This window comes from Humulus lupulus, chromosome X, assembly GCF_963169125.1.
Source record: "Humulus lupulus chromosome X, drHumLupu1.1, whole genome shotgun sequence".
In the NCBI taxonomy this organism is placed as follows: Eukaryota; Viridiplantae; Streptophyta; class Magnoliopsida; order Rosales; family Cannabaceae; genus Humulus; species Humulus lupulus.
Window position 1 is genome coordinate 198,209,406 of NC_084802.1, and position 72,089 is coordinate 198,281,494.

Genomic DNA, 72,089 nt, shown 5'->3' on the forward strand with positions numbered 1-72,089 from the left:
ATAAACTCACTTGGAATCTCCATAATCTCCTCGTAATCTCCTCAACCGTGGTTCTGATCCCTGAGGAGATTACGGGGACAAGAGGATCAGAACCTTGTATTTTGCCTTAGTATGGCTAATGTTTACTTTTAACTGTTGGATTTTGTAAACTAGCTTTTAAACACTGATGTTTTGGGGATCCCTACTATTTACTGTTTATAATTTGTAAAATGTATCTTTTGAAGCCAAAATGTCTTTTAGCCCTAGAACACTTAAACTAATGACACGTTTTTAAATTAACAGCTTGATTAGCAAGCCTTGCACTTTTCAAGTACACAATGTAGCGGTCTTGGCTATCCAGGGCGTTATATGCATACCAGCAGCGAGTTACCTAGTATTTCAATAAAAGAGTTCGAGATAGAAAATTCGACGTAGGAGATTTGGTGCTGAGGTGTGTATTCTTAGCGACATGGGATCCAGCAGCTGGCGTGCTCGGGCCAAATTAGGAAGGACCTTATCAGATCGAATCAGTCATCTGACCCGGCGTATACAAGTTGGCAAGATTGAATGGAATTTTGGTACCACGAGCATGGAATGGCGAACATCTACGACCTTACTATCAATAGTGTAGGAATGATGTCGCCTATAACCATGCTTGTTTGTCTGTACTATTTTCCTATTATTGAATTATTCGAATAAAGTTTGATTTCGTTTTAATATGCTGTATTTTTTGCAATCTCTCTTAATTAAATAACCTATGGTCACACTCATAGGATATTAAGGGGGCATTAGTGCTACATATACCATCAGCTTGAAAAAATAAAATAGCATATACGAAAAGCATAGAAGTGTTTGGATATAACCAAATGCGCAAGCTAAGATAGTTTGGATATAACCAAACTATCAAAAACATATAAGTGTTTGGACGTAACCAAATCCGCGAGCTAAGATAGTTTGGATATAACCAAATTATCAAAAACATATAAGTGTTTGGACGTAACCAAATGCGCGAGCTAAGAAAGTTTGGACATAACCAAATTATCAAAAGATAAAAAAATGTTTGGATGTAACCAAATATGCGAACTAGATTAAAAATATAAGTGTATGGATTACAAACTGTTGACCCTCGTTTTGGTCAACTGACACGGAGTCGGATATTTGATATGACAAAAAGTACTGAAGCGGATCTAATGGAAAAACAGTAAATGACACAACGATATTATAGTGGTTCGGCCCCAAGAATTGGTAATGACCTACGTCCACTCAAGCTATTATTGATATTGAATCTCAATGGAGTGATCAAAGAACTAGGGTTCTCTGAGTTTCACAAACCTTAGAGAGATGAATAATACAATCGTAAGATAATAGCTCTAATTCTCTTGCTAAGTGTTTTCTCAAATTAGTCAAAAGTCCTTTCCTTGAGCTATTTCTCTTTATTTATAGGCTCAAGGAAGATTACATAAATTTGTTATAGATATTCTTTCCTAATTAAATGGATATTCAGTAAATCATGGGAGACAATCTCGGATATGATCATAACTGCACAAGATCTTCTCAAAATATCCGGAGTATGCGACCAAGCTGGTTGTATATAAAGTTCAAATGTTATGCCATGGGAATCTCACTGGTCGATGGTCGAACAGAACTTCTGCCAGGTGTCAGCCACGTGCTGAAAACGTCTGCCACGTCACCCATGCCTGCTTTTTGGATAACACAAACCAAACACGACCTTAATAGGTTTGGAACAAACCAGCTAAAACTAAACGACAGTAAATTGGAACATAAACCCACCTCGCATTAAGTCGAGATCGAGGCTGGAGTATCTTGCAAAATGATAGTTTCGACCTCATAACCTCGGGGAGCTACCCGAGGACGAGAAAAAGTAACTAAAAAGTAAGATATAACCAAACCATTTGCATTACACACCATATACGTACTTTCGGGTGCATGGTAAAAGTAATCTCCGACCCTGAAAAATAACGAGATCTGATGCAGATATTTCGAGCAAACTGTGCATGAATACATTGAACCTCGAGCTTAAATCCACCATATGTTTGTATGAATAAACAAGCATATAGGACACTTTAATATAAAATGCGCGAAATATTTCGACCTAAGAAATGCAAAGCAAATATATTAAAATAAAGTCAAAAATGGTATCTCAAATATCATAAGACTGAGCTCGAAAATAGCTCGTAAAAAGGCAGCTCTTTCACGAACTATAGAATTGGCTTGGCCCCGGGGGCATAAAAAGAAAAAATCAAACACAAAGACTATTACAAGATATTCAGAGGGACGCAGCCCCGAAGCAAGATTTAGGAAGGAGAAGCATTCTCCTTGGCCTTCTCAGCATCTTCCTTGGCCTTCTCAGTATCAGCATCCTCCCTGGCTCCCTCTGCCTCATCCCGAGCAGCCTCCTCCTCATCAAGACGAGCTTTCCATTTAGCCACGAGTTTTGCCTCAAGGGGGCCTAAGAATCTAGTGTCGAGGTCGACATTATTGGCCCAGATTCTATACATGGCCAGGTCGACTGCCCGATCCTTCTTCTCCTTAAAATCTTCAAGAAGACGAGCCTTTTCACCCTCCATGATCTCAAAAGTGGTGGCCTTCTCTTCTTCAATCTTGGCATTGATCTTCTCAAGCTTCGCGACCCAGGCATTCATCTTCTCAAACTCCGCGAGCCGGGCATTCAGCTCTTCAAGCTCGGTTGTCTTGGCCTTTAGCTGCTCAACTTCAGCCTCCATCTTTTCCTTTGTGGCCTTGAGCTCACCACTGAGCTTGAGTTGGAGGTACTTCGACTCCTAAGCAAAAGCCATGCTCGAATGGACCTCGTTGTTCAACTTATAGTTAAGTTAAGCAGAGACAGCAAGAGTCTAGCATACAAAGAAATCAAATTAGAATACGAACCAAGTATAAATACAGCTAGTAACGAGATGAGAAAGATTACCGCAGCAGTGATCTCGATGCTCTTCTCATAAAGAGTGTTGCAGTCTCAAGCATTATTCAAGAACTGCCAATGAGGGGCGTCGAAGCTGCCAAAACTCTGGCCCACCCGAGACAGAACGTCCGAGCCAAGCGTAGCCCCGTGAGGTCCGACTACGTTATCGATCACATACTCAACGACGTGAGTAGAAATCGAAAGTCGGTGTGTTCTTGAGGCTGAGGGATTTTTCGGAGGTGGGCCAAGCGTGGGGTTGACCCAGATCGCAGGAGGAGCGGGAGGCAAGGTCGCAGAGGATGCCTCGACCAGAGGAGGTGGACTCAAATTGGGGCTCGAAGCATCTGGAACCGATGGAGGCGTCTTCTCGGTCCTCTTAAGGACCTTAGCAGGCCGGTCTATTTTTCGCGACCCCCTCGAGCGCTTACTCCTTTGGGCTCCGCCGCTGGCCAGTACGTTGTCAAGGTCGGAATCCATATCACCTGCACATTCACATCGCATTATGAGATTTCCCATAACAAAATAAGTTAGCATGATGCAGCCAGATAAGGAATGAAAAGACAAGTGGAGAGAAACCTAATTGGAACTCTCCCCTGAGCTCGTGCTCGGTGACCACGTAATTCCCCCATATTCAGAGGAGGCGGGGGGAGTACCTTCCCTATAAGTGGAAGTCAACCTCGAAAGGTCTCTATAGTCATTAGTCCCATATTGAACGACTATTTCATCCCATACCTCGTTCAGACTATACATGGTGTCATATTTCCCGAGCTAGCTATCAAACCTATGTACCCTCTCATCCACCCAAGACCATACATAGAAATGGTTCCTGTCGTCCTTACATAGTATTAATCTATCGAGTTTATGCATTAGTAGTGAGGGAGACCACAAATCCAAGCTAACTATGACTGTACCTCTGTCACTCGAGCTTGAGCTCGAGGCTTCATCGTTGGCCTCATTCCCCGATTGTGGACTCCCGTGACGTCGAGCAGGAGATGGAGGCCTCGCATTTCTCCTCGGAGGAAGGTTGCCGATTGGGAGAGGCACGAGCTCCCACTGATCCTTCTCCAAGAGGCCGCATGCTCAGAGTTTGTCTTCGTGCAGGAGATAGGAGATGGACCTCCTGCCATAAGGGAGTTGGAGTAGAGCCTCCTTGTGTTCTCTCATCTCCTTGGTGGGAGTAGGATGGTGGAAGTTGGCTAGAATAATAAACACATTTTAACTAAGCACGAACCTAAAAAAAAATTGAGCACAAAAAAGAAAGAAGTTTGAGATACTTACGAATTCACCTGAACGAATAGTATCGGGATGGAGCTAGGCCATCTGTCCAGAAGAAGGCCTTCTTCAAGTCCGGAGGATGGTTGGGAAGATCCTCGAAGATCTTCTTCTTCTAGGGATAGCTCGAAAGGAAATAGAAGCCATCTCCTCCCCAAGCTCGAGAGGGGTTGTTTTTCAGACAAAAGAGATATAAGATCTCTTCAAGCGAAGGTCCTTCCCACTTCAGCTTGTTGTAAAGCGACCTCAGGGCGGACAGAACCCTGTAAGAATTGGTGTTAAGCTGGAAGGGAGCCAGCCCAACGAAATCCAAGAAGCCTTTAAAAAAGGACTTCAAAGGCAGAACAACCCCCACCTTCATGTGTTCCTGGCTCCAAGCTGCATACCTCAGCTTACTGTCAGGATTCCCATCTCCAGGAGCGCGGCAACTTCGCTCATGGGAGGTCGGAGCTTGACACCTCAACAAGCCCGACAATCCTATGCCGAGTAGGGCCAGAATGTCAGTAATCTGCCCTAATGATGAGAACGAGCTCCAATAGTGCTCGGCCTCGAAGAATTCCCTTCTCGGGGTAGGTATCGAGGTCGGCTGCGAGGTAGAAGGTTCCAACATCCAAGCAACTCCCAAATCTCCATTTTAATTCCATAAACATCCAACTAAACATTGGTAACAACCATGGGAGTTGGTGAAACTTGAAATTCAAAGAGTGTCTCAAAACTCTATAAATAGAAGCCTATTGCTCATTTGTTTGACACACCAATTTCTATCCACTAGAGCACTTGGCTAGAAATTCACCTAAAGGCTTGTGTATTCCATAGAGCTATTTCCAATTGTGAGAGTTCATTCAGTGCTTGAGATATGAGGAAATAAACTTTTGGACAAAGGTTTTAAACCTTGTTCAAGTTGGTGATCCCTAATGCTCTTCACTTTGGTGGTGTGAGTGTTAGAGTTGATTATATTCTTGTTCTTTCTTTTATTTTATTCTTTTACTTATTTTGTTTCATCTTCTTATTCCTTCTTTTATATTTAGTTGTATATTTTTGCTATAGAGTTGAACTTCCATCTATATCTTTTTGTACGCCCTAATTTTCCACGGGCTATTAGCGAGCTGAGATATGGCGTAATTATATCAGCCACGTGGATACCACATAGCCGGAGCTGCTGTTGTCAGGTCCTACCTCTTTAGCTCGAGGTAACCAAAGGTTTATCAAGATTATTTAAGGGCCGAGTCAGGAATATGAAGACCGCAGGTCAAGAAGGCATCTAGCTCGGGGCACGAGCTGGAGTTGGAAGCTGTGACCTTTTATAAAGTCAACCACGCAATGTAAACGTGCATATATCAGACATCACGTGTCTGATATATCCCTGAATTCTCGGACACGCAGCATGAACGTGAGTGTTCAGGCACCCACGACTGGGTTGGGCCGTGCGGCCCATTATCCCCCTTACCTATTGATTAAATCACACTTCATTTGTCAGGTTTTAGGAATTAATCATGAACGTCACAGAAGTAACATGATGATGGGTAAGGAGGTCACGGGATGACCCCCCTTACCAACCCCTAGGTGCCTTCTCCTATAAATATGGAGAGGCTGGGAGTTGCAAAGGGTTGGATTCTATTACGTAAAAGAAATACTCTGTAAAGAATACCAAAAACTATCAATAATATTGGATGGTGGAGTAGAAGGATTTTAACCTTTGAACCACCTAAAAAAAAGTGTTTGCATTACCATTTTACATTAAGATCACTCATCCATTTCGGTTCAATACTTAGCACTAATCCCTTTCTCTTATTTTCTTAATTTCCTATTGGCGAAGAACCGCGTCAGCACTTTTGTTCTTCATCCTTTAGTTTATTTGTATCCTTTTGCAATAGAGTTGTATTTTCGATTACTCTCTTCATCTACATATTTTTATATTTACATGTAATTTTGCAATAGAGTTGTAACTTATTTATCAATCATTTTGTTCTTGTATTATATTGTTTAGAATTGTAAGTCTTGCTATAATTTTCCACTGAGGCAATATATATATAGGACAATTTTTCTATAGGGGCTTCACTTTAAACCCTACCGGTAGGGTTCTCAGTATTTCTCGACATGTGAACAGTTTTCGGCGCGACTTTTTTTTATGACCATGTATATTGTAGCTATTTAAAGCATCCTGCAAATTTTCAGAAAATTTCGAATAGTTTACAATATCGAAAATTAGGTTTAAACATGTTGTTTTCCACGCGCATAAAAAACAATTAGTCACGCGTGCAACAACATGTTTGAACCTAGTTTTTAGTACTGTAAGCTATTCGGAATTTTCTGAAAATTTGCAAGATGCTCTAAATAGCTACAATATGCACGGTCATAAAAAAAATCGCGCCGAAAACTGTTCATGGGTTGTAAACACTGAGAACCTTACCTGTAAAGCTTAAAGTAAAACCCTATAAGAGAATTCCCATAAATATATATATATATATATATATTTATATATATAACACTTTTTGCCCGGTTTTGTAGTTTGTGGTGCATCTTTTGGTGGCTTTGGTCTTGGCTGCCTTGTTTTAAGGCCTCCCTCAGCAAGAAAAAAAAATACTATGATAGCCTTCCCCTTCCACATATTAAATAATAATAAAAAAAAAAACATATTTTCGCCTTTTCTTTTATGCAAAACATATTTTTACTGTTAGTTTCTATTTTTTTTATGTTTTTGTAAATTAGTTCTTCCATTTTTTTTATTTTTTAGCAAATTAGTTTTCAAGTTTCTAATTTTGATACAAACACTTTTAGGTGACAAATTGTATTATATATATTAAAAAAAAAAGTTAGGGGTTATTTATTACTACTTTTAAAAAAAATTACATAATTTTTTTCGGACTAATTTAATATAAAAATACAAAGGGAACTAATATTTTACATTATATATACTTGCGTTTTTTTTTTTTTCAACTCTTTCAATTTTAAATCTCTTTATTTCATAAAGCATAAATTATGATACCACATTGATTGGATTGTATGAATAAAATATTGCTTGTAAATGAGCTGTTTCTAATTAGAATATCTTATATCCAAGTTTTGAGAATAAATAAATAGCCTCGAAATGTAGGTTCGAAATGGCTAAGCTAAAAAATAATAAGTGTTGGCTGTACACTTGTATAAATTGACATAATTCCAAGTCTGGTAAGTTATTAACACTCGGGCATGAGTGACATTGTTCGAGCTTAAGTTGCAGGCTCGAAGGTACTGAACTTTTCCGAAGAGTGAGGTCGGCAAAGTCACTAGATGAGGAGAAGGTTGACTATAATGACGAGCTCCAATTCTGAATCAATCTCGAAAAGCGCATTAGTCTTACAATCGAGCTCAACGACGCATTTTGCACGCGGCAACTATTAGGAAATCCCTATTCCATAGGGATTTGTGTTATCAGATAATTAAATCCATATTATCATGGGATATTATGTAATTAATGCATTTATATGTATTTATTGTTGGATTAGTTTATACAGGATCTTTATTTATTTTCATGTATATCTAATATTAAACAAATTAATACGAGATAGCCTAAAAACATGTTTCTAAAATTGAATTCAAAGAGAAACAATGAATAGAATACTTACAGTATACGCAGCGGAATTAAAGAGTCATTCCTTCAGTTTCTCTAACTCTTGTATCCTCTCTGTCGCAGAGTATTATCAAGAAACTGAACCGATCTTCTATTTTCTTCACAACCTTCCAATGTATCCTTAGAATCACCCAGACTAGTGTGGGCAATTCTCAACACATGAGATAGATACAGAGAAGAAGAAGAGAAAATAATCAAATAGGCTTAGAAAAGGACTTGTGTTTAGAGAGAATCTAAAACTATCAGAAAACTAGTGATTAAACTTATCTATCATCTGCCTTTGACTTCTCTCTAAGCACTCATTTTATAGACTCAATTAGGACATTTAATTTAATTAAAAATCAATAAATAATTGTCATTTTAAAGCCCTAGGTCGAAATTATCATGGGTTTTAGGCCTGTGATTTCTCATTTGATTATAAGCCCATTGGACTTAAAAACAAGGCATGTATTATTTTCTATTGATTTAATTAATTAAATAATTTATCAAATTAATTATTTATAATTTGAACCTTTGATTTAAATTAATTTATTAATTTAGATACCAATTTATCTTAATTAATAAATATGCCATAATTTCTCTTTTCTTTTCTAAATTACACAACTCTGTGAAACTATCCAAAATTATCCTGGTCAACTTTGATAATTCTAATTGATAATTAAATCAATTAATTGAGACTATCTAGATGATTTTATCCAAGGTACAATGGGGATCATGGGCCTATGAAATCAAGCTCCAATAAGTTATCATAAATCTAACAAATAAATTTATTAACTTATTAATTCCTCGTGACTCCACTATAGACTCGGAATTGAACTCTTGAATTCATAGAATGCTCTATAACAAATATAGATACGCTATTAATTATCCATTGTTACAACCATAATTGTCACTCAATCCTCTATAGACAGTCTACAATGAGATAGGACTAAAATATCGTTTTACCCATCATTGTATTTTATCCTTAAAACACTTAGTTCCTTGTAAATGATATTTCAGTAAACTAATTTAATTACTAAAATGAGATCTCTATTATTTAACACCTTGAACCAAACTAAAAGGAAACCATCGTTTCACTTCTTCATCAGAAGCTATAGATGTTCATATCTATGATTAACACTCCCACTCAATTATACTACCGAGTTCCCAAGATGTAAGTATGGGCTAGTCCGTAGGGTAAGTTAGTAACGAACAAGTCAAATAACTCGAACAATACAATCAATTAGAATACTAACCACTCAGAATTGAGATTGAATTGACCTATGGTCAACTATATGATATGACTAGAATAGATAATAACGGTATGTTTACTTATCTTATCAACTGTCAATATCGGTCATATCCGATGTAACAAATACATCCGATCTTATCTACTTTGCTAATGTTTTGGAAAGAACATAACACTGTAATGTGTAAATAGATCATATCGTAGATTGGCAAGTCAGTGTAAACCCTGTGCACAGACTAGTCATATGACTAACTTATTTTGAACATATAATCATATTTATATTCCACTGTGATTATGTCACTATAAATAAGATTAGCTATATGCTCAAGATTTAATAGAAGTTTATATTAAACAAATAATCATGAAAATAAAACATGTGAGCAAAGTGATTGACTAAGTCAAAAAATGATTTCTATTCTTTTATTGATAATAAAATGATATTACAAAGAATTTGAGTTTTAATTAGGGCATAAACCCTCAACATTTATTTAAAATTTAAATGATTGATTGTAACTTCTCGAAATAAGGCGAATATATCCTGTCAACCAGGTCTATAAATAGCCTGGGGAATTTCAATTGTAGCGAGGCACAAATTGTACTAGAGAATACTCTGCCAAATTGCTTCTTGAAAAAAAAAAAGCTTTGAGAGAGTATTGAGAGAAATAATATTGACCTGTGGACTAGACAGATTTTAACTGATGAACCACGCGAAAAGCTTGTGAATTTTTCTATTTTTTCTACAGCATTGTTTAGTGCTCTTCATATTTAAGTTGACAAAAAACGGCGTCAACAGGTTGGTGCTTTCGTTAAGAGCATTAAGAAAATCTCTGTATTGTTTAATTAGAAACCTCCTGCATAGCATCAATGGCCGATACGAACAATCCCAGAATTGGTGGGTGACCATTGTCACGAATCCCTGAGGAACGAACTCCTCAAACTGAGAACTACCCGCGAAGGCTTAAAAAGCAGCCTATGGCAGATCGGGGCTCGGATGAAGGAAGTGCATCATCCGACTCCAGGGGGGCACCTAGTCCAACCCCCAGGCCTGACAAGGATTTATACTATAATTCTGAAAGATACATGCCCATTGTGGAATTGGAGAATCACAGACTGTGCGAACAATTGGCCGAAGCCACACGGCGTAATGAGGAATTGGCTAGGCAAGCCGCTGAGGCACAAGCACCCCCTCGGAGGACTAGAGGGCGTCCGCGCGGGAGTACGACCGCCAGAATGGCCAAGCAAAGGGCCCAACAAGCCCAACCAAGGCATTGGGCAAATTCCGACAATAGTCGTCCTGGGAGAAACTCAAAATGCTACTACTAGAAACTCTACGATGAGTGTAACTGCTGGAACGGGGAATAACCGAGCTCCCTCAATAGCTCGGAACAATAACCTCGAGCCTATCATGAATAACCTGGAGCTAGTCTGAGCCAATTCTGGACCTTCTAGGCCAAAAAATGGAAGACCCTCGCCATCGCCAATATCCTCCGTCGCCAATTAGGCACCCATCTCTGGTTCGAGAGGCACCCCAACCATTTATCCTATATAATTAGTGTATTATCTTTGATTTTATTGTATATACATTAAAAAAATCCAATATATAACATCAATATTTAGTTGTAGTCCTAGATATCTTATCATTATTTATGGCCCACAGGCTGAGATGTCAATTTTATCTATCGAGATGAGCCCTGTTGGGACTCACCACTAATAGGACAGAGATATCTCGTTTAAACACGAACCAAGGTGGAAATGGGGATAATAATTATCATTCCCTAAATGCTAAAATCATTCTTGTTATTTTTATATAAATATATATATATATATATGATTTTCAATTTTTTTTTTAAAGTGATATTTATAGCATATTTGAAGTATATGTCAACATATGTCAATTTATGAGTAAATAGAACTAAACTATTTGAAATATATACCAATATATACTTTTTTATTTTTAGTAAATGCAACTAAATTTTCATTACTATTGTAAAATCGGAATTTCAACTATAAGAAGGTATTTTGGCATCACCCCTTCACGTCAGTTAAAAACGTTGATCGATGCCTTTTTTTATGCAAGGACTATGGGGATCAATCCTGGATTGAAGCCAAAAAATTTCTATATTTTGGGTTTTGGCGTTAGCTAGTTACTAACTAATAATGCCTAAACAAATACTATAATATGCATTTTTTTTATTATTAAAAAAAAAAAGCCTAAAGTTGGCCCATTATTTTACAAATTATTCTCTCTCAACCCAGCGGTGAAAATCAGCAGAGCACATTCAAGGCGGATTGGGGTGGTTTGACGGGGAACAGTCGAAGGCATGGCTGGGGTGGTTCAATGGGGCACGACTAAAGGTGGTTATTCTCATATTTGTTTCTTTTTTTTTTTAATTTTTTTAATGCTGAATCTTATTCTTTCTACCTCTCAAATCTAGTTCGGTTGTGGTGACAGTGCGAGAAAGCGACGAATCTAGCAAGGTGGACTTTTGGTTCTTTCTTGTGGCAGTGTTCATGTGGCAGCACGAGGATGCTCGTAAAATCTCATATCTGGTTATTTTATTTGTAATTTTATTTGTTTCTATCTCAAATTTGGTTTTTGTATAATTTTTTTTTTATTATTGTATGAGTATTTACTATATAACTAAATTTAATAATACTAAAAAAGTCTAGATATTTTATCCTTTAAATATTTTTACCTTTGTTTATAATATTTAGTTAAATTTATATTACATTATTGATATTACGTAAACATATTATATTATTATTTCTCTCTTTTTTTATATTTATATATACAAAAGTAGGGCTGGCAATTTTCGATACGACATGATGACACGACTCGAAAACGACACGAAATAAATGGGTTTGGGTGACACGTTTAATTTTCGTGTCATAATCGTGTCGACACATTTAACACGTTTTTAAACGTGTCATTTTCGGGTCAACACGCTTAACCCGAAAATGACACGCTTAAGACACGTTTAAGATAATATAAACATTTAAATTTATTTATATTATGTTAATCGTGTCAATTTCGTGTCGTATCATTACACGTTTAATTGTGTATTAATCGTGTCAGTTTTAGATTTGTGTCAAATGACAAATTTATTAAACGTGTTATCGTGTCGTGTCGTGTCGTGTCGTGTGACCCGCTAAGATAATCGTGTCGTGTACGGGTTTAGATTTCTGACACGAATAATAATCGTGTCGTGTACGGGTTTACTCTAATCGTGTCGTGTCATAATCGTATCGACACGATTATGACACGATAACACGAATTGCCACCCCTATACAAAAGCATAAATAAAACTTATATATTTATAGATTTCATCATTTATTTATATAGATTTCATCATCTTCTTTTTTTTTCTTTTTATATATATTACATATATTTATATACCTATTAAAATAGTTTTATTTATAGTTTATAATATTATTATATTTAATATTTTAATATATTTTATTTTTATTTTAGCACAACATTACATATACTTAATGTAAAATATAATATATTTGTAAATTGATGCTATATTTTATAATGTTAATAATTAATAATGTTAATAATTAGAATAAAAAAATATACATTTATATTGGAAAATATATAGAATTAATAGTTATAGAAAATATTTGAAATTAATAAAAGAAATATTTGAAAATATAAATATTAAAATGATATAGAGATGTTGATGTATGTTATAATATAAAATTTAATAGTAAAATTAAAAAAATGTATATTTTGAGAACGTATTTTAAAAAATGAAGTAAAACATCATTAAAAAAAAAAAAAAGTGCTTAAATCTCTATTTCTATTAGATTTGGTATGTTAGTCATGGCGTCGTAATATTATATATATTTTAATTAATAATTTGGAGCTGACGTCAGTTCATAATTGACACATGTTTATTCTAGTAGCATTTGTTTTACAAAAACCTTTTTTTAATGACTATTTATTTTCTAAAGAGCTGATCTCACGCAAACTCTAGTTTGAATAGAAAAGTTTTTTATTGCTTAAACTGTTATCATTGCCTTTCACTTTGTTCATCCTAGATATATATGTAAGTTTTATATCCAGCTTTCTAGCTAGCAAAATAATTTGTAGGATGATAGGATCGCATATTATTATCTACCAAAAATACTAATAAATGTTTTCTACCAGGATACTATATAGTCATCACGGATTAATACAGATATTTATCAAGAACAATCTTTTCCATTAAAAGAGAAACTGTCAAGTACAGCCTGACAAACAACAATGAAAGAGTCAAGTACAACCTTAGAAACAACAGCATCCAAAGCTGCATCACTCCACCAACCACATCAATTACATAAAAAGATAGCAAAGCAAGAAGCCAACCAGCAGGGAGATGTCTATGAGAAACATCATAGACAGTAAATTCTACTGATCTTTATTTAGTCCCAAAACCCAATCAAAGTCAAGCATCAGCCACAGCTGAATGCTTTGCAACTAACATACCAATTTGTACCTTATTAGCGCCTGAAAAACTGTCAACAAGTTTTCCTTCTTTGATGAACAAAAAGGTTGGCACTGACCTGATTTTCCACTCTGTAGAAACATCCTGCATTACATATAACAAAATAAAAAGGCACTCAGTAAGATAAAAAGCATGGTAAGAAACATAAATTCTATTTCAAGATTAATCGTGAAGGAACTTATATTCTTATAAATGGTTCGATATGCTTATAACTGAAACCATTAAAACCCCGAAACCATAACTGTACGAGCAAATTATCATGTGATAGAACTATTACTAATGAAGGTACACTACAAAAAAAGACTATATCGACAACTCTAAAGTCGTGGTTGTATATAGTCGAAATCCACTAAAAAATCATTTTTTTAATATATTGAAATGAATAAGCTATAGCGACGATATGTCATCATTGTAGGGCCGTCAACAACACACGATCAGGCTCTCCAAATTCTTAGTACCCTACGACGACATGTCGTTGCTGTAGGGTCCCGAGAATTTGGAGGGAACAAGAGGCAGAAACTGACTCTACAACGATGACATGTCATCGCCGTAGAGTCCTCGTTGAAAAAAAGAGAGGAAAATATCTTTGTCTATAGAAACAACATAGGGTACGGAGGGAACATGAGGGCCAAAAATTGGTTGTTAATTTTCACTCACTAGTCGCTATAGAGACCCATTTAATCCAGTGAGCAATTAAATTTTAGTGTAGGTCCCCTAAAAACGAAGGGAAAGTAGACTGCCAAAAATTTCAGTCGAAATTTCAATAGCAATGTCGTCGCTATAGATTTCATGTATGGTAACTGAAACGGTGCGTGTATTGTACAGTGAAGACTCACTTATACTCTATAGCGACGACATGTTAGGCGATATATATATCCCCCAACCTGAGTTTTCTTCATTTTCTGAATTTTTTTTGGGTGAAAACTAGAGATGGTTCTGCCTGCCTCCGGCGCACCTCGCTGCTCCAAGGGTGTCCCAGCCCGATTTTGGCTCTATTCTCCCAAGGTTTGGTAATCTAAACTCTTTTACTCGCTATTATACCCTTTAATATATATTTTTTGAATACTTGTGTGTATTTTGTATTTGGTAGAAATAAGTTTTTGAATTTTTTTTTAGATTGCAGTGGATCATTGTCATCCGGAGCCTTGGGTAATTTTTTTTTTAAAATATTTTGTGATTGATTAATTGTTAAATTATGTTTTTAATTGTGTAATTGGTTATTTTAAATAGTGTTGAATTTTGTTTTTCATTTTAGAGATTTGTATTGTTAATTTAATTATGTTTGTGATTTTTTAATTTTATTAATTTTGTTTTATGTTAATTTAATTTAATTAAAAGTTATGTTATAAAAAAATGTATGATAAGTTAGATATATGTATATGTATATAAATATGAATATGTGAATATGTTTATATGTATATAAACGTGAGTGTGAATTATATTTTTAAATTGTGTGGTAGGATGAATTAATATGATTAGATGTTTATAATATATGTATGCTCTGTGACTGGTTTTTTAGTTTTTATACAGATTTTAAATTTTGGGATAGGGTAGATTACAACTGTTATACTGCTGAAATTTTTGTAGATTTAGAAAAACTAAACATTACAAAATAGTTTTAAAGTTAGTGTGATTAAATTTTTTAATTAATAAATTTTAAATCAATTAATTAAAAAAATTATAAAGTTTGAATTAAAATAATAATTTTACAAGTATAAAATTTTATTAATATTTTTTTATAAAATAAGTAGAAATTAAAATAATAATATTTAATGGTACATTAACAAATTTATAATTAAATATTTGTTTATTTAATTAATTTTATAATATATTCATAAAATTTGATAATATATGTAGACAAAATAGATAATTAAGTTAACTTTACTCTTAAAATTAAAATAATAAAACTTTATTGTTATTTAAAAAAAATTATAATGAAAATTTGATAATTATTAAAGATAATTATAATTAAATATTTGTTTATATAATAAAACTTTATAATACATTCATAACTAACAATAATATATATTCATAAAATTTAATAATATATATTCATAAAATTTAATAATTTATTCATAAGAGATCATAACTTACTTTAAAAAATTACTACTATGGTGATAAAAAAAATTATTAGTAAATAAAGATAGTTTTTTTTTTTTATGATCATTTTATGATAATTTATTTTCCACTTGAATCAGTTATGACGATTGATAAAAGTTGAATAACTAACAGACGACGTAACTCTCTGATAAGTTTTGGAATGGTCTTTTAATATTTATACATACTCAGATACTCTATTGTCACTGTAGATATATAAACTCACAAATTTCATCGCTACAGATATATATAAATTTAGACACTCTACCACGATGATTTCTGGATCTACAATGACGACAAAAGTTGTCGCTGTAGGCCTATTTTCCTCTAGTAGTATCCATTATTGTTGGTATGAATAGGAAATGGAAGAGAATAGACTAGTTAATAAATACCAGCAACTCGTCAATGTCAACTTTCAAGAATAGGACATTTGGTGTATTCTTAGCCAATTCGTCGAAAGCGGGTGCAATAATACGGCAGGGTCCGCACCATGCTGCAGTGAAATCAACCACTACCTGTAAAGAATAATATTAACACAACGAGATGAACAAGAGAAACCGGCAACAAAACCTCTTTATATTCTATTTAACATTTCCACATCAAAACCACCTAATTAAATCAGCCACCATCCAGAAAAAAATATTATTATACCCGGAGAAATACATTAACAAAAAATCTATAATTAGGTTTCTGTTTATTAAATGTTTTTTTTTTCGAGATAATTAAAGTTATTACACGGGGAAATTATGTCTTGCACCATGAAATGAAAAGTACTATATGGGTGTACCCCTTTACATATTTTCGAAACATAGATAATTATAATCTATTTTTTTTAACATAAGAATATACATTATAATTATTATACTGAAAAATAATGACAAAACCCAAATAATAAAGCCGTCGTCATATAAATATATAGATAACAATGTCAAATAATAGTAAAAAAAGAAATGGTTTAAATTATCATTACCAGTTGTTTGGAGTCCTTTCCCTTCTGGAAATGATCGTCCCACTCATTTTTGCTGTGACAATAGATAACTTGACCCTCCTCCGCCATAGCTTTTGATTTCTTCAAATATCAGATCTCAGATTTAAATTTATTATAGCGATGATCAATATATATAGCTCATCATCCTGGCCTCGGTCAACTATCTACTTTTAAATTACTTAGATGCCACGTTTTTTTGCTCACAATTACTTAAACACCATTATTAGCTATATTATTGTGGTTCTGTCACGTGTTACATTAACATATGCGTTGGATGAAGGCAATAATTTTAAATTGATGAATTGAGGAGAGTGGGCGACAAATGGCATATTAAATAACGAATACATATCCTTTTATATCTTTTAGCCAGAAAATAAAAGAGAAATTAAATACAAATAGTCACACACTTCAATAAAATTCCTATTATATATATATACTCACCTAATAAATCTCGAGTCAACTCTCACAAAAATTGTTATAAATCGATATAACCGATTCCATTATATGAATCTGTAAGTTGACTATTTATAAAGAGTATTTATATTAGGATATGGGTTCCCATTCCTTTCTAAGATAAAATAAGTTTCCTTGATTAAGAATGTGATTGAAAGTTAATGTGTGTGGTGGTGTAATTATTCTATAACCTTTAGTAATTACACAACTAACAATTTTACTTTGTCTTTTACTATATAACAATTTTTGTGAGAGTGGACTCGAGATTTTAATGCGTAATAAATTATTAAAAGAGTAAATAATGAAAAAGAGGGTTTATATAGTTCGACCCAAAAATTGACCAACATCTACTTAGTCATTATTTTTATATATGAGCTTGAGAATTATAGAATCAAGTAAATCGGGGTCACTTGAGTTTTCTATTGTCTTTTAGCTTTGATTACATAAAAGCTCTCTATAGAAATGAGCTTCTAAGTATTTGACCTCATCCCTTCTTATTCGAATCCATTCCCCTCTTATTTATAGTGAGGAATCCAGGCACCATTTGAGTTTGGCCCTTAGCTTAGATAATAGATACAAAATTATAAATAAACACTACAACAGAATTACGTATTATCGGTGGAGGCTTCTGCCAGTAATAATAGGGGATTCGGTCAGTAATTTATATTACTGACAGGGGTTCGTCGATAATAGTTCGCCGGTAATAATCGATCGGTGATTATGGTTATTACCGGCGGACTGACAACCCGTCGGTATTCTATTATTACTGGCGGAATAATAGGAGCGGGACTCCGCTGGTGTAAAATAATAGTCAACCTCGTCTGACTCATTTAATACAAGCGGGTCCCGCCCCTATTAATCCGTCGGTAATTAATTATTAATAATATTATAATATAATAATTTGTTTGATTTTATTTAATAATAAATATACATATAATACTTATTTAAAGATAATAAAATTTAACATATATTAAAATTAATTATTAATAAAACAATTAGTATTCATCAAACAAAACTACATATAAACTAATCATAAAATTAACATAATAAAAATATCAATTGTCTTAATTTAATTACATATAAACTAATCATAAAATAAACATAATAAAATATCAATTGTTTTAATTTAATTAAAAAATGTAAACTATTTATTATTGTTTGGATCGGGTCAACCAGGCGAGAAATATTCATTTACATTCAGGTTAATATCTTGATCACCAATGTTAGGGCGCAACAATGGTGGTGAAGCAAACTGTGGTGTTGGTGGTGAAGGGTAATAAGCATGTGGAGACTGTTGCGAAGAAGATCCAAATTGTCGAGTATGTGGTCGTGCCGAGGGAGACTGATGCAATAAACTCTCAAACTGACCATACCTCTGCTGCTACGACGAACTCACAAATTGACCATATCTCTGCTGCGGTTGATGCTGCTGCGATGAATCCCCAAAGTCATAATGCCTAGGATGTGACGTGGGAGATCCTGCAGGGACGTCGGGGTAATAAATAGGAGGGGGCTGGGAGGAGCGTCCATACATGCACTGAAATTGTTGTGATGTACCTCCATACATGTTAGGAGAATTCTTTTGAGGTGGATGAAAATGTTGTTGTTATGGCATCAATCAAGGAGGTGGACTTTGAGAAGATATACCACCTTCAGGTTGTGATGGTAAATACCATTGCAGAAGGCTGTCAAACCACGACTCAGTTGTGAACTGGTATGTTGAGGGTTACCAGATGGACCTTGTTGAGATCTCAACATCCGGATCTCTTCACGCATTGACTTCATCATCTCCGCCATAGTAGCCATGTCTTCTTTTAAGGATATGAGCAGGTTGGGCTTGTGACTGACTTTGACTTGTGGAGATGGAAGCTGATTTTTTTCCTTTTCCTTTGTTGTAACCCACTCTTCTTTGAAAGTCAGACCTCTCCCCAAGTACTTTACTCATAATCTCGTACTGATTGATCGACGAGAAATCAGCAGCAGATCCAGTTTCAGATCCCTCTTTTGGTCCTTGAGACTGGCTTTGAAGTCGTGCCCTCTCAAGCTCTTCCATCATTTTTTCCTATTCATAAAAAGTGTTAGAAACACCATAGTGACATAGTTTAATGAAAATAATAATACAAAAGTTTAAACTTACAAAAGTTTCTCGAGCTGCATCGTTGACAAAAACTTTTGACGATTTCTCAAATGGCTATCTTTCCAAGTATCAATAACATATTCATCAGGGTTCGCCTATACAAATGTAGAGATAGTATGTTAGAACGTATAATTTTGTTAAATTAAATTAATATTTTTACTTACAAATTGGTGACGCTTAGTTGCCAACGATTTTCTGCCTTGCGTTGATGTATACTTCATTTCTTTTTTGTTGTTATTGTTTTGGTTAGATCGCGCAATATATTTTGGGCTAAAAAACAACTAAAAAATATCTTTCCAACTCTCCTTGGTGCAATGGTCAGGTGGGGCAATGAGAACACTCTCCAAATCTTCCGGCTTAGAGTAATATTTTTTGAAGTGAGTATGTTTGATGTTCTTTCTCTCAGTCTTTTGCGCATCTCTGTGTAGATAGTTTTCATAACTCTCTCAGGTTCTGGATGACCATCAACATTATAAAAATGCTACATTAAAAAAAATAACACATTAATTTAGTTTTTAAATGATTATAATAAAAAAATTTAGACAATAAGACTTGTTCTAATTTTTTACCTTCATCTTTTGTACGACTTGATCCTTAAATTGTTAAGGTACATCAACAAAATCCAAGTAATGTCCTGGAAACAACAAGGTGTCTTGGAGGCCTATCTCGCGGAAAAAAGCTTGGTCCTCCAAACCAACCACTTTGTCCGTCCTAGGATCAAGCTGAAGATCTAGTGGTTTCCCGGCATTCCGCCTTCGAATTTCAAGTGGTATGTTTTTAGCCAGGCCACGACCCTTTCTTTTCGGCAGTTCAGCTATCCACATTTTCAACAATCACCAAAATTTGAAATATTAATATATATTAAACATTCGTTGAGCTTGACTTTCAAGCTATGAACAAAATTTGAAAATTATTATTAACCTAACTCGCAGGAAGAGGGTACTCTACTAGGATCTAGCGGATCTAGACCACCACCATCTCCTCCGTGAGAGGTGGCTATATCAACTGACATTGTACTTAAGAACAAAAGTTATTAGTTAGTATTAAATTATTAGTTAGTATCAAATATCACCAATGGAAATGAACAAAATGATTACAAGTCTCTTCTATTATATTTTAAATGATTGTCTTTATTACAAAAATATAAAAATTATGTAGAGTAATCATTATCACTTTCATCATTAATTAAATTGACATCAATCGGAGACACGTGATTAACATCATCTTCACAAAGATCAACTATCAATTCATCTTCTTCATCGACTAAGTCGTCATTTATGAATGTTTACCCAAAAACGGCCCCTGATGACATGGCAGGATTGACCTACACGTGGCAAGCACGTGACTGCTTTAAGTGAATGTATCCTGCTCGTCCATTGACTAGAAAGTTATTGGTTTATCAAGCATCATACTTATGTGCGACCAATCTGGTCGCATACTTTCATTGATTTCCTTTATTCATGCAAATCTATAATTATGCATTAATTGTAATTTCTTTTATTACCTAGATACGCAAGTCTTAATTGTAATTAAGGTCCATTGGCCCGTGTAACTTCCTGGAGCCTATAAATAAGAATCAAAGGGCTCAAGGGAAGGGACTTTTTTTATCTTTGAATTCTGAGAGGAAAATATAGTGCGATTATTCACCAAAGTTGTAATTCTCCCAAGGCTTGTGAAACTCGTGAACCCTAGTTCATTGATCACAGTATTGGGATTCTACATCAATGAGAACACTAAGTGGACATAGGTCATTACCATCCAATTGGAGATGAACCACTATAAATCGTTTGTGTCATTCACTTTTCCATTTGAATTTCTTCTTGTTTTCATCTCATTTCATATCATTTATCTAACTCCGTGTCGTTGACCAATTTGAGGGTCAACATTTTGGTGCTTTTATTGAGAGACGAATTCTAGACTGTCAAGAAAATCAAATGGCTAAAGCATCCAAGAAGACGGGGCAAACTTCTGGCACTGCATCCACCCAACCTCCTCCACCAAGTGTGACTGAAAGACGAGCCACAGTTGGATTTCGAAGAGGAGGAACTAGATTTTGAAACCTTGAGGACAACACTGATTGTGTTGCAAGAGGAGTTGGCCAATCTGAGGGCCAACCAGGAGAATGTGGCTGAGACAATTGTGTTGCAGCAGAGGGAAATCGAACGTCAATGCCAAGATTGAATGAGCGGCAGACTGACATGGACCATCAACAAAGAGATGCCACTGCCACCCTAGAAGCAGCCATTCAGTTGGCTCGAGGACAAGCTGCGCTGACTTCTCAACCGAATCAACCACCAAGTGCACCACCACAATGGGCCCCAAACCCAAGTCCTCTGCTTCAGCCGGCAAGCCCTCAAAGGCCGGAGCAACCACTTGCTGTTCAACAAGATATCCCATTTCAGAATTCTGAGCAGCAGCCACCCTCTCGTGCTGGTCGAGATAATCCCCAGCATCAAAGGCAGAATAGGGCCGGGCAGCCTCCCCGAAGCCCTAAATGTCCAACAACTGAGGAACCAAATCCACCAAGTAGGGGGCAACGTACTTCTGCTAACAGAAGGCATGCTGAGTCAGGCACTGCGACCAGGGGACCCCCACGACATAATAATGCCCGGGGACCCATCGACCAACGCAGACCTCCCCCAGACGCTCGAGAGATGCTAGTGAGAGGAGAGAATACTGTGACCAGCTGGTCGGGTCATAGCCAGTCACGTTTCAGAGACGACCATGATTACAACGAAGCTGATTCCGGTAGAGGGAATGCTGGTCGAGGGCAAGGAGAAAGAGGTGGAGAAAGGAACCCCCCACCAAGAGGAAATAGGCCTACTAGCCAAAACGCTAGGGGCAGCCTAGGCAGCCTAGTGTTTTTGATCGATTGGGCGCAAGCGAGCAAAGGCGCAGAGATGACGACTTGAGGGATATGCTCAACGACAGGCGTGAAAGACACGATGAGTACGCTCCTTCGGAACCAGTTGCCCCAGCGATCCCAGATGCCGTGCAGGCTCAGATCGATGCACTAAACCAGGCCGTCCAGCAGCTGGTGGGGAACCGGACATCCCACATCGATTATGATTGGAGAAGAGACACTCCATTTGTACAAAGAATAGTTGTGGCAGAAACCCCTAGCAAGTTTAAGATGCCAGTACTGCCCAATTTCCATGGATATGGAGACCCAGTATCTCACGTAAATAAGTTCAAGATACAAATGGACATGTAGAAGGTGTCAGATGATGCTCGCTGCAGGATCTTTCCGACCACCCTATCTGACACCGCTCAGGAGTGGTTTTTTAAATTCACTCCTGCTAGCATAGTATCATGGGAAATGTTTGTGAAGGAGTTCTATGGGCAATTCTATGTTGGTCGTGTTCACCCAATTAAAGCCAATCAGCTGGTCGAGATACGCCAGAAGGAGGGAGAATCCTTAAAGGAGTACGTCCAGCATTTTATGCGAGCAACAGCTGGGGCTAAAACAGCTGGCGATGAAGGGAAAATTATGGCCCATACTACTGGAGTGTGGCGCCACTCTCCCCTCTGGAACAGTTTGAGGAAGAATGGGGTGAAGAGTACCCAGGAATTCCTTGATCAAGAAGACCAGTACATTAAGCTCGAATAGGCGATTGCCAACGAAGGGAAGTCGCCTGCGAAAGACAAGGGACCAAAGGAAGATCCCGCCAAAGTCGCCAATGGGTTAGATAAACCCAATGGCAACGACAAAGGCAATGGGAACGGGAAAGAGAAAAATGGTGGAAAGAGGGTGAACAACGAGCAGTCGACGTCCGAGAATGACCTAAGGGAAACAGGTATGAGCCAAGATTCACCAACTATACGGCCCTTGTTGAAAGCAGAGCAGAGGTGTACTAGGCGACCAGCTCTAATGTCCCTTACAAGCGACCAGCGCCGATAAGGAAGGATATCTCCAAGAGAGATACAACGAAGTTCTGTCGTTTCCACAATGACTATGGTCATGACACTAATGACTGTAACCAGCTGAAAGATGAGATTGAGTTCCTTATCAAACAAGGATACATGTGGAGATACGTACGAGCCACTGGAGGTTCTCAATGAGAGGCTCAAGGAGGCAACAAGCAGGCGCCTGTACGCCAACGCTCGCCACCTTTACAGCCAGCTCCTGTGGCAGGTACGTTGCTAACCATCTGTGGCGGCCCATACCTTGCAGGAGATAGTGGGAAGGCAAGGGAGCGATACGCTCGGACCTTACGCCACGACCAGGACATCAAAATGCTGAATGTGGAGGAGCGAACTCCTAAGAAGGCTCGAACAGAGGAAGATCTGATAACTTTCTCTGAGCTTGACGCTCAACATGTCCAATTCCCTCATTCGGACCCTTTGGTCATGGACGTCCAGATATCCAACATGATGGTTAAGCGGGTGTTAGTTGACACAGGGAGCTCAGTAAACATCTTGTACAAGTCTTCACTAGAAAGAATGAAGTTGTCAGTGAAGGACCTGGAGCCATGCAACCAAACCATTTATGGTTTTTTTGGCGAAGGGCTCGCGCCAACAGGGTCAATTAGGCTTCCGGTTATAGCAGGAACTACACCTTCGAATAGGACATTACTCAATCCTTTTATAGTAGTTGATTGTCCTTTCGCGTACAATGCTGTGATTGGAAGGCCCATTATGGTTGACCTGCGAGCTGTAACCTCGGTCTGGCACCTCGCCATGAAGTTCCCAACTGACGCAGGAGTAGGATGCATGTTGGGAAACTAGCGAGAAGCGAGGGAATGCTATAATTCCTCGATTACTAAGGCGAATAAGGGTGGATCGAGGGAAGTCATCAAAAAAGAGTTGTAGTTGGCCGATGAAATACAAGCCCAACCAGGTGAGTGCGTCACTAAATAGGGTGTTGCCCAAAGTAAGGATAGGCATTTAGATTCTCGCTTTGGGGATTTTGATGAGGAAGTAGGACTAGTCGAGAACCTTGAAGAGGTCCAACTTGATGAAGCAGATCTGACTAGGGTTGTGAAAGTCGGTAAAAACTTAGAGACAACAATAAAATAAAGGCTGGTGGAATTTTTTAGGAAGAACCAGGAAGTCTTTGCCTGGTTGCATAAAGATATGGTTGGAATTGACCCAGCAATTATCAGCCATGTCCTAAACATAGATAAAAAATTTCCACCAGTGCAACAGAAAAGAAGGCTGCTCGACAAAGATAGATCGAAAGCTTTAAAGGAAGAAGTCAAGAAGCTAAAGGAGAACGGATTCGTCAGGGTAGCGTTTTATCCATCGTGGGTCTCTAATCCCATTCTAGTACCCAAGCCGAATGGCAAATGGAGAACATGTGTGGATTTCACAGACCTTAATAAATCCTGCCCAAAAGATTGTTTCCCGCTCCCAAGGATCGACCAGCTGGTCGATGCCACTTCATGGTGCAAGATCCTATCATTTATGGATGCATACTCTGGCTACAATCAGATCAGTATGCACCCACCTGATGAGGATCACACTAGCTTTCAGACCGATACAGGGCTTTATTGTTACAAAGTCATGCCCTTCGGTTTGAAAAACGCTGGTGCGACTTACCAGAGACTAATCAATCACATGTTTAAAGAGCTGATTGGTATAAACATGGAGGTGTATGTTGATGACATGCTGGTTAAGTCGAAGAAGGCAGAAGAACACATTGGGGATCTGCAAGAGTGTTTCGATGTCTTGAACAAATATTAGATGAAGCTAAATCCCCTTAAGTGTTTCGTCGGAGTTGGATTAGGGAAATCTTTGGGATTTATAGTGAATTCACGAGGTATTGAAGCTAATCCCAAAAAGATCAAGGCCCTGGTTGACATGAAATCGCCAACAAAGATAAAATATGTTCAAAGTTTAACCGGAAGGATTGCCGCTTTAAGTAGATTTATCTCTAAATCCACGGACAAGTGCGTCCCATTTTTTAATCTACTTAGGGCAATAAAAAATTTGAGTGGACGGAGGAATGCGAGCAGGCTTTCCAGGCTCTAAAGTCTCATATATTGCAACCATCGATTCTATCTAAGCCGGTTGAAAAAGAAACTTTGTTCATCTATTTGGCGGTCACAGAATATGCTACTAGTGCTGTCTTAATAAGATAGGAGGAAAATGTGCAAAAATCTGTGTATTATATAAGCAAAAAGCTAATAGGAGCAGAACTACGATATCCACCCATTGAGAAATCCGCTTACTACTTGATCTTAGCCTCCAAAAAGTTGCGGCCATACTTAAAATCTCACCCATCACGGTACTAACCGACCAGCCCCTACAGCAAGTTCTGTGAAAAACCAGAAGCCGCTGGTCGATTATTGAAACGGGCAGTTTGATATTTCTTACTCGCCCCGAGCAGCAGTAATGGGACAAGCTCTAGTAGACTTTGTCACGGAGCTCACTGGGCTTTCAGACAATGAACAGATAGAAGAGCCTGAGCCTCAAAGCCAAACTCCCTTCTGGAAGTTGTTTACAGAAAGTTCTTCTAATGAGCACCACGCTGGAGCCAGTGTGATTTTGGTAACTCGTGAAGGACATCGATTCCACTGCGTAATCAGATTCGACTTCACATCGTCCTATAACGAAGCCGAGTACAAGGTACTGCTCGCAGGGTTAAGATTAGCGAGGGACATGAACATAAAGTCACTTGAAATCTATAGTGACTCCCAGTTGGTGGTTAATCAAATTACTGGAGAATATCAAGCTCGGGGTCTGAAAATGGTTGCTTACTTGAACAAAGTAAAGGATTTGTTGGCGCAGTTTGAAAAATATACTCTCCAACAAGTACCTCGCGACCAGAACTCAAACGCTGATGCTTTGGCCAAATTAGCAAGTGCAAAAGATGTTGATATCTTGAATATAGTGCATGTTGAACGGCTATCCGCACCAAGCATCAAAGCAGAAGAAACCTCTCTGGTAATCCAGGCAGCAGACACGTGGATGGCACCCTTCATTAAGTACTTGATGCATGGAGTACTGCCAACAGACATAAACAAAGTAAGAGCCCTCCAGAGGCAGTCTGCTCGGTTTATCCTGGTCGACGGAATTTTATACAGAAGGGGATACTCAATGCCACTCCTAAGGTGTGTCTCAAAAGAAAAGGCCAAAGAATTAATGCGAGAAGTCCATGAAGGTTTTTGCAGGGATCACGTTGGGGGGCAGAGTTTATCAAAAAAGATCTTAAGGCAAGGATACTTCTGGCCAACAATGAATGAAGACTCTTTGGACTTTGTTCAAAGATACGACAAGTGTCAGAGATTCTCCAAGATACCACAAGTAGCCCCTAATGAGTTAAAACAAATGCAAAGCCCGTGGCCATTCGCAGTGTGGGGAATAGATTTAATCGGGTCTTTGCCCACAAGAAAAGGCAACGTCAAATATGTCGTGGTAAATGTTGATTACTTCACAAAGTGGGCTGAAGATGAGCCACTGGCAACCATAATGAGCAAGAAAGTATTGGATTATGTGGTTAAGAACATAGTGTGTCGCTACGGATTGCCAAGAAAAATTGTCTCAGACAACGGCACGCAGTTTGATGACCATTTTGCCCTTATGAGCAACAAAGGGGCTGAGTTAGTGTAAGGAGCATTTTTGTCTTTATGGTTAAGAGATATAGTTATAAAGTTTTAGAATTAGGCTAGAAGATATCAAAAACTCTCAGCACTCTCTCCCTCTCACTCACGTTCTCTCTCTCCCTCTCTTGTGCCTTAAAAGTTTTGAAGTTGTTGAAGGAAAGGCATGGGAATTGAGCTTGGAAATCTGGGGAAATTAAGCTAGGAACAGTCAAGGGGACAGCTGAGGATCAGAGTCATCACTGAGGTAAGATTGCAGACTTTAATCTGTTGGATTTCTGGTTGGGTTATGAGCATGCTTAGGGATACTTAAGGGAGTGTCTGAATTTGGCATTTAAGGAAGTTTGAACTAGTGTTTTAGGCTATTGGTGTTGTTTGTAAGGTGATATTGAGAGTTCTGGACCTAGTATTGGTTTAGGTTTATGTTTAAGTGGAATTCTGTAGCATTGGTTTGAGGAAAAACGCAGAAGGAACCCAAGGATTTTTGGGTTCACAGGGGCGCGTTGTGACCCAGTTCATGGACGCCGCGGCCCGCGTGACCCCAGAATCCTTGGTGGATTGTTCTTCCACAGGCGCGTCGTGGCCCTAAGGGGGCCAATCGCGACTCGCCTACCTCTAGGACTAGGGGCTGGTGCCTTTGACTTGGGCGTGCGCCACGACCCTTAGGGCCAAGTCACAGCCCGCCTAGGCAGCCTTAGCCAAAGTGAGCTTTTGGGCTCAGGAACTTAAACCTTAGCGCTCGGGATGGATTCTACTACCCGGTTTAGTAGAATTCGAGGTCCCGAAGGCTAGTATTTTATTCCCAAAGCATTTAATTGGATTAGATTTCAATAGTTATCCATTATCACTTGTGACTAGGGTTACTGTTAAGGCTCAGGATTGAGGATCGTGCTCGGGACCGCTCCACATCCTCCACTCAAGACTTGTGGTAAGAAAACTACACTCTAGTTGTGATTGGGGCTGAGATCCCATGTAAATGAATATATTTGATATCATAAATGTATTGTGATTGGAAATATCTAGATAGGCAGGTTAGTACATGTCGCTTTCGATTGCGTGCTTCGCAACTTATATGTATGCTATGTTTGATGTGAAAGTCCGGCCTTAGGGAGCCGAAGCTGGTGTTATGCGTACTGAACGCAGCTCGACCTAAGTGAGTCAAGGTCAGCTAAATAACTAGAGGGCTCAGCCTAAGGGCGCCGACACCTAATTAATTGTATTAAGATTGATTTATATGTTTGGATTAAACTTTTACTGTTGCCTAGTTTAGCACTTTTATTCTGCTATTAGTTGAAGTGGTTGATCTAAAGTTTTCTATGTACACTCTGTTGTTATCTATGCTTGTTGAATTTAGTTTTCTTGTTGAGCCTTGGCTCACGAGTGCTACATGGTGCAGATAAAGACAAGGGGAAGCTGGACCAGCCATGAGTTGAAGAGCTTTGGGGGCAGTGTGTACATTGGCAGCTGCTCGACTGCCATGGCCGAGGGAGTTACAGGGACTAGAGCCAAAAAATTTATTTTGTCATTTAGGATGGCTGCGATTGTATTTACTTTTGAAGGTTGTAACCGCCTTGTAAACATTATTTTTGAGATCCCATGTATCAAACTTTTATTTTAATGAAAGTCAATCATTATACGATCAAAATCGTTTAATCCTAATCTGTCAGTTGACTTTAGAAACATGTTTATGTTCAAACGACTTGATTAGCAAGTCTTGCACTATTTTAAACACACAGTGTAACGATATTAGTTATCCAGAGCGTTACTTGAATAATCTTGTTAGGTTATGTTTGTGAATAGCATAGGAATGTGTTATTTTCCTTGTGTAACCATTATGAATTGATGCTTAATTCTAGGTTCTTAAACTTGATTGGCATAAGAATATGTTAAATTAGGTGAAAGAATTAATACCGTGGGTCTTGGAAAAGTTGCATGAACTTATTGTGAATTCTTGTTAACTCTGTGTAATTTTGCTGAGATTTTGCTACAGCAAAACGTACAAGTCATTTGACATAGAGAGATTTAATAATTCAAGTTTATTTCAACCAATTGATTTGACCTCACTTTTAGATTAGCATTGCTCTTTATTTTTGAGCATTTTTAATTGATTCCAAATAGTGTTAGTTTACAAAATCAAAACAATTTAATTTAGTTACATTTATAATTGTTTGGTAATTAATTTGTGCATTTAGTTTTAATTTATAATTATTGTGAAGACGATACTCAACTTATCACTTTATTATTTATTTTGTGACTGTATCACTTGCACATAATTGATCGAAAAATATCACAACACTCATTTTCTTCTTTTGATTTAGCAAAGATTCTATATCAAAATGTTTTAGGATTTCTCATTTATACACTTTTAGTAACATGAATAAAATCTGAGCTAATATTTATGTCTAATGCTTTAGTGTATTGTAAATCCTTACACGGCATATGCCAACCAGCAGTGAGATGTTATTAAGAAACATCATATATAAGACAAGATAACAAGTAAATAGCATATGGTACTGATCTTTATTTAGTCCCAAACCCCAATCAAATAAAGTCAAGCAGCAGCCAAAACTGAATGAACTTCAACTTTCTTTGAAAGACCATCCTTGTCAGCTCCCACAATCTTCTCAATAATCTCCCCTTCTTTCAGGAGCAAAAAGGTTGGCATTGCCTCGATATCCCACTCCTTAGCGACTTCCTGCATTGCATGTAACAAAACAAAAGGCCCTCTAGCCATGAGATTATCTTTTCTCTTTCCAAATGTCATTAGTGCTAAGAGTGGGATAAAAAACATGGTAAAAAACATATAGGTATTATGTCAAAATCAATTTCCGGTAAGTGGAATAACTTATATTGTTTATAAATTGTTAAGTGCGAGTGTAGGAGCAAAATATCATGTGATAGGGACTAAACTAGACTATTAATGAAGGTGTCCATTATTGTCAGTATGAATAAGAAAAGGTAGGGAAGATTGGTTATAAATCTAATTAATACCTGCAACTCATCAACGTCAACTTTCAGGAAAATGGCATTTCGGTACTTACTAGCCATTTCCACGAAAATAGGGGCGATCATACGACAGGGTGGGCACCATGTTGCAGTAAAATCAACCACTACCTGTAAGTATTATTAGCACAACAAAAACATGGCAATCAAATTTCTCTATATTCTATTCAACATTTCCACATCAAAACCAAACCACCTAAATCAGCCACCATTCACAAAAGAAAAAAATATATTATTATACCCACAGATTGGGTATTACATTATAATTATAGTAGACTTAAACAGAATATTTGAAGATTTATTTTGATATAGTAAATTATTTGAAATTTTTCAAAAAACGAGGAAGATGTTACTTTAATTACAATGTACACAAAAAAAAAAAATTATAACTGTGCCAAAAACATGAAATTTTAAGGGGGACTACTTGAGAATTAGTCCATGTTATATTATCACACATAAACATATTAATATTATATCTAAGATATAAAAAAAATTGAACATTTAATTTTAATGTTAGCTATAGAATCAGTACTAATTTTAAAACAACTGTACTATACTAAGAGGAATAAGAAGAAGAAGAGAGCCATTATATTTTTCTCTAACTTGAGCCTGGTCAAAAATTCAAGCGGAAGGAATGGCAACGCTAAATAAATTATTTAACAAAAATAAAAAATATATTTCTTTAACAAAAATAAAATTCACTAATAATATTTTTTTTAGATTTATTTTTATAAAAATATATATATATATAATGCAGGCACTGATTCATAATTTTTATTTGGTGTAAAATGATCTTTTATAAAGATTTAAAAAATAATTTCACAACCATTTTTTATTAAAATAATAATAAAAAAAATTGATGCAACTCCATACTAAAAAAATGGAACTGCGAAATTAGTTTTTATTCCCTTAAACATAAAATTAAAAAAATATAAAGAAACACTCATATTTAATTATTTATTTCATGTGAGTGAGATATGCTCAAACCATACAGCATATAGAAAGTAAAATGACAAAATTAGATCTGAATTTTTTGTTCAGTTATGACTTAATTATGCAGTTGCATGTATTTAACCGCTCTTCTAAAATAAAATTCTTTAAAGATAAGCGGAAAATTGATAATTTGTTCTGAAAAATAAAATTAGTGTTTCCCCTAGTCTGGAGACATAAGCTGGAAAACTCATCGTATAAAATAAATCATTACCAGTTTCTTGGAGTCCTTTCCCTTCTGGAATTGATTGTCCCATTCATTTTTGCTGTGACAGCTGATAACTTGACCCTCCTCCGCCATAGCTTTTGATTCCTTCAAATATCAAATCTCAGACTTTAATTTATTATTAACATATATCTTATAGCTAGCTAGCTAGCTAGCTCATCGTGGCCTCGGAATTTATAGCCGTTTCCGAAACATATTCGGTCGGTCAACTATATCTACATGTAAATTACTTAAATGCCACTTCATTTTCTCAGAATTACTTAAATACCATTACTTGCTATTATGGCCATCCCTTCTGCCATGTGTTGCTATTAACATCAACTCATGAGCTGGATGGATCAGATCAAAAATACACATGAGCTGGATGACATTATTCTGTTGCTGTCACGTCTGGAAACGCCATCGTTTTGATGAAGGCATTAATTTTAAATTCAGAATGTGATAAACTTGAGGACAAATGGCCAATTAAGTAATGCATACTATCCTTTTCGTATCTTTTATCCAGAAAATAAATAAATAAAAAGATAGAAAGAAAGTCGAGCAAACAAAGAAATAAAAAATAGAATACAAATAGTATTTATTTATTATAAATTGCATCGATTCGAAAGTTGTTGTGACATAAATGTAGCTATAACAGTGGTAAAAAACAGCTATAGATGTGCATGTGAAAAAATTTGTGAGTACTTAGTAAATTATAAATTTTAAAGTGTTTTAAATTATAAAAGTTGTGTTAAACTGTTTGGTAAATAATATATACATATATAATTAAAGTTTTATTAAATATTAAAGTGTTATTTTTAAAATAAATTCAAATATACTAAATATACTTAATAGATTTCAATATATATTGTATTTATTTAAACGTGTTAATATTATAATATTTTTTTTTAATATAAATTTAATATGTGTTTGATAAATTATAATTTAAATATCTTATAAGATGTAAAAATATTTTATTATTTTTTACACTCTCACTTATTCTCTCTTATTCTATTTTTTTAGTTTATTTTTTTTTTAATCTACTAGGTACAAGTAACATGCAATACATATTTGTTTAGTTTTATTTTAAAAAATTATTAATTATTTTTATATTTACCGCAAAAAAAATTGAGTATAAAAGTGTAAAATTTTGAAAATATTAGATATTTTGGCTCTAATTTACTCTATGTTATATATTATTATAATAATAATATTTTATAACATTTTGATTTATATTTATATAGTTATTAAATATCTAGTATTGTATTATATATCATTATAATAATAATAGTTTATAACATTTAAATTTATATTAATATAATTAATAAAAATTTATGTTATATCCAGATTTCGAGCCTTAAGAATTGTGATCTCGAAAGCTGGATTCGTTAGGAATGGGCTCGTAACGTCTGGAATACGTGCCCACAACCTAGGCACCGAGCCTAGGAAGCAAGGGCGACTTCGAAGATGATAGCCTCGAAACCCTCACGAGCTCGAAAGGCAGATATCGAAGTGCGTCTGTTCTCGGATGACCTCGGATCAGGAGTTCCGAGCCTGACATAAGTATGAGCTCGAAGCCACACAATCTCGGGAAAATACTATAGCTCGACAGTATTAAGAGACCCGGGTGAACGTGGTATTGACAATATAAGCTGATAACTTTGAATATCTTAGTGAATCATCTAAGAGAGACGCAGTCTGCATTCATTGCTGTAAATTCCCTATAATCAAATGATATTTATTATGCAGTTATACGCCCCCTGATCTTCAGGGGACGTTCCCTTGTATATAGGATTACAGGCTTTTAATGCCATTAAATTTATTTGCATATACAGAATAACTTCTCGAAATATGTGGGATAGTATTCAGAAACCTCCTCTATAAATAGAGAAGTCATGCACCATTGTAAATGACCGAATTTTTGTGATCTTGGGAGAAATTCTGGAAAATTCATTCTTAAAGAATTTCCAGAAATCATCTTAAGTTTTAATAACAAAGACTCGTGAACTAGGCAGAGTTAACTGCTGAACCACGTAAAAGATCTCATTTATGTGATCGTATTTTTCTTGGCCATAACCAATTATTGTTTTCGTGCTCTTATTTCATTGTTGACGAAAAACGGCGTCAACAATTTACTCTAGTACTAAATATTATTATAATAAATATATTTAATAACGAATTTATATGAATATAATTAATAAATATCTTCCTGCAAAAAAATATCTAATGATATTTTATAATATTTGAACTTATATTAATATAATTAATAAATATTTATTTTTAAGTGGTTTTAAAAGTATATTCAATTAAATATTTAGAATATTCTGTTAAGTTAACAAAAAAAACCGTTAAAACTAAGAATTTATATTTATACAGAAGAGATATATAAATGTAGTGTGTAATAATTGGGTAGTGGTTGTTTATAATCACTACCTATATGTATTTTTAGTATTTTTAATACATGAATAAGTTGTAGCTCTATTTTTTTTAATGACGTTATATAATGTAATTATAGGGAACCTCTCACAAATTTTTCAGGAAATTCTAGATGCTTTAGAATGTCAAAATCATGATTCAAATAGTCTGCTGCACACACGTATAAATATTGAAACAGTACGCGTACAACAATCTATTTGAATCTTGATTTCGACATCCTAAATTATTCAGAATTTCTTAAAAATCTGTGGGAGGTCTCATGTAACTACATTATACACCGTCATGTAAAATAATTAGAGTTGCAGCTTATTTATATACTGAAAATACTAAAAATACTTATAGATAGTGGTTAAAAACAATCACTAGTGTAATAATACCCTTTCATATATATATATATATATATAAAGTACTCAATAGTTACACCAAAAATATAATATGGATGGTAATATTAATTATAGCAATTAAATCGTTATTGAATTGTTGTGATTAATTTAATAATTAACTAAAAATACTTAATGAGTAACTTGTAACCTAATATTATATTATTTATTTTAAAATATTGTTTTCTAATAAAACACTAATTAAGATTTATTTTATTTTATTTATAAAATAAACTTAATTATAATTAGTAATTAGTTTTTTTTTTTAACATTATAATCAAAATATTAGATAGGGATCTTTTAGCAATTAAAATTCGTAATTATTTTTATTCTTTTCACTTAAGTCAATAAGATAAATCTTTTAGCACTAAAATCACTTATCAAAATTTTGTCTTTTCATAAATAAAAAGTTAAAAAAAATCGTCAATATTAAAAAATCAATTTTTTTTTCTTGAGATTGAATATATAAGAGAGAGGGACGGTATAAAAGTTCATTTTTGTTACTCTAATTAAAAAAAGAGACTGGAATAGTTTGGTACGGACTTCACATTGGATAATGCAAAGCAAGCGTTCACAATGGTTTGTAGTTGAGAAAATGTAATCCCTTACTGATATTTTAAGTCTTTGCATTAATATATAAAAATTGATTTTAGACCATATACCTGATGATCCATTCAATTGTCTTGTTATATCTCTATTTACATGAAACTATTGGTTCTCAGTCCCAAAATATGTAGTCGGTCTTTTTGCGCAATAAAGAATAAAGATATAGTTAAATTATCATCAATTTTAACACAGGTGTATGATTATTTTTGGTATTAATCTCTTGTGGTGGCCTGTTATTAGTTTGTAAAAGAGAAAATACAATTTTAATTTCTGTATTTTTTCTGAATACGCAATTGATTTCTGTGTTTATTAAATAATAATTTAGATTATGTGTTTTATAAAATTGATCAAAATAGTATTCTAGATTCGATTTTGGTCCAAAAAAAATTTAATTATAATATCAATTCTCTGGTCGTTAGTGATGCGGTGAGTTAAAAAAAATGAAGAAAGTGGCCGATGAGCCGATAATGAAATATTATATTTGAAATTTTTTTATTAAAATTATGTATAATATATTGTTTTAATCCATTTTGTAAAATAGAAATTTTGAATTATTATTTAACAAACTATAAAAGTCTATTATGTATTTGAAAAAAAACACAGTAATCGAAGTGATATTTTCCCTTTGTATAATGATTATTTTGAGCTAGAGACGCAGACCATCATGCAATTAAGTAAAGAGGAAATTACACCAAATATGAGATTTTTTTATAAACTTTGAAAAATATAGTAGTTTCTTTTTTAAAAGTTTTTTATGACATATTTTTTTTTGTTTACATTTTTATGAGATTTTTTTCTCATATATTTGTAAAATTTTATTTGTATACCATATTTTTTCTTTTATTCTTTTTTAGTACCTATTTTTGATATATTTTAAAATTATTTTAATAATTTTAATCTATTTGTGTTAATTTTTATCATTTATATTTGATAAAATATTTTTTTTATATAATTCTTTGAAAGAAAAAACTAAGACATATCTTTCTTCACTACTACTTAACTTTCTTCCTTCCTTTATTTCTTTCTTTCCTTTTTCTTTTCAAAACAAAAAATATGATTAGAGTTGAGAGGCAAAGGAGAAGTGAAAGCCTGCAACGAGTGTGATGGAGAGAAGCCTCGGTGTGGGGTGTGTGGTGGGGTGTGTCTCTTTCTATCCACCAATGGCACCGACAGATGATTATTATAATAATAAAAATAATAATTAGTGAAATTATCCTGTAGTTTTTTTATTTTATTATTATTATGAATATTTAAAGAATGAATGAGTGGGTCCTACGTTATATTTGGTATCACCGTTACATTTGATCGGTACTGGTCTTTTTCCTTCTTTTACGTGCTGTAGTATTAATTTTTACAGTGCTGATATTTGTCATTTTAGGATATCCAAACAGCACTGTGTTAACTCAAATACTTATAATATTTACTAGATTAAAATATTTAAGCAGCATATTAAATTATCAAATATTTTTTTATATAATTATATGAAAGAAAAAACTGAGACATTCATCACCATATTTTTTATTCTCATTTCTTTTTCTTTTTTTCTATTTTTTATCTTCTTTAATCAACATTTTATTCACAGTAACTGGTTACCCTTATCAAAACAATTTTAATTTTTTTGTGATAATAATCGTATGCCACTGTCTATTTTTTTTTAATGATGCGTGGTAACCGGTTACTACTATAAAAATCAGATTTATTATTTAAGAGGTGTTGTAGTAACTGGTTACAACTATAAAAATAATTTTTATTCTTTTAAGTAAAGTATCATTATCAAAATATCAATTGAATTGTAACTGGTTACTCAGTGAGATTTGGAAGAAAAAAAAATGATATGAAAAAAATAAACTAAATTTATCTTGAAAGTAACTGGTTACAACTAGGTCTGAAAAAAAAAAGAAAAAAAAAACAGAGACAGTTGCATTGGTAAATGATTACTTAGCCAGACTTGGAAAAAAATAAGATTCAAACAGAAAATCTAAACTAATCATAATCGTAATTGGTTACAGCGATGTTTGAAAAAAAAAAAATCAAATCTAAAAAAAAACCAATTGCTATGGTTTCTGGTTACTTAAACAGATTTGGAAAAAAAAAACCCAGAAAAATCAAAAGTTTTGTTTGCTTGTTTTTTTATTTTTTGTACTTGTATTCTGAATAAATTTTGTAAACCTATCGATACATTTTTTGAGCAAACGTTCTAGTTCTATTTCTTTAAATAATTAATAAACACATAAAGATTTATGTTAGAACCTTATTTGATGAACGTTTGGCTGTTAAACCTATATCCAATTGATCTAAACATCACAGGGAAGAACATTTTGACAACTTTTGTCATTTTCAACTAAAAAAACTAATCAGCTAACCTAAGCTTTCATATGTTAAAAGTACCCTAAAATATTCAACTACCTAGCTTCTTATACTACCCTAGTCTACATTAAATAATAGTAGTCAACTTTTCTTAAGTACATTTCTTAAATCAAATCAAATACGAAGTCAAGTACCTGGTTACTTAAACAGATTTAGAAAGAAAAAAAACCCAGAAAAATCAAATATGAAGTCAAGTACCTGGTTACTTAAACAGATTTAGAAAAAAAAAACCCAGAAAAATCAAATATGAAGTTCAAAATCAGATGTGAAAAAGAAGAAAAAGAATAAAACTAGATTTGAAGAAAGAAAAAGAAGAATAAGAAAGACCGAATAAGAAGAAGAAGAAAAAGAAGAAAGAAAGAAGAAGAAGAAGAAGAAGAAGAAAAACCAGTTCGTCGTCGTCGTCGGAGGCAGCGGCGGAGGTAGCATCGTCGGAAGAAATCTGAGGAGAGATCGTGAGAAAGAAAATAAGAAATGAGGAAAAATGGGGGAGGAGAAAGAAAGAAATGAGAAGAAGAGAGAGAGATCGTGAGGAGAGAAGAGAAAATAAGAGAATTAAGTTTATGGTAATTTATTTACCATATTTTAAACTTTTTTTCCAAAACTTACCATATTTTGTACAATTACTTTGTTTTCCAAAACATGATGGGCAAGAGGCCCACCATGCCACCATATCCGATGAACAAAACCCTGAGGTCTAGCAGTGATCGGGAAAGCAGCTAATGGGCCAAGGCGACACCGGAAGTTCGGCACCCCGGCCGCCAAATTCGAACCCGGATTTCTACACGGCGATAGAGATGGAGAACGTACAGTTGAGAAGTCAGCTGTCAAAAGCAAACAAGCAAATCGAAGAGGTCTTGGCCCGGTTACCCCCTCTTACAACCGACGCTAACATCGGAAAGAGGCATAGTGGGACTCATAGGTCCCGCCGAGATAACCGGTCCAAGCCCAGCCGGTCAGTCAGAACCTCAACTTCGAATTCTACTCCCAGGTCACACCACCACCAGGAAACTGTGTTTAAGGAGTTTCCTAGGGCCAATCAGCAATTCAGCCAATCGGTCCGAACCTCAACTCCTAGCTCGATTCCACCATCGAGCACACCTAGAAGGGCCCAAGGCAGCTCGCAGAGGATATCCGGGGAAGGCTCGCGAAGACAGCCTACTCCGGCCAGCCGTCCTGCACCACGGTCAGACCGCCGAGCGCAGGACGCGGGGAATGGTAGAGTGGAGCAGCCGCGACCTAGCTTGATCCGCCCGGACAGGACTAGGATCGCGTCACCAGTTAGGCATCCCCCGTCGCCAATAAGATACCCATCTCCTCCCCGTCCAGTTCGGGACATTCCGGCTCATGGGAGCAGCAGGAGAAATCCTCCTTCCGCCGGTCCTTCCCGTCGCAGCCGAGCGCACGGGGAAGTCCCAGATCCTCACCCTCAACAACGGGCTCCAAGTTTTTCAAACGAGAGTTACTGGACCGGGAGTCATCGAAGTGGCATGTCTGGTGACGACCTGCGCCATCGTTTAAGTTCGGCTCTGTTGACGCGGTTCTTCGCCAACAGGTAATTAAGAAAAGAACGAGGAAGGGATTAGTGCTTCTGTTGAACCGAAATAGATGAATGATCTTGGAAATGAGATGGTGACACAAAATATGTTTTTTAGGTGGTTCAAAGGTTAAAATCCTTCTACTCCACCAATCAGTATTATTGCTATATACTGGGTATTCTTTTACAGGGTATTTTTTACATAATAGAGTCCAACCCTTTGTGACTCCCAGGGTCTCCATATTTATAGGAGAAGGCACCTGAGAGTTGGTAAGAAGGTCATCCCGTGACCTTCTTACCTATCATGTCAACTCTGTGACATTCATGATTAATTCCTAAACCTGACACATAAATGTGGTCAAATCAATAGGTAAGGGGATAATGGGCCGCACGGCCCAACCCAGTCGTGGGTGTCTGAATACGCACGGTTATGCTGCGTGTCCGAGAAGTCAGGGATATATCAGACACGTGATGTCTGATATATGCACGTTTACCTTGCGTGGTTGACTTTATAAAGGGTCACAGCCTCCAACTCTAGCTCGCACCACGAGCTGGATGCTTCCCTCGACCTGCGGCCTTCAGAGTCCAGACTCAGTCCTTAAGCAATCTTGGCGAACCCTTGGGCTACCTCGAGCTAAAGAGGTAGGATCTTATGATGGCAGCTCCGGTCTTGGGGATTTTCACGTGGTAGTCATGATTAGGCCGTATCTCAGCTCGTTAATCAGCCCGTGGAAAAATCAGGGCGTACAGGCTCACCTAGAAATGGTAGTCATGCTCACTGAGGGGAGATCCGGCTAGAAATGGTAGTCATGCTCACTGAGGGGAGGGTCTGTCGGAAGTACGTGATAGTGGGAATGTCCCACCTAACCAAGCTCAAGCTTGGAGGGACAATAACCCACCTAACGCTTACAATGAAACTGGAGCTGTTGAACAGCCCCAGAACAACCAAGGAAGTAAGGACCAAACCCTAGAGCGTTTAGCTCAGATGGAGGAGCTGATGAAGAAGCTCTTATCGGAAAAGGAAAAAGATGAGACTCGGGGGACAAACTCGAGCTCTTCGCCCCCAACATAGCGGCCATGGCGTACCCACCAGGTTTCCGGATTCCCCACTTGTCCAAGTTCGATGGAGACGGAGACCAGTCGGATCATTTTGGTATGTTCAACACCCTGATGATGACCCACAACATCGGCCCCGAGCTAAGGTGTTTGATATTTCCTTCCACCTTGACTGGGCTGGCAGGCAATGGTTCAAGCAGAATAAAAAGCAATCCATCAGCTCATGGAAGACCTTCTCTGCTGACTTCAAGAGGGCGTTCCGAGCTTCTCAAGCTGCCAGTGTGAAAGCCGACACCCTGGCAAATGTGAAGCAGCAGCCCGAGGAACCTTTGAAAGCTTACCTGAGCAGGTTCGCAAACATCGCGGCTCGAGCCAGGGACGCGGACGATAGTTCCAAGCTTATGGCCTTGAGGACTAGAATCCTCGTTGGAGGCGGACTATGGAAAGAGATACAGAGAAAAGGTGTCAGCACCGTGGATGAATTCCTAAACAAGGGCCAGGGATGGATAAACCTAGAAAAGGCGTGAGCATTGGTCGCGGGAACCAGCCAAGCCCCTGATCAGCCTGTTGGAGTGGGAACGGATGTCGTGAAAATGACTCAAACCGTTACACAGAATAACCAAGTGGGTGGAGGCAAGAGAAAAGGGAGTAGTGAGGGTGGCCAGCACGGTCCGAAGAAGAACAAGCCCGTGGAAAAATTTAAGCCAGTCTACGCGACTTACACCGAGCTCACAAACACTAGGGAGCACATTTTCCTAGCAAACTCTACCCGCCTTCCCTGGAAAAAGTCGGAGCCTTTGAAGCACCAGAAGGCCAAGAGGGACCCCTCCAAGTTTTTTCGATTCCACAACGACATTGGCCACAACACTGACGATTGTAGGCACTTGAAGGATGAGATCAAGACTCTCATCAGAGCCGGACCCTTGGCTCAATATGCATGGAACAGAGTTCCCGCTGGTCAACCGGCTCCAGAAGCTCCGGTGAGTCAGCCCGGGCCCCGGATAAATTAGGACACCCCTCCTCCTATGATAGGAAGAGAGATATCCACGATCTTCGGGGGCCCCCATCTGGCCGGCACGAGCAGGGGTGCCTAGAAAAAGATATGTCAATGAGTTGAAGGCTCATAACGGAATGGAGTTCGTCCCAGAGCAGCATCTGCCCAAACAGCAACGACTGGAGAGGCAACCAATCATATTCACCGAGGAAGATGCTAGTCACGTCCAGTTCCCCCATAACGACCCTCTGGTCATAACCGCCCAGCTCACCAACCGGAGAGTTAGGAGGATACTGGTCGATAATGGGAGTTCGGTGAACCTGCTGTTCCGGTCTACGCTGGAAAAGATGGGTTTATCTATCACCGAATTGAAAGACACCTCCATGATGCTGTATGGATTTTCCAGAGAAGGATCAGCGGCGATAGGGACAATCGAGCTGGTAATTACCTTGGGAGAGGGGCCCGGGACTGTCTCTAAACTCCTCGAATTCATGGTCATCGATTGTCCCGCCGCCTACAATGCCATTTTGGGTCGGCCTACGTTGATAGCATTTGAGGCTGTAACCTCCATCCGCCACGTCGCAGTAAAATTCCCCTTTTCCACGGGGATATGCACGGTCCGAGGTGATCAGCTCGCTGCCAGGGAATGCTATAGCATTTCCATGAAGGGAAATTCACGACCCAGACAGCAGATGATGACCATCCAAGGTGGGGACGAGGAATCTCAGGAAGTAGGATTTACTCCGGAGATAGAAAAACCTTAGAATGTCAACGGGGATAGTATCATCTTGAATAATGATATCGACCCCAGAATAGGCGAGGATAGATCCGAGCTCCAGGCCATCGAAGAGCTTGAGGAGGTGAATATCGACCCATAAGACCCCTCGAAGGTGGTAAAGCTTGGGAAAAACCTGTGTAGCGAAAGGAAGGCAGAGCTGATTAGGTTTCTACAAGAAAATCTAGATGTGTTCGCCTGGTCTCATGGAGACATGGTAGGGATCAGCCCGAGCGTCATCATGCACACCCTCAACTTGGATAAGAAGGTGACTGCGAAGTCCTAGAAATAAAGGCGCCTGGGAAAGATCCGAGCTAAGGCCCTAGAGGAGGAAGTAGCCCGACTCTTAAAGTGCGGCTTTATCCGCGAGGCGAAGTACCCGATCTGGGTTGCCAATCCCGTTTTGGTCCCAAAGCCCAACGGGAAGTGGCGGACCTGCATCGACTTTTCCGATCTAAATAAAGCCTGCCCCAAAGATTGCTTCCCTTTTTCCAAGGATTGACCAATTGGTGGATGCCACGGCGGGGCATGAGCTCATGTCTTTTATGGATGCATACTCGGGCTATAACCAGATCGCCATGAATCCGGCGGACCAGGAGCACACTAGCTTCATGACCCCAACTAATGTTTATCATTACAAGTGTACGCCCCGATTTTCCCACGGGCTGGTTAGCAGGACGAGCCTCGGACTAATCAGGTTTAGTCCGAGGTGCCCACCGGACGAAGATCCTATTTCCAGGGCAGATCTTCTCAGCTCGAGAGGGGCATCTGAAGGCCACGCCAGGAGAACAGCTCGGAATACGAGCTGTTCGTGTCGCGAGGAGCCCAGGAAGCTCTGAGCCTTTATGAAATCAACGCACGCAAGATAAACGTGCATATATCTGACATCACGTGTCTGATATCCCCTTGACTTCTCGGACACGCAGTAGGAACGTGCGTGTCAGACACCCACGGATGGGTTGGGCCGTGCGGCCCATTATATCCTTCCATGCTGATTAGACCACACTTATGTGTCAGGTTTAGGAATTAATCATGAATGCCACAGAGTGGATATGAAAAATGGTAAGGTCACGGGATGACCTCCCTACCAACTTCCAGGTGCCTTCTCCTATAAATATGGAGACCCTGGGAGTTGATAGGGGTTGGAAAAAATAGTCTTTGAAGGACTATATACTTTGTAAATCAAATACCCAGAGAGAATGAATAATATTGACTAGTGGAGTAGAAGGATTTTAACCTTTGAACCACTTAAAAACGTGTCTTGAGTCACCTAGTTCAATATATAAGATTTCATATCTGTGACGGTTCTATCTTGAGTGCTAATCTCTTTCTCTTCTTCTCTTAATTACCTGTTGCCGAAGAACCGCGTCAACAGTTTGGTGCTTTCATTGAGAGCAAGTTCGATTAGTACTACCGCAGACATCCAACTATGGTGACCACTCGATCCAGGCATGGTAACGAGACAGAACAGCATGATGGGCAGGAGGCCCACCAGGTTGCCATCCCTGATGAGCAAGCTCCTGAAGTCCTGCAGAGGCTGGGAAAGCAGCCGGCGGGCCAAGACGACACTGGTAGTTCAGCGCCCCGGCCGCCTAATCCGAATCCATGTTATTATTCTGCGGTGGAGATGGAGAATGTTCAGCTGAGGAGTCAGTTAGCAGCAGCTGGTCAGCAAATCCAGGATATTCTGAGCCGACTACCCCCTCTCACAACCAACGGTAACGTTGGAGAGAGGCAAGGCGAGGCTCCTAAGTCTCGCCGGAGTAATCGGTCCAGGCATAGCCGTTCGGGTAGATTTCCTGCAGCCAACTCCACCCCTTCATCACACCATCAGGAGGCAAACCTCAGAGAAATGCCTCGGACCGGACAGCAGCAGTACAGCCGTTCGGTTAGGACGTCGACCCCTAGTTCTCAGCCTCCCTCGAGAACGCTCAGAAGAGATCGAGGAAATTCCCGAGGAGGGGCCGAGGAAGGCCAGAGATGTCGGGCCGTCCCCGAAGGACATCCAGTTCCTCGTCCAGCTCGCCCAGCGCGGGACCAGCAAGCTGGCAGGGCCGAGAGGCCCCCACCAAATTTAGTCCGTCCGGACGGCACTAGGATCGCCTCTCCGGTCAGGCATCCTCCTTCTTCCATCAGATATCCGTCTCCTCAGCCCGTCCGAGACATCCCGACCTACGGGAATAGCAGGAGGGGCTCGCCGTCAGCTGGACCCTCCTGGCGCGGCAGGGTGCCGGAGGAAGGATCAGCAGCGATAGGGACAATCGAGCTGGTGATCACCCTAGGAGAGGAGTCCCGGACAGTGTCCAAACTACTCGAATTCGTGGTCATTGACTACTCCGCTGCCTACAATGCCATTTTGGGCCGACCTACGCTCATAGCCTTCGAGGCTATCACTTCCATCCGGCACCTCGCCATGAAGTTCCCCACTTCAACTGGGGTCTGTACTATCAAGGGCGATCAGCTCGCTGCCAGGGAATGCTACAGCATTTCCATGAAGGGAAAATCTAAACCCGGGCAGGTGACGATGGCCATTCAGGATGAAGAGGAATCTCAGGGACCAAAGGCGGCTCCTGAGATTGAAAAACCTCAGATTTCTGAAGATGAAAAGACCGCCCTAAGTGAGGATATTGATCCCCGTGTAGGCGAGGACAGGTCCGAGCTACAAGCTATTGAGGAGCTCGAGGAGGTGAGCATCGATAAACAAAACCCATCGCGGATGGTTAAGCTCGGAAAGAACCTCTGCGATATAAGAAAGGCGGAGCTGACTACGTTTCTGCAAAAGAACTTAGACGTATTCGCATGGTCGCATGAGGACATGATAGGAATCAGCCCGAGCATCATCATGCACACGCTCCACCTGGATAAAAGCGTCCCAGCGAAGTCTCAAAAACAGAGGCGTCTGGGAACAACCCGAGCCGAAGCCCTCGAAGAAGAGGTGGCCCGACTCAAAAAGTGTGGTTTTATTCGTGAAGCCAAATTTCCAATTTGGGTCGCCAATCCCGTGCTAGTTCCAAAGCCCAACGGGAAATGGCGGACCTGTATTGACTTCTCCGACCTGAATAAAGCCTGCCCCAAGGATTTCTTTCCATTGCCAAGGATCGATCAATTGGTGGATGCCACGGCGGGGCACGAGCTCATGTCCTTCATGGACGCGTACTCAGGCTACAACCAGATCGCGATGAATCCGGCAGACCAGGAGCATACCAGCTTCATGACCCCAACTAATGTCTATTGTTATAAGGTCATGCCGTTTGGTCTGAAAAATGCCGGAGCTACCTACCAAAGGCTAGTGAACAGAATGTTCGCGGACCAGATCGGGAAAAACATGGAAGTGTACGTCGATGATATGCTTGTCAAGTCAAAGACTGCCAGCAACCACGTTGCCGACCTGGAAGAATGTTTTAACATACTGCGAGAATATGGCATGAGGCTCAACCCTCAGAAGTGCAATTTCGGTGTTGCATCGGGGAAATTCCTGGGTTTCATAGTCAATACCCGAGGAATCGAGGCAAACCCCGACAAGATCAGGTCACTACACGAGCTTCCTTCCCCCAGGTCGCGGAAAGACGTCCAAGGCCTCACAGGAAGAGTGGCAGCACTGAACCGGTTCGTCTCCAAGTCGACCGATAAGTGTCTACCCTTCTACAACCTGCTCCGGGGAAACAACAAATTCGAATGGACAGTGGAGTGCGAAAGCGCATTCCTCGACCTGAAAGCGCATTTGGCTGAACCGCCTGTGCTATCAAAACCCAAGGTAGGAGAACCTCTTTTCCTCTACATGGCCGTCACTGAGGACGCAGCTAGTGCCGTCCTGGTACGAGAAGAGAACCAGGCTCAGAAGCCGGTCTATTACATCAGCAAGAGACTCCTCGGAGCTGAATCAAGATATCCAATGATGGAGAAAATGGCGTTCTGCCTAATCACGGCCTCGCGAAAGCTCAGGCCATACTTCCAGTCCCACTCTATACACGTCATGACCGATCAGCCTTTAAGGCAGGTTTTGCAAAAGCCTGAAGCATTGGGACACTTGCTAAAGTGGGCGGTCGAACTCAGTCAGTTCGAGATTTTCTATACTCCCCGAACTACCATAAAAAGTCAGGCCTTGGCCGACTTCGTGGCGGAATGCACGGGATTCCAGGAGATTCCATCAGGAGACTCACCTCAGGTCGACTCCCCCCACTCGTCGTGGAATATCTTTGTTGATGGCTCATCTAACGAGAACGGCTCCAGGGCCGGAATCATTCTGTTATCCCCAGAGGGACATAGATTCCACTCGGCGCTAAGGTTCGGATTCAAGGCGTCTAACAACGAGGCAGAGTACGAGGCTTTGTTGGCTGGACTTAGGATAGCTAGTGAGCTAAAGGCGAGCTCTGTCCAATGCTTCAGCGATTCCCAGCTCATGGTGAACCAGGTTCTAGGCGAATATCAGGCGCGGGGACCCAAGATGGCCGCCTATTTGGCAAAAGTAAAGTCCGAACTGTCTGCGTTTGTTCGAGGGTCAATCGAACAGATACCTCGGGAGCAGAACGCCAACGCAGATGCTCTCGCCAAGCTCGCCACCTCGGGCGAGACAGAAACTCTAGGGTTGGTGCCAGTTGAGTTCTTGGAGAATCCTAGCATAGACCAGGATCGGGCGGAAATTGAAATGATTGACATCAGGCCGACCTGGATGACTCCCATTATTGAGTATCTCATCGAGGGCAAGTCACCTGAAGGGCGCAACGACGCACGGCGGGTCCTTTATCAAGCTCTGAGATATACGCTAGTCGAAGGGGTGTTGTACCGACATGGGCATTCCCTACCTCTCCTCCGGTGCGTTCTCCCAAGTGAAGCGAAGGCCATCCTGCAAGAAGTTCATGAAGGATTCTATGGAGACCACACTGGGGGGCAAAGCCTGGCTTTTAAGGTTCTCAGGCAAGGTTATTACTGGCCGACTTTGTCCAAAGACTCGATCTCATATGTAAAAAGGTGCGACAAGTGTCAGCGATTCGCTGCGGTTGCCCGAGCTCCTCCGGTCAAGCTAAAAATGATTTCGTCTCCCGGGCCATTTGCCGTTTGAGGGATAGATCTAGTAGGCGCCCTGCCTACCGGAAAGGGCGGAGTCCGTTACGCCTTAGTAGCCATTGACTACTTCACCAAGTGGGTCGAGGCAGAGCCGTTGGCAACAATAACATCGAAAAAGGTGTTAGACTTCGTGGTTAAAAGCATCATATGTCGATTTGGCCTACCTAAGAAGATCGTCTCCGATAACGGCACTCAATTTGACAGCGATCTGTTCACCGAATTTTGCGAAAGGTACGGAATTGTGAAAAGTTTCTCATCCGTGGCCTATCCCCAGGCGAACGGCCAAGTCGAGGCTGTCAACAAAACTCTAAAGGCGAGCCTCAAGAAAAGGCTAGATGAGGCAAAGGGGATCTGGCCAGAACAGCTCCCCCAAGTCCTGTGGGCGTACCGGACCTCACATCGGACTCCCACGGGTCACACGCCTTTCTCCCTAACCTTTGGGAGTGAAGCAGTCCTCCCCGTGGAAGTTAAAGTTATATCACATAAGGTCCAGCACTACGACCAAGGCAGGAACCACGAGCTCCTATGCCATTCCCTAGACTTAGTGGGTGAAAGGCGAGAAGATTCACAACTCCAGTTCGCCCATTATCAACAGAAGATCACTCGTTACTTCAACACTAAGGTCAAAAGACGTGCCTTTAGCGTCGGTGATTTGGTCCTAAGGAGAGTTTTCCTGGCCGGGAAAGATCCCAAAGATGGGGTTTTGGGACCAAACTGGGAAGGACCATACCAGGTCATCGAAGTCATCAAAGAGGGAACTTATAAGTTAGCTCGGCTTGGTGGAGGGGCGGTCCCGCGGACATGGAATGCCATCCACCTAAAGAAATACTATCAATGAGCCACTTGTAAGGCCTAGGAGGTCCCTTTCCATGTATAAATAAAAATCAAATGTTTCTCTTTATTTGCAAGTGTGATTTTAAAGTAACCACGAAAGACCCTTTCCCAGTTACTTGGGGGGCATATGGTACCTGGATATAACCAGGTCTCCTTAACGACTTAGGTGTTAATTTTTATCCATGGATAAGAGTTATCACAAACTAAGCCCTATCCTGGTTTTAACCGGGTCATAAAACTTAGAAGTTAACTAAAATTTATTGACCGCGGTTCTTCTTTAAAGAGCTCGGGATATGGATAAAAGTTGACGCGAACTAAGTTTTCAAAATAAGTTCCTGGTCTTAACCAGGTCATAAAACTTAGAAGTTAACTAAAATTTATTGACCGCGGTTCTTCTTTAAAGAGCCCGGGATATGGATAAAAGTTGACGCGAACTAAGTTTTCAAAATAAGTTCCTGGTCTTAACCAGGTCATAAAACTTAGAAGTTAACTAAAATTTATTGACCGCGGTTCTTCTTTAAAGAGCCCGGGATATGGACAAAAGTTGACGCGAACTAAGTTTTCAAAATAAGTTCCTGGTCTTAACCAGGTCATAAAACATAGAAGTTAACTAAAATTTATTGACTGCGGTTCTTCTTTAAAGAGCCCGGGATATGGATAAAAGTTGACGCAAACTAAGTTTTCAAAATAAGTTCCTGGTCTTAACCAGGTCATAAAACTTAGAAGTTAACTAAAATTTATTGACCGCGGTTCTTCTTTAAAGAGCCCGGGATATGGATAAAAGTTGACGCGAACTAAGTTTTCAAAATAAGTTCCTGGTTTTAACCAGGTCATAAAACTTAGGGGTTAACTTTTATTTTGATCGTGGCTCTTCTTTAAACGCCCGGGATATAAATAACGGTTAACCCGAACTGAGTTCATAAAAATAAAGAGATGAATTGCAGCCAAAAGCATAAAAATATATATATATATATATTTGTTAAAGTTGCTGAGCAAATTGTCTCAAGGTGGAAACACCTCATGAAAAATTACAACGGAAAATAAAATAGTTCAAAATACTTAAAGAGAAGTATCCTAAGCCCCATCAGTTGGCCCTTTGGAGGTCGCGGTCTCGTCCTGCTCCGCCGCGACAGAGGCCTCTCCAGTCTCCGAGGGAGGTACCTCTTTATTTAGGCGGGCTTGGAGCTTCGGTAGCAAGAACGCCCAGAGGTCCGGCGGCATGAAAGAAAAGTTCGCATCTGGGTTGTGGGACCAGCAGTGATAAAACAGGTCCTGCAAGGACTGCTCCGAAATGGCCCGCTCGGCTTCCATGGCGGCCTGGGCCTCGGTCTTGGCTACCTCGAGATCTATCCGCGATGCGGCCAGGGAGTTTTTAAGCTCTCGGTTCTCGGAGCGGATCTTCTCTAGCTCGGCTTTAGAGGCCGCCAGCGCGTCTCTCGCCTCCTGAGCCTCCTGGAGGGCGGTCTGGCGCTCAGCTTCCAAACCCTCGAGCTGGACCTTGGTCCTAGCAATGCCTCTGTATGCGGCAGCAATGCCCTGCAAGAAAGGAAGGATAAATTAACTAACTGGAAGAAAAAAGGCGGCGTGTGAGTGTTAAAGCTCTAAAAGAATGGGGCAGTTTACCGTTAGGGTCATGTCCATCGAAGACTCCATAACTCGGACCGGGCTCGTTGTTTCGATGGCCCGGAGCTCCCTCTCCCTGAGATTGCAGAAATGGCTGACGGCATAGCTAGCCGACTCATACACCGTACCCCGGAATGCTTCTGGCATCTTCTCCAGAGCCTGGGGATCGACCGGGATACGCACATCCGGGGCTGCCGCGGCCGGATTCCCGATCTCTATTACCCCGTCCTGGGCGGCTAATGGAGATCGTTGGGGTGGCGGGGGCATGGGCCCTATCCTGGCAACAGGAAGGATCGCCCCCGCGACCTGGGATGGAGGGGCTTTCTCCTTCTCCTTAGCCGGGGATTTGGTGGAGGTCCCAGCCGAGCTCTTGGACTCCCGAAGCCTTTTCAACCTTGGCCCCGCTGGGGGGTTCCCGCCGAAGACCACGCCCCGCAGATTACCTCCGGGTTGAGACATCTCTTCTGCCAAGAACAAAAAACATGGTTATTACAAGGTAGCAATCATGCAGAAATAGAGGCAAAAGGTTTAAAGGCAATGAGTAAGCGAATACTAAGGGAGCCCTACCCCCCGAGCTGAAAGAGTCTAAGACGATTATCTCACAAACTGGCGCAGGTTCTAGGTCCGGTTCCGACTCGGGGCTGGACTCTTCTACATACTGCCTAATCCCCAGGGCATAGATGCCCCTCTGGAGCGCCGACCACGTGCGTAAGTTGGTCCCATACTCCTAAAAAAGGATCGACCTAAAAGCTAAGGTGTTATCTACTGCTACGGTACCCCTAGGCCGACTCTCTTGGTGATCCAGCACGAGCTGGTCAACACAATAGAGCAAGAGCGTGTCCAGGTCCAGATTCCTCGGGTGACGATGGATGAGCTGCCTAGGATTGAACCTAACCAGCTGGGGGTCTGCAGTGGCCCTATCTACATTCTTAAATAAGTAAGGATTACCTTGGCCGGAGGGACCCGCGGCTGCTCCGGATTGAGCCCTCTCCTCGACCATCATCTGGGCGACCTCCAAGGTCCTCTTCCTACTCCTCACGAGAGGAACTTCGTCACTCTCTTCCTCGCCTTCATCGTCTATGATCTCCGCGAGGATCGGTCTGTTGTCGCGAGCTGGAGGCGGCCCCCGGGGCCTCTTCAAATTCAAAGTCTGATTTGGGAAAATCAGCTTGCAGAATACCATCGTCTCGTCGGTCACGAGCGCGCGGTAGTCTTTCTCACTGGGGGGTAAGCTCGCCAGTGTGTCGTATTGACCCCCGAGGGTCACGGACTTCTCGGTCCTCGTGTAGATGGCTGCAAGATTGGTTAAAGTCAGAAGTGGGATAAGGAGGGGACTAAAATAAGATAACCCTTAAAAGGTGGGCTAAGGCCAAGGATCACTTACGAGGGCGATTAAAGTAATGATGATCGCAGTTGCGGAACCCAGTTGACATGAAAAACTGGTCCTTGAAGTCATTCGGGTGGCTCGGCAGCTCGATGACCGCCGCTGTATTAGGGAATCGGGTTAAGTAATAGAACCCATCGCCTCACCCCCGCTGATCCGGGCTGGCTTTGAGGCAAAAGAAGTATAGAATATCAGCAGGAGTGGGGACCTCCCACTCGTGCTTTTGAAATAAATACCTCAACCCCGCCAGCAGACGGTAGGAGTTGGGAGGGAGCTGAAATGGGGCCAACCCCACATAATTCAGGAAGTCGGCGAAGTACTGGTCCAGTGGGAGGAAGGCCCCTGCCTTGAAGTGTTCACCGCTCCAGGCCGCGAACGATTCATCGAGCGGCGTGCAGCTCCGCTCGCCCTCTGCAGCAGGTCGGGCAATCACTGAGGCTTTCCCCAAGGGAATGTTGTGGGTGATGAAGAGTTTGGTGATCTTGGCCTGCTCGGTTATCTTCGAGATGATTCTCTCCGCCTCGAAAAATGCGTCAGGGGCCACCTCGGCCTGTTTCTCCACGGCCGGGCCAAAATGGGGAATCGGCGAGCTGGGCATCACCGTCTTTCCTTTATCTTGTTGAGAGGCCGAGCTTCCCACGTTCTTCTGGGGCAGGTTCTTCTTCGGGGCCATCTGGTCGCCTATCGAACAAAAGAAAACACTTTAGAAAAGGCGACCCAAGCAGAAGGCTGAGGCAAATGTTAATTACACGAGCTGGGGTAAGCCCAGCCCGTGGAGAGTGGAACCACGCGGTTCAATGAACACGCGCCTAGGCCCTCAAAAGATCCCAGATTACTCGGAATTCGTGTGTCAGGGGGCTCAGAGAAGAATTTGCCTTGGGGGGAAAGTTTCAATAGGCAAAGCGTGCAAAACTGCTTTTGAGGCGTATTCCCTAAGCTACCCGGTTTTGCACCCAAAATTCCTAAAGGTCCTACCCAGAAATTGTCCCTGAAAAAACACCTTGAAACCCATATTCTAAAACGATTTCCTGCAACAGGCGTGCCCTAATCTAAAGAAGGGCCGTCACCCTCCATATCCACACAACCCAGAAAACCCCTGCATGTGGCTACAGTAAAATTTTGTTACCTAAGCTACAGTGGCATGCTTTCAAAATAAACTGGGTCAGAAAACTTACAGTGTATGGCTGGATGGTGGGCGAGATTGCTGCGCTGGTAGGAGCTTCGTTGGTATTGTGGCTTCCAAGGCTTTGAATAAACTCGTACGCTTAGGCTTCGTGAACGGAGAAGATGAAAACAACAGAGATGAGGGTTTCGTCCTTCGGAAAGTCAGAGAAGGAAGAAGGAAATTTGAGAAATTTTTGAATGATAGGGTGGCCCGTGCGTAGGGTGGCCACCCCCTCTTTATACAAAGAAAGGATCACGTGTAAAAGGCTCTTGGAAGACCCTCTACTCGAAATGTGAAACGACGGCTGGTCAGTAGGCTAGGCCATTTAACGCGGTTCTCGTAGAGTGTACCGTCGCCACCCACGACGTTCCACGTATCAGACGCCTGCGGAAAGAATGGAATGCGAAGGGTTGTGGGGGAAGTCTAAAAGCCCCTACTGTGGTCTCCTATGCATGACGTCATATACCACGAGCAGGAGCTTGGAGGGCAGATGTACGCCCTGATTTTCCCACGGGCTGGTTAGCAGGACGAGCCTCGGACTAATCAGGTTTAGTCCGAGGTGCCCACCGGACGAAGATCCTATTTCCAGGGCAGATCTTCTCAGCTCGAGAGGGGCATCTGAAGGCCACGCCAGGAGAACAGCTCGGAATACGAGCTGTTCGTGTCGCGAGGAGCCCAGGAAGCTCTGAGCCTTTATGAAATCAACGCACGCAAGATAAACGTGCATATATCTGACATCACGTGTCTGATATCCCCTTGACTTCTCGGACACGCGGTAGGAACGTGCGTGTCAGACACCCACGGATGGGTTGGGCCGTGCGGCCCATTATATCCTTCCATGCTGATTAGACCACACTTATGTGTCAGGTTTAGGAATTAATCATGAATGCCACAGAGTGGATATGAAAAATGGTAAGGTCACGGGATGACCTCCCTACCAACTTCCAGGTGCCTTCTCCTATAAATATGGAGACCCTGGGAGTTGATAGGGGTTGGAAAAAATAGTCTTTGAAGGACTATATACTTTGTAAATCAAATACCCAGAGAGAATGAATAATATTGACTAGTGGAGTAGAAGGATTTTAACCTTTGAACCACTTAAAAACGTGTCTTGAGTCACCTAGTTCAATATATAAGATTTCATATCTGTGACGGTTCTATCTTGAGTGCTAATCTCTTTCTCTTCTTCTCTTAATTACCTGTTGCCGAAGAACCGCGTCAACAACAAGGCTATGCCTTTTGGGTTGAAAAACGCAGGAGTTACATACCAAAGGTTGGTAAATAGGATGTTTACCAATCAAATCGGGAAAAATATGGAAGTGTATGTCGACGACATGTTGGTCAAGTCAAAAACTGCCGATAACCATGTCTCCGATCTGAAGGAATGGTTTAAGATTTTAAGAGAATACGACATGAGGCTAAACCCCCAAAAGTGTACTTTCGGGGTTGCGTCAGGAAAATAATCATCATGAGCTGTCCCGTAATAAAACCGGTTGTTGCTGATACTTTCTTCTCGGTTCCTTCTTCTCCTTCTTCCATAACGCGAGCTCGGAGAAGGAAGAGATAAGAGGGCCCTATGGAGAATGTGGTTAGAAATCCATTTCTGGATTTCATTGTCAATACCAGAGGAATAGAGGTGAACCCTGATAAGATCAGGTTGCTACTCGAGATTCCCTCACCCCGGTCGCAAAAAGACGTTCAAAGTCTGACAGGAAGGGTGGCAGCCCTTAATCGGTTTATTTCCAAATCTACCGACAAGTGTTTGCCATTCTACAACCTGCTCCAGGGAAATAAAAAATTCGAGTGGACCGAAGAGTGCGAACGTGCCTCTCTCGACTTGAAAGCACATTTAGCCGAGCCGCCCGTATTGTCCAAACCAACAGCAGGAGAGCCTCTTTTCCTTTACCTAGCTGTCACAGGAGATGCGGCTAGCGCCGTACTAGTCTGGGAAGAAGACCGGTCTCAGAGGCCAGTCTATTACATCAGCAAGAGGCTTCTCGGAGCTGAATCCCAGTACCCGTTGATGGAAAAGATGGCTTTCTGCCTTATTACGGCATCCCGAAAGCTCAGGCCGTATTTCCAGTCCCATTCAATACACGTCATAACCGATCAACCTTTAAGGCAGGTTTTGCAGAAACCTGAAGCATCGGGACATCTGTTGAAATGGACTATCGAGCTCAGCCAATTTGAGATACTGTACGCGCCGCAAACTGCTATAAAAATCCAAGCCCTAGTTGATTTCGTGGCGGAGTGCACAGGATTCCGAGAAGACCCAGTGGAAGAACTGGTTCGGGCTCATGGAAAGTCTTCGTAGATGGCTCATCTAACGAGAATGGGTCCGAGGCTGGAATCATATTGATATCTCTGAAGGGACATCGATTCCACCCAGCGCTGCGATTCGAATTCAAAGCATCCAACAACAAGGCCGAATACGAAGCTTTATTGGTTGGGCTAAGGGTGGCCCAGGAGCTGAAGGCCAGCTCCGTCCAGTGCTACAGCGATTTCCAGCTCGTGGTAAACCAAGTATTAGGAGAATACCAAGCGTGGGGAACCAAGATGGCTCCTTACCTGGCCAAGGTAAAGAGGGAGCTATCCGCATTTGAGCACGGCTTAATTGAGCAGATACCTTGGGAGCAGAATGCCAACGCTGACGCCCTGGCAAAGCTCGCCCCCTCCGGGGAGGCAGAAACCTTGGGGCTGGTGCCGGTAGAGTTCTTGGAAAGACCAAACATAGAGGAAATTGGGGCGGAGGTCGAGATGATCGACACCAGACTGACCTGGATGACTCCCATAATCGAGTACCTCACAGCAGGGAAGTTACCCGAGGAACGAAACGACGCAAGGAGGGTACTTTACCAGGCTCCGAGGTATATAATGATAGACAGGATATTGTACCGGCGTGGCCTCTCTTTACCTCTTATGCGGTGTGTTCTGCAAGGCGAGGCGAAGACCATTTTGCAGGAGGTGCATGAGGGATTTTGCGGAGATCACGCTGGGGGGCAATCCCTGGCCTTAAAGGTGTTGAGGCAAGGGTATTATTGGCCCACTCTTTCAAAAGACTCGATCTCTTATGTCAAAAAGTGCGACAGGTGCCAGCGGTTCGCCACAGTCATCCGAGCCTCTCCTGGTTACTTGGGGGGGCATATATCATGGATACAACCAGGTCCTGAGACTTAGAAGTTAATTCAAATTGATCGATGTTTTTCTTAAAAAGCACGAGATATCAATTTGAATTAACGCGTACTAAGTTTTTAAAATCAATGTCCTGGATACAACCAGGTCCTAAACTTAGAAGTTGATTCAAATTGATTAATCGATGTTTTTCTTAAAAAGCACGAGATATCAATAAAGAATTAACGCGAACTAAGTTTTTAAAGTCAATGTCCTTGATACAACCAGGTCCTAAACTTAGAAGTTAATTCAAATTGGTTAATCGATGTTTTTCTTAAAAAGCACGAGATATCAATAAAGAATTAACGCGAACTAAGTTTTTAAAATCAATGTCCTGGATACAACCAGGTCCTAAACTTAGAAGTTAATTCAAATTGATTAATCGATGTTTTTCTTAAAAAGCACGAGATATCAATAATAAATTAACGCAAACTAAGATTTTACCAAATGCGCTAAGAGTAAATGGCAATAATGGTAAAAATAGAGTAAAATAAAACTTGGGAAAACCAATTGTCTCGAGGAAAAAAAAAACCTTGTGGTCAAAAGTTACAAATAAATAAAAATAAAAATTCTAGGTCCCCCCAGGCCGTTCCGTTGAGGTCACCCCTTCGTCCTCCTGCTCGTCCGCAGCGGAAGTCTCCCCGGTCTTAGAGGGCGCCTCCTATTGAAGACGAGCCTTGAACTTCTCGAGGAAGGGCTCCCATACCTCCGGCGCCAGGAAGGAGAAGTCGCCATCCTGGTTGAAGGCCCAGAAGTGATAGAGCATGGCTTCCATGGAGGAGCTGGAAGATGCCCTCTCGGCAACAAGGGCGGCCTTGGCCTCCTTAAGCTCGACCTTCACAGTGGGCAAGGCGGCCTGTGCAGCCTCGAGATCGATTTTCACCGTGGCCAAGGCCCCCTGTGCGGCTTCCAGATCGGCCTTCGCAGCAGCCAGTGCGACCTGCGCGACCTTTTCGCTTTCCTTGACAGCCGTCAAGGCAGCCTTGGCATCTCGTTCTTGCTGTAGTGCAGACGCGAGAGCGGCCTGAGCGGTCTGGAAATCACCCTTGATCCCGTCAAACCTGGCCCTAGACCGAGCTATGCTGCGGTGTTGAGCCAAAGCCGCATGCAAATGAAAATATAGTAAGGCATGTGCTAAAGGGAAAGCAGAGAAAATTGACTAAGTTAATTAGGCAACCTTACCGTGAGGTTCATCCCCAGCGAAGACTCCATGACATTCTCAGGGCTCCTCGTCTCGATCTCCCACAAGTCCCTCGGGGTGGCGTTGTAGTAATGCTCCACCGTATAGCTCGCGGTCTCGTAGATCGTCCATCAGAAGGCCTCGGGGAGTTTCTCCAGAGCCTGAGTGTTAACTGATATACGCACGATGGGAGTGGGAGTTGGTGGGGTTCCAGTTGGTGTCTCCTGATCCTGAGCAGAGACAGGAGGTCACGGAGGAGGTGGAGGCATGTTCTGCACTGCTGCGGGGTCCTAGCTCTTCCCCTTAGCGGGAGACTTGTTGACAAGCCCGGGAGGAGTCTTCTTGGTAAACCGGGGCTTCTTGACCAGGGGCTCGGACGATCCGGAAGGAGGATTCCATTCTTGGAAGATGAACCGCAAGATGTTGTCTCCGGGCTATGCCATATCTTCACCTGAAACAAAAAAGAAGGAAGTGTTAGGACACATGTAAGGTTATTCGATTGGAAGAAAAATCTAAGGATATATTGAAAAGGTCCTACCCTCCGAGCTGGAGGATGAATCTATTGCCACGACCTCCGGCCGCAGAGCTGCTATGGGGGACTCTAGATTTATAACTTTGCGAATGAGAGGGGGCTCGGGGTCCGGATCAGCCTCAGGGCTGGACTCCTCTACATACTGCCTAAGCCCCGGAGCGACTACACCCTCCAGAAGGGAGGGCCACGACCTAAGGTTGGTCTCGTACTCCTAAAAAAAGGTTGACCTAAAAGCCAGGGTGTTGTCTACAGCTACAGTGCCCCTAGGGCAGCTCATGTCATAGGGTAGCACCAGTTGATCTACACACTGGAGTAGGGTTACGTTAAGATCTGGGTCATCTTGGTGACGATGTATGAGCTGGCTTGGGTTAAACCTAGAGAGCCGAAGGTCTACGGCAGCCCTGTCTAAATCCTTAAACAGGTAGGGGTTACCTTGGCCGGAGGGGTTGGTTGCTGCCCCGGATTGGATCCGATCCGCGTCAGGGTCTCGAACAACCTCGAGGGCCCGCTTCCGGGGAACGAGCGACACCTCGTCTTCCTCGTCCTGCTCGTCATTCACCGCAGCACCCCCCTCAGGAATGGGCGCCAACTCGCGGGCTACTGGGATGGCCCGTGACCTCCTCAAGGCCAGAGTCTGGCCCGGAGAAATTAACTTGCATGCCAGCATCGTCTCATCAGATACGAGCTGACGGTAGTCTTTTTCGCTTGGTGGGAGCCCCGCCAAGGTTTCATATTGACCCCCGAGGGTCACCGATTTGGCTGTCCTCGCAAAAATAGTTGCACGATGGTATTCAAGTCAATACACATGGAAAGAAACAAATCAGACGATTTTGTGAGCTGAGGATAGAAAGAACTTACGAGGACGGTTGAAGTAGTGATGATCGCAGTTGCGAAACCCCATCGACATAAAGAACTGGTCCTTGAAGACGTTGGGGTGGCTGGGCAGCTTGATGACCGCAGGAGAGTTGGGAAAACGGGTCAGATAATAGAACCTATGGCCTCGCCCTCGTTGATCCGGGCTGGCTTTGAGGCAGAAAAAGTAAAGGATGTCCGCTGGTGTAGGGACCTCCCATTCATGCTTCAGGAAGAGGTACCTGAGCCCCGCCAGCAGACGATAGGAGTTCGGGGGCAGTTGAAAGGGAGCCAGCCTCACGTAATTTAGGAAGTACACGAAGTACTGGTCCAAAGGAAGGAAGGCCCCGACCTTGAGGTGTTCGTTGCTCCAGGCCGCGAACTCCTCGTCGAGGGGCGTGCAGCTCCTCTCGCCCTCAAAGGGAGGTCGGACAACAAGAGCGCCTGTCCCAATTTCGATGTTATGGGACAGCAGGATCTTGTTGACCCTCCCCTGGGTCGTAACCTTCGAGACTATCCTCTTGACCTCGAAGAAGGCATCAGGTCCCACCTCGACCTCTTTCTCCACGGTGGGACCAAAGTGGGGGATTGGAGATTTTGCAACTATTTCTTTCCCCTTGCTGGCTTGCGGGGATGATGAGCCGGCGGCGCTCTTTTTGGGCATGTTCTTCCTAGGCCCCATCTGGTCACCTAGCGAACAAAGATGAAGAAAGTTTAGATAGGTGACCTAAAAATAGAAAAGGGAATCTAGCGCGAGAAGTGATTTTTGTGCACGGGTTGAGGTAATCTTAGCCCGCGGTGCGTGAGGCCACGCGATACTGTGATCACGCGCCTGTGTTTCCAACGGATCCCCGATTGCTCGAGATCTGTGTGTCAAGAAGGTCAGGATAATGTTTTCCTTGGAGGGAAAGTTTCAAAAAAGCAAAACCGCCTAGGAAGCGTGACCCCTAAGCTACCTGGTTTTGCACCCCAGAAACCTATCGCCTTCCCCTCTCCAAACAGGCATTCCAGAAAAGTTACCCAGAAGAACTACCCAGAAAAGTTACCCAGAAGAACTACCCAGAAAAGTTACCCAGAAAGTATCTTGTCCTATACATCATATTCCTAAACATGTTCTCATATGATCGATACCCCTAGGATAAAAACCTACACACAAAACACCAGCCAAAAAAAACCTACAGTGTGCGACTAAGAAAGAAGTTAACCTAACAAAGAAATGGAAATATCAAAAAGTGCAACAGGCAGAGGACTTATAGTGTTTTTGTCGTGTGAAAGTCGCAAAGAGCATAGGAGTCAGAGTCCTGATGAAGCCTTTAGAACTGGAGTTGCGAAAAAACTCTTGTGGCGAGAGCGTAGGGATCTCTAGGACGATAACTGAAAGAAGAAAGACTTCTGAGGTTGAAGAGGAGAGAAGGTAAGAAGAAAATTTTCAAATAAAAGGTGGCTCATGCGAAAGGTGGCCAACCTTATATATATGTAAGAGGCAAAGGAATGAGGACCGTTCGATCACGCCAATGTGAGATACGAGGGTCATAACTTGAGAGACGAAACGACAGCCGGAGATAGGCTAGGCCATTTAATGCAATTATCGGAAGAAGGACCGTCGCCGACCACGGTGCTCCACGTGTCCGATACTTGCGCAGTGGACGGGACATGAAGAGTCGAAAAGAAAACCTAAAAGCCCCCGCTGTGGTCACAGATGACGTCATGTGTCAAGAGCAGGGGATTGGGGTGAAAATGTACGCCCCAAATATCTGCAAGTTATTAGCGAGCTGGAAATGGGCATAATTCAGTCCTCCACATGTAAATCGTCCACCTGGAGCTGATGTGACAAGTCTCCACCCCCGAGCTGATCAGAGAGTTAGCAGTCTACTCGAAGGCAGTGGGTCAGCAGTATCACAAGCTGGCGCTACATCAAGCTCGAGGTGCAGCATAGATCTGACACTTGAATCCTTGTAAAGGCTACCACGCAATGTAAACGTGCGCATATCAAACATCACGTGTCTATTCCATTCTTGAATTCTCGGACACGCAGTATAAACGTGTGTGTTCAGGCACCCCACGACTGGTTTGGGCCATGCGGCCCATTATCCCCCCTTACCTATTGATTAGACAACACTTCACTGTCAGGTTTTAGGAATTAATCATCAGTGTCACAGAGATGACATGATGGGTAGGAAGGTCACGGGATGACCCCCTTTACCAATGCCCAGGTGTCCTCTCCCTATAAATACCAAGACCCTGGGCATTGCAAGGGGTTGGCACATTTTTTGTAAAGAAACACTCTGTAAAGGAATTGTCAAGAGAGATCAATAATACTGACTGGTGGACTAAAGGGATTTTAACCTTCGAACCACCTAAAAGGAAAGGAGTGATAACCTTCCCACGATACTAATTTCGCCAGTTTAGAGTCACGCTATTTTCATATTATAGTTCACTATTTAGCACTAACCCATCCCGTTTACTCGTATAATTACCTGTTGGTGAAGAACCGCGTCAACAGTGCCAAATTCATCACTCTTGTTTTTTAATATCTATTTTGTTCCAATGACATTGGCATGGCTCAGTCTAGGAACAAGAGTCCAAACTTCATTGTGAGAAAACTGATCCAACTCCTCTTGCATTGCATGAATCCATGATTCATCCATCAAGGCTTCCTTCACATTTTTAGGCTCAAAAGATGAAGTAAAACACAAAAATTGAACCAAATTTGCATATTTTCTTCGAGTAACCATGCTTTCTTCCATATTTCCAAGAATGAGGTCAATAGGATGATTATTTTTTACTCTGGGAAGATGGTTCATTCTGAATTGGATCTGTGATGATGTTTGGTGTTTGATTTGTTTCATTCCCTGATGTAGAATCTGGAAAATCATCAGTTGTACCTACAGAATCCGAAGTTGTTGCATCAGAAGCAGATTCTGATAGCTCAATCAAATCTTCTGTCAGTGCAAGAGATTTTTTCAGCAAGTCTTCTATGTTGACTTCTGTAGAAAACTCAGAAAAATCCTTGAAATCATTAACAACAACATTAGCAGACTCCATTACAGTTTGGATTCTCATGTTATACACACGATATGCCCTGCCATTATCAGAATATCCAATAAAAACACCAACGTCACTCTTAGCATCAAACTTTCCAGTGTTTTCACGATCTCTTAGAATATAGCAAGCACAACCGAACACATGAAAATGACTTACATTGGGTTTCTTACCTTTCCAGATTTCATAAGGTGTCTTAAGAGTACTTGGACGAAGAAACACTCTATTTATGATGCAACAAGCTATGTTGATAGCTTCATCCCATAATCGCTTGGAAATTTTTTTGCTATCTAACATTACTCGGGCTATCTCCTGCAAGGTTCGATTCTTTCTTTCCACAACTCGATTTTGCTGAGGAGTTTTAGGGGTAGAGAATTCATGACAAATACCTGTAGACTTAAAAAACTCATCATAAACAACATTTTCAAATTCTTTCCCATGATCACTCCTAATTCGAACTGTTTTGCCAATATTGCAGTCTTATTCAACTTTTAGTTTCAAACAAAGAGATTTGAAAGCATCAAAAGTATCAAATTTTTCTCTTAAAAAATCAACTCATGTGAAATGAGAGAAATCATCAACACAGACAAAAATATATCTCTTACCATTCAAACTTTCAACCTGAATTGGACATGTAACACCCCACATCAATATGGCTGCTTCTTGGAATGACGACTGGCCCTGCAAACCAACACGAGTCTTTCCAGCATGCTTTGTCCTCACTCGCACGCTTCCTGGGAAAACTTCCCAGGAGGTCACCCATCACGAGACTACTCTAGGTCAAGTACGCTTAACTTTGGAGTTCTCAAGTGATGGGCTACCGAAAAGAAGATGCATCTTGTTGGCATAGGTAGTACCCGTCAATCCATTTAAGCCATCTTCAACTGTGTAGTCCCATACCTACATAGTCTTAGAATCATCACACATGACCTTCCCCAAGCGATGTGGGATTGCACAACTTTTACCCAGTCTTTCCCCCTGCAGATCACGGGATTCTGACTGTCACAACACCTTCCTTAGGGGTCCGACGTCCCCGTCAACAACACTTTCGGCTGGGTCAAGGCTCTGATACCATTTGTAACGCCCCACGTCACTATGGTTGCTTCCTGGAATGACGACTGGCCCTATAAACCAACACGAGTTTTTCCAGCGTGCTTTGTCCTCACTCGCACCCTTCTTGGGAAAACTTCCCAAGAGCTCACCCATCATGAGACTAATCCAGGTCAAGCATGCTTAACTTTGGAGTTCTTAAGTGATGGACTACTGAAAACAAGATGCATCTTCTTTTCGGTAGCCCATCACTTGAGAACTCCAAAGTTAAGCGTGCTTGACCTGGAGTAGTCTCAAGATGGGTGACCTCCTGGAAAGTTTTCCCAATAAGCGTGTGAGTGAGGACAAAGCATGCTGGAAAGACTCGTGTTGGTTTGTAGGGTCAGTCGTCATTCCAGGAAGTATCCATAGTGACGTGGGGTGTTACAGGACCCATTAGATCCATGTGGAGTAATTCAAGAACCTTGGTGGTATTAACATCAGAAATGCATTTATAGGTAACTTTCAATTGATTACCAAGCTGAAAAGGTTCACATTTACTCACAGATTATTTACCAAATTTAGGCAACCCTCGAACAATCCCTGCAGTAGACAACTATTTCAAATTTTTGTAGTTTACGCGCCCAAGTTTTGCATGCCATAGACTAGTGGTGTTATCTATGGCTGAGTGACATGTAAGAATAGGAGTGAGAGTGTAACAATTATTAGTAGATCTAAAACCTTGTAAAATACATTGTTTATTATTGTTGAGAACATAACAATGATCACTATCAAAATTGACAGCATACCTGTAACGCCCTGCTAATTAGGGTCCGTTATCAAGTGTGTTTAAAATCAGTGCTGGACTTGCTAAACAAGTCATTTGGACTAAACATGTGATTAAGCCACTAAAGGTTTAGGTACTAAAAATTTTGGTCAAGTCATAAACATTTTATTAACCAAAAACCTTGTTCTTTACATTGGATCCCAAAAACAAACAAGTTTAAAAGTTGGTTACAAAACCAAGGTTACATAATAAATCGACCTAGGCGGCAAAAGTTGGGTTCAACTCTAGCTTCCTCGAGTATTTCGGTCGTGGCGGTCGAGCAGACTGCATATGTACATGTCACTACTATTGCTCTCCAAATCATGGCTAGCCAATCTTCTCTTTACCTTTACCTTCACCACAAAGCACCCGTGAGCCAAAAGACTCAGCAAGGAAACATATTCAATAATTCACGGAGTAATTTATCGGACTAACAGTAATAACCGAATCTAGCATAAACATTATACGAATTAGCAACCATAGGGTTGCACAAGTGCATGTCACACTCCCTTTCAATTTGTTTGGCATCCGAGCTAGTCAGGTGCTTGGTGCACCCCCAAGGTGGCCCAGCCATGGTGGCCTGCACTCCACGTGCATAATGCCAATCTCAGCTCATAAGTTGAGTCCAATTGATCCTTGACTTATAAGTCAAGCCTCACATGCCCCTGAGTTATAAGTCAAAGCTTTAAGACCCTCGACTTATAAGCTGAGCTTCGAAGACCCTCGACTTATAAGTCGAGCCCCCCAAATTAGATATGCCCTCGACTAATAAGTCGATCTCTAACTAGATATCACAACAATTCCCTGGTTTATAAACCGAGCTACCTAGTCACAGCAGACAATCACATATTCCATTTATCATACATATATACAGACACAATGTATTATAATACATTTAATCAAACATACATAGGAATAATCATAATCATGTACATTCACAGGCCTAACGCCTAAATCAAGATTATACTCAGCATTCGGGTCGAGCCCCAATTATGTATATCATATTCTGGGTGCAGTTTTCTTACCTTTGATCCAAGTGCAAGCTACCATTGACGACTCTTGAGTATGATCCCTAATTCGAGCCATTAGCGTAGACCTAGTCACAATCATGATAAAAAATTCCATCAACAACGAGTGAATAAAGGCTTCCAGACTGAGTCCTAGCCTCCGGGACATCGAATTCCACCAAACACGGTAGTAGAATCGATCCTGTGCTCATAAGGTTGATGTCCTGCACTCAAAACATTCTCGGGGCTAAAATCCCCCTTAAGAGTCGCGACCCCATGATCATGTGGCACGACCCGCCCCAATCAAAGACTTAGCCTCCCAAAACATCAGACACACGCCACACCGCGGCCCAACCTAAGAGGCACCGTGGCGCGCCCTCACGACAGAGCCCTCCTTGGCTCCTTTTTGCTCTAGAGGGTCGCGACACACCAAGAACAGGGCCGCTGCCCAACCCCTTCAAACCCAGAATTATGGGTTTTTCCTTTAATCTAACCCAACTAAAAAAAACCCAATCACACTCAAATCTTTAATTCAATCCCCATAATCAGTATAACTCATTTCCAGCAACAAAAACTGTAATGACCCAACTATTTCTAAGACCTTGGACCATTAAAACTACTAGACATAGCTACTAATTTTGAGAAAACATACATAATAAATAATCATAACTTTATTAAAACTCTAAAATAAATATTCTATCAATAATATAAAAGTGTAAAATAAAATGTGATAGGGTATGAGATCTCATTGTTTTCAAAACATAAAACATAATTTTAAATACTAATTTGTGGAATTACATTGAGAGAATATAATTTAAAAGACTAAAAAATAAGTAATGTCGTCCTCGATCGACACACAGTTCATTCATTCCATTCATCCTTAACACACAAGCCAAGCTACCAAGAATCCTTCCGCCTCCATAATCATTTTCCTGCATCACACTAAAAATAAAGGAATTAGCCTAATGCCCATCAAGGAAAATCTACTAACAACACACATCATATATTATAAGCATAAGACTACATCATAAACATACACTATAAAACATATGACTATAAAAACATATAATACAATGGCAATCATACTTCTTGGGACTTGCTAGCTAGGCAAATCATATGCCCATAAATTTGTAGGGCTTGTTATCTAAACAAATCATATGCCCAAGGATTATATTCTTGGGGCTTGTTATCTAAACAAGTCATATGCCCAAGGATTATAAAACATATTCTTGGGGCTTGTTATCTAAATAAGTCATATGCCCAAGGACTATAAAACATATTCTATACATATACATACCATAAAATACACATATCATAACATAAACATAACATATAAGCACATAAAATCTATCATATTTTCCTTACCAAAATTCAGGATATTTGGGAACAAGAACGAGATTAGAACACTTCTATAAACCAACAGTAGAAATGGTGAGAATCTCTAAGAATAAAGACGAATATGAGAACTAAATCATCAAGAAGAAACTTACCAAGAAGGACCTTAAGTTTCAAGAATTTATATACCTAATCAAGAATCATAAACAAGAGTTAGGATCTAAATAAAAGAAACTAAAGAATTATAAAGAACTGGACTTAAGGAATATGAATACCTTGAATGACCTTATGGATTGGTCTAAACCTCAATACCGAAATCACACTATTTCTCACTTCCCAAGTGTTTATAAAAGCATAGAATGTTAAAGCTTTAACCCAAAACCCAAGTGTATCTCTCTATAGTAACACTAGCACCTTGGAGGCTCTGATCAAATGCTTGAAGAATGAAGAAAATGGCTAAGTACTAGGTCCTATGTATAGAGTTCAAGGAGTGAAACTAACCCCTTTTAATTTGAATAAATAAATGATTAAAAATGAAAAAGATTTGAATTTTTGTTCAACTGACACCCAGAACTCGGTCAAAATCATTCAAAGGCAAGTCTAAGTGGTTAAGGGTAATTTTTAAAATCAAAAACCAAACTTATCAAAAATCAACACTAAAGAGCGATATATCGCCCCTATATAAGCGATATATCGACTCTACCCTAATCCCGGGCCCCTGGTCGTACGTTCATGCAAAGTCGACGTGTTTTCCATATCTTCCGTATGCGATATATCGACCCCTATGCTGCGATATATCGACATACGTAGATATATTAAATACATACTTTCACTTTTTCAGCATAATTTAAATTGGATAAACAACTTTGACTAAGTCATAATACGATCCAAACAGTTGCTGGAAGGTTCTAGAGCTTCTAGATCTTTCTTTTATTAAAATGATTCATCAAAATACTTAATTCCTTAATAATCATGATTATGACAAGTGTCATGCTCTTATTGGTTCTATCTAAACCTTAGGTTATAATAAATAATATATCTAGGACCAGCAGTATTAATCAAACCTTATGTTATAATTAATATTCTTAAACTATAGGTTAAACTCATAAAATCCATAACTGTTGCTATGAGTTTCCAACTAAGTCCCGACTTGAACCAAAATCCACAGTAACTAATATACTATAAACTAATACTAACTACTACTACTACTATTATCTGGCTAAGTAAACATTCTAGGACTCTACAAAAACCTAACTAATTACTTGGTTAAAACTCATCAGAAATCCAGAATTTACCCTCCAAACTCCAAAACATGCAATCACCAAAGCTCCCAACAAAATCATAGAAACATCATGAAGAAATTCGAAATTAAACCCTTACCTCTGAGATGATAACACCCTTGAGCTAATCCCCAAGTTTCCCAAGCTCAATCCTTCAATTTCCTAAGTTTTTCCCTTCAATTTCCTCAAGACTTTCAAACCACCAAGAAGAGGGAGAGAGAGTTACGGGAGAGAGAAAATAACTCTGTTTTGTTTACTCTGTTTTTGTTACCCCTCAACTGAAGAAACCTCTAGTTAATCTCTAATTAGGCATAAATGACCTAAATTCCCATAGGCCAATTCAATCTCTCCAAAGCCCTCCAAGGGCAATCCCGTCAATTTCCACTTCCCATAATTCCTTGAGTGTACCTCTAAATCCCTAACTATTTCCAAAATAATAATCATTTAATCTCCCATTACCCGATAAATCCCGGCAATGTACTAAATTACTAAAATACCCGTAAGCTCACCCCTTTACAGATAAGTGATCATTTCACTAGCTTAAACGAGATAGGCATCTGGTGAAATAGTCACCAGCATAAACCTACCGAGTGACCATAGAGTCACTCACGTGGGATTCCGTTCCATTAGCCATGTGACAAAACAGTCACCTAGGCCTTTGGCCCTGGCTCTGAGTAACTAGTCATAGACTAGACAAGCGCTTATAATTTTCATCGAACTTAGGGTCGGTCCAGCATTAATGCTCTATATGAGTCATTCAATGCAGATGTCGATTAGATCTAATCTTTTATTGGCTCTGCGTTCATGATGCTTATGTCATTTCTGACTCTTAGGTCAGTAACACGTGACCAATGTCGATTATGATTAATCAATGTCATACACAAGTAAGGAAGATTTGCTAAGCATTTAATATGCAATCAATGTCCACATTTAACAATCAATATGCCTCTATAATAACCACGCATGTCATATACATAGGGTGCAATTTTTTTACCTCTGGTTCGAGCGAGAATTAATAAAAGAACGACCCTTGAGAACGATCAACCTTTTAGTTCCTTGACGGTCACCTGGTCATAACCAATTATGGGATTCCATCAAAAAATGAGTAATAAAAAGTTCCCAAACCAAGACCTAGCTTCCAAGACATCAAATCCTACTAAACCGAGTAATAGGAACGATCCTGAGACCTAAGATTTGAGTTCCCATGATCAAAACATTATTTTGGCCACAAATGCCCTTAAGCGCCGCGGCCCGCCTCCCCAAGCACTGCGGCCCTCATCCAAAACCGCGGTCCACCTCCCCAAGTGCCGCGGCCCTCAGGCCCTCCAGTACCACCCTTCCTCTTCAATGAACTTAGGTCGCGGCGCTCTAAAACAAAGCCGCGGCCCCACCTGAAACTCAGCCAAAACCCTTTTTTTCTTTCCTTCAAACTCATTCTAAAACCTCATTAAAACTCCCCCAACATCACCAAGCAAAGCCACCAATTGTTACTACAACTTACCGACCATACAAGCATCAAAACCCAAGTAAATTTCCTCAAAAACTTCCGTTGATTCTCAACTAAAACCATTAGAAAAATAGAGTATAGCTAATTTTTCATGGATGAATTCTTACCTTAAGCTGGATTTAAGTCCTCTTCAATGAATGAACTAAAGTCCTAAGCTCCAAGCTTTGATTCCTAGGTTGGTTCTTCAAATTGAGGTTCAAATATTGAAAAGAAGAAGAGAGAGGAATGATGATCAGATGAAGGAATGAGAAAGCTCTATTTTTGTAAGCTTCTACAGTCTACATGCTTGATATATATCTTAGGGGTGAAAAGACTATTTTGCCCCTAGGTCATTTAAAGGTTTCTAAAGACTCCTAAGGGTAAAACCGTCATTTTCCACATATTTCGTTAATCATAATTAACACCTTCCAATTCCTGTTATTCTCGATATTCTCAAATACCAATAATCCATATCTCGTTACCCTTTAATTCCCAGCAACACTCTAATCACCAAATTACCCCGAGACTCCCCCGAGCCTCGAACTCAAACCTGTTATGACCAAACCGATAATTTATATTCAAAGATCATCTCATGCCGAATGGCCCAAACAAATCCACTTTATGATGTGGCCTCAATAACAGTTCATCGTCATGCATACAAATATACAATTATGCCCTCAACGGGCCAAATTAGCAAAATACCCCTGAAATGAAACGTGGACCTACATGCATGCATTTAACATCATATTATAGTATAATTCACATAAACATGCACAAAATCATTTAATGGCATAATAAATAAATTATGGGCCTCTTGGCCTACTAATCCAACAATTAAACCGCATTAGGATTTCAGGGCATTACAACTATCCCCTCCTTACAGAAATTTCATCCTCGAAATTTACCTGAACAGCTCGGGATACTGATTCTACATGTCTGACTCTAACTCCCAGGTCGCTTCCTCGACCTTGCTGTTCCTCCACAATACCTTAACCAAAGGTATCGTCTTGTTCCTAAGGACCTTGTCCTTTTAGTCAAGTATCTAGACTGACTGTTCCTCAAAGGAAAGATCTGCCTCAAGCTCCAGATCTTCATAACTCAAGACATGAGTCACATCAGATACATATTTCCGAAGAGCTGAAACGTGAAACACGTTATGCACTGCTGACAATGCTGGAGGCAAGGCCAACCTGTAAGCCACCTGACTAATCCTCTCCAGGATCTCAAATGGACCTACAAATCTAGGCCTCAGCTTACCCTTCTTCCCAAACCTTCTCACCCCTTTCCATGGCGAGACTCTAAGGAAGACGTAGTCTCCCACTTAGAACTCCACGTTCCTGCGCTTGGGATCTGCATAGCTCTTCTGTCTACTTTGACAAGCGAGCTCTAATCTTCTCAATGGCCTCACTGGTCTTTTGAAGTGCCTCAGGACCCAAGTATCTCATTTCACTTGTCTAATCCCAATGAATGGGAGATCTGCACTTCCTACCATACATCATCTCATAAGGTGCAACTCCAATGGTGAACTGATAACTGTTGTTGTAGGAAAACTCTATCAAAGGTAGATACTTACTCCACGATCCACCAAAGTCCAGTACACATGCTCGCAGCATGTCTTCCAATATCTGGATTGTCCTCTTAGATTGCCCACCTGTCTAAGGATGATAAGCAGTATTGAACTTCAATTATGCTCCCTTGGCCTTTTGTAAACTCCCCCAGAACTTGGAAGTAAAAGTAGGGTCCCGATCTGACACGATCGACCTCAGCGCTCCATGGAGGCGCACGATCTCTCTCACAAAGAGATTTGCATACTGGTCAACTGTATATGTAGTCCTCACTGGCAAGAAGTGAGCTGACTTGGTATAGCGATCCACTATAACCCAAATAGAATCATGCTGGCCAACAGACCTGGGTAACCCCACCACGAAATACATCGCGATGTCCTCCCATTTCCACTTTGGGATATCCAGAGGCTGCAATAATACTGTCGGCCTCTGATGCTCAGCCTTGACCTGTTGACATGTGAAGCACTTAGCCACATATTCCACTACATCCCTCTTCATCCCTGGCCACCAATACAACGATCTCACATCTTGATACATCTTTGTGGTGTCTGGATGCAAAGAGTAAGGTGTAGTATGAGATTCATTCAGAATCTCTTGCCTCAAAGCAGTGTCTAATGGAATACATATCCGACCCTTGTATCTCTCCAAGCCCAAATTAGACACTATATAATCTATGGATGCTCAAACCAAAACATCATCTCTGATCTTGATCAGCTATGGATCACCCAACTGACCCTCTTTAATTCTCTCCAACAGCGTAGACTGTAGTGTAATATTGGCCAACTGGCCCACCAACAACTCTATACTAACTCTGGTCATATCACCTGCTAATTCTCTGGCTATCAACCTCGCACCATAAATCTGCCCTGGACCCTTCCGACTTAAAGCATCAGCTACCACGTTGGCTTTTCCTGGATGATACAAAGTCTCACAATCATAATCTTTTACTAACTCCAACCAACGTCTTTGTCTCATATTTAAATCTTTTTGTGTGAAGAAGTATTTCAGGCTCTTGTGGTCTGCATAGATCTCACAGTTCTCCCCGTAAAGATAATGCCTCCATACTTTTAAAGCAAAGACCACAGCCGCCAACTCCAAATCATGAGTGGGATATGTCTTTTCATACTCCTTCAGCTGACATGAGGCATAAGCAATTACCCTCTCTGACTGCACTAGAACACCATCCAAATCTTGATGTGGAGCATCGCAGTAAATCACAAATTTCTCCAGATCTGTTGGAAGACTCAGAACTGGATCTGTTCTCACACTTGTCTGACCACACAAATTTCTGATTTTTACGTGTCAGCTCAGTCAATGAAGTAGCAATCTTAGAGAACCCTTCCACGAAACGCCTATAATAACCTGCCAATCCAAGGAAACTTCTAACCTCATAAGCATTCTTTGGCCTTGGCCAATCTTTGACTGCCTCGATCTTTGCTGGATCTACTTTAATCCCCTCCTTACTGACAATGTGCCCAAGAAAGGACACATAAGATAACCAGAACTCACATTTTTTGAACTTTGCAAACAATCTGTGCTCCCTCAATCTCTGTAAAACCAATCTCAGATGTTGTTCATGCTCTGACTCTGACTGAGAATAAACCAAGATATCATTGATGAAGATGATCACAAACTGGTCCAGATAATCTTTGAACACTCTGTTCATCAGATTTATAAAAGCAGCTGGGGCATTAGTCAATCCAAATGACATGACTAAGAACTCATAATTCTCATACCTGGTACGAAAAGAAATTATCGGTATGTCTCCCTCCTTAACCCTTAACTGATGATAACCAGAACGAAGGTCGATCTTTGAAAATACCTTTTTACCTTGCAACTGATCAAATAGATCATCTATCCTTGGCAAAGGATACTTGTTCTTGATTGTTAACTTATTCAGTTCTCTGTAATCAATGCACATCCTCAGAGAACCATCCTTCTTCTTCACAAATAGAACTGGCGCACCCCAAGGTGAGAAACTAGATCTGATAAAACCCAAATCCAACAGCTCTTGCAACTGTACCTTTAATTCTTTAACTCAGCAGGGGCCATTCTATAGATCTGATAAAACCCAAATTCAACAGCTCTTGCAACTGTACCTTTAATTCTTTTAACTCAGTTGGGGCCATTCTATAAGGTGCTCTAGACACTGGCAACCCTAGAAAATCTTCTGGAAACACATCCAAGAATTCACAAACTAATTTGTTATCTTCTAGTCTCACTGGCACGACCTGAGTGGTGTCGACACACTGGCTAAGAACCCATTGCAACCTTATTGCAATAGATCTCTAGCCCTCAAAACAGAAATCATAGACATACGAGGTCCATGTACAGTACCAACAAACACAAAAGGATCCTCACCTTCAGGCTCAAAGGTGACCATCTTCCTTTTGCAATCAATGGTTGCCCCATACTTCACTAACCAGTCCATACCAAGAATCATGTCGAAGTCAGTCATAACTAACTTTATCAAGCCCACTGACAACTCTCTGCCCTCCACTGTCACTGGCAAAGATCTGACCCATCTCCTGGATACCACTAACTCCCCAGTGGGTAATAAAGTTCCAAACCCCACAGCATAAAAATCACAGGGTCTACACAGTCTATCAATAATTCTACTAGCAACAAAAGAATGTATAGCACCAGAATCAATCAAAACATTATAAGGGGTTCCAGCAGAAAGAAGCTGACCTGTAACTACTGAGGGAAAAGCCTCAGCTTCTGCTTGTGTCAATTAGAACACTCAAGCTGGGACCGAGCTGTCCGCTTTCTTGGGTTCTTCCTTTCTTGCCTTAGGGCAATCTTTCTTCAGATGGCCCACTGCTCCACATAAAAAGCAGGACCTTGCCCTACACTCTCCCAAATGACGCATCTTGTATCTAGGGCATTCAGGACAAGACTTCCATCCCTCACTATCACCTTGACGACCCATTGAAATACCACGAGGTTGCCTGTTAGGACCTGGAGCTGGGAAGGTGTCAGGAACCTTCCTCTTCTGATCACTGGGGCCTCCACCCCTACCAGAACCCATAAATGGAGAACGTATCCTCCTGAACTTCTTTCTGTCTGCATTATCTCGCTAGATCTTGTTTTCTACACTCTCAGTTGTGAGTGCCTTCTCAACCACCTGTGCATAGGTAGTAACCCTAGCCACAGTGGTAATGCGAACATCTCGGGCTAGTCTAGGTTGTAGCCCCTGGAGAAACCTCTCCCTTCTGGTCCCATCAGTGGGCACCAGCTCCATGGAAAACTTTGCCAATTGATCAAACTTCAGGGCGTACTCAGTCACTGATAAACTCCCCTGAAGTAACCTAATAAACTCCTTAGCTTTTGCCGCCCTGATGACATCATTATAATACTTCTCGTTGAACAGAGTCTGAAACTTTTCCCAATTCAGGGCATTGATATTTCTAGTCTGGGATATAACCTCCCACCAAATTCGAGCATCCTCCCAAAACATATACGTGGCACAAACCACCCTCTCATTACCAGTCACCCTCATGAAGTCCAGGATGGTGGTAATCATGCTCATCCATTGTTCAGCTTTAGCAGGATCTGCACTGCCTTCAAAATCTGGAGGTTGTTGCTTTCTGAACCTTTCATAGAGAGGCTCCCATTTATTACCAACC

The 72,089-nt window shown here is 40.6% G+C and overlaps 2 protein-coding genes across 2 annotated transcripts; both read right to left on the reverse strand.

Annotated features, from left to right (window-relative positions):
• Positions 1-13,214: 13,214 nt before the first annotated feature.
• Positions 13,215-16,703, reverse strand: LOC133803740 (thioredoxin H1-like). The gene is made up of 3 exons (XM_062241855.1): positions 16,585-16,703; positions 16,007-16,129; positions 13,215-13,601 (listed from the first exon to the last, which is right to left on the reverse strand). Exons 1-3 carry the CDS (start codon positions 16,669-16,671, stop codon positions 13,458-13,460), a joined length of 354 nt encoding a protein of 117 aa, XP_062097839.1. The 5' UTR covers positions 16,672-16,703; the 3' UTR covers positions 13,215-13,457.
• Positions 16,704-29,121: 12,418 nt separating this feature from the next.
• LOC133804995 (thioredoxin H5-like) lies at positions 29,122-31,138 on the reverse strand. Its single transcript, XM_062243096.1, has 3 exons — positions 30,944-31,138; positions 29,728-29,850; positions 29,122-29,431 (listed from the first exon to the last, which is right to left on the reverse strand). The coding sequence occupies exons 1-3, from the start codon at positions 31,028-31,030 to the stop codon at positions 29,288-29,290; spliced, it is 354 nt and encodes a 117-aa protein (XP_062099080.1). The 5' UTR covers positions 31,031-31,138; the 3' UTR covers positions 29,122-29,287.
• Positions 31,139-72,089: the final 40,951 nt, after the last annotated feature.

What these genes read in the sequence shown, in the direction of transcription:
- LOC133803740 (XM_062241855.1), bottom strand. Translation starts at nt 16,671, where the DNA reads ATGGCGGAGGAGGGTCAAGTTATCTATTGTCACAGCAAAAATGAGTGG. An exon ending in GAAAGGACTCCAAACAACTG is followed by an intron (nt 16,130 to 16,584) that starts GTAATGATAATT and finishes TATTCTTTACAG; the next exon opens with GTAGTGGTTGATTTCACTGC. An exon ending in TTGACATTGACGAGTTGCTG is followed by an intron (nt 13,602 to 16,006) that starts GTATTTATTAAC and finishes TATGTAATGCAG; the next exon opens with GATGTTTCTACAGAGTGGAA.
- LOC133804995 (XM_062243096.1), bottom strand. Translation starts at nt 31,030, where the DNA reads ATGGCGGAGGAGGGTCAAGTTATCAGCTGTCACAGCAAAAATGAATGG. An exon ending in GAAAGGACTCCAAGAAACTG is followed by an intron (nt 29,851 to 30,943) that starts GTAATGATTTAT and finishes TAATACTTACAG; the next exon opens with GTAGTGGTTGATTTTACTGC. An exon ending in TTGACGTTGATGAGTTGCAG is followed by an intron (nt 29,432 to 29,727) that starts GTATTAATTAGA and finishes CATGCAATGCAG; the next exon opens with GAAGTCGCTAAGGAGTGGGA.